The following is a 72,089-nucleotide window of genomic DNA, read 5'->3' on the forward strand; positions in this document are numbered from 1 at the left end:
CGAGGGGCCATTAGTGAAAAGGCTTGCTCCCGGGTTATCTTAAGTCTGGCCTCTTTTGGCCCAGGGATTTGTAGAAGGTTTTGGGAGCTGGATCTTAGTGCTCTCTGGGGAATATATGGGGAGAGGCGGTCCCGTAGGTAGGCAGGTCCTCGGCCATATAGGGCTTTAAAGGTGATAACCAGCACCTTATAGCGAACACGGTAGACAACCGGCAGCCAATGCAGATCCCGCAGCACAGGCTGCACGTGTTCCCATCTAGGTAGTCCCGCTAGCAGCCTGGCCGCCGCATTCTGCACTACCTGGAGTCTCCGCGTTCGACACAAGGGCAGCCCCATGTAGAGGGCATTGCAGTAGTCTAATCTTGAGGTGACCGTTGCGTGGATCACAGTTGCTAGGTCGTCGCGTTCCAAGAAGGGAGCCAACTGCCTCGCCCTTTTAAGATGAAAGAAGGCGGATCTTGCGGTGGCGGCTATCTGGGCCTCCATTGATAGCGAGGATTCCAGTAGCACCCCCAAGCTCTTGACCCTGCGCACTGGTATCAGTGGCGCACCGTCAAAAGCCGGCAGAATGATCTCCCCTTCCGGTCCGTCCCGGCCCACGCAAAGGACCTCAGTCTTCGTTGGATTCAGCTTCAGCCCACTCAGCCTGAGCCAGTCAGCCACGGCCTGTAACGCCCGGTCCAAATTTATAGGGACATCGCCAGTCCGGCCTTCCATCAATAGATAGAGCTGGGTGTCATCAGCGTACTGATGACAACCGAGCCCATACCTCCGCGCAATCTGGGCAAGGGGGCGCATAAAGATGTTAAACAATATCGGGGAGAGAACTGCTCCCTGAGGCACCCCACAGTGCAGAGGGTGTCTCTGAGACAGCTTCCCTCCAACTGCCACCCTTTGTCCCCGATTTTCGAGGAAGGAGGAGAGCCACTGTAAGGCTAGCCCCCGAATTCCTGCGTCGGCGAGGCGGCAGGCCAGCAGCCGGTGGTCGACGATGTCGAACGCCGCCGACAGGTCGAGCAGCAGCAATACTGCCGAGCCACCCCGATCCAGTTGCCGCCGGAGGTCATCTATGAGGGCGACCAAGACTGTTTCCGTCCCATGGCCCGGGCGAAAGCCGGACTGGCATGGGTCCAAGGTGGAAGCGTCCTCCAGAAAGCTCTGCAGCTGCAACGCCACAGCCCTCTCAATAATTTTGCCCAGAAAGGGCAAATTTGAGACCGGCCGATAATGTGCCAATACGGACGGGTCTGATGTAACTTTTTTCAAAAGAGGGCGGACCACTGCCTCTTTCAGGGATGTTGGGAAAACACCCTCCGAAAGGGATCGATTTATGATGTCCCGTATAGGACATTTCAATTCCTCCTGGCAGGCCTTAATTAACCAGGAGGGGCAAGGGTCCAGGTCACAAGTTGTGGGTCGTGCAGTGCCAAGAATTCTGTCGACTTCCTCCAAGCTGAGTGGGTCGAAGCAGTCCAAGGTTAAATCTGAAGACACGCATTGGGCCTCAAGTTCACTTACTGCATCTAAGTTGGCGGGGCAGTCGTGGCGGAGCGATTGGACCTTCTCTGCAAAAAATTTCGCAAAAGCCTCACAGCCTATCTCCAATTCCTTAGCTTTTGGATTGCCCTGTGGCAATGAAGTAAGATTCCGAATTATTCTAAATAATTGGGCTGGGCGCGAATTTGCAGATGCAATCTTGGTCGCGAAGTATGTTTTCTTTGCGGCCTTGATTGCCATCTCATAGGATTTCATAAACTTCCTATAAGATGTTCTAGTCGCTTCGTCGCGAGTACGTCGCCATTGCCTCTCTAGCCGTCTAAGGCCTTGTTTCAGCCGGCGCAATTCCGGGGTATACCACGGAGCCGGCCTAATCCGAGGTCGCAGAGGGCGTCGAGGTGCAATCCCCTCGATGGCCCTAGCGAGCCGGTTATTCCAGGACTCAACCAGGTCATCGAGAGGAATGCCAGAGGGCCAGGGATCCCGTAGAGCCATTTGGAACCGTTCCGGGTCCATCTGGCTCCGCGGGCGAGCCATAATAGGCTCCTCGCCTAAACAGGTTTGGGGAGGCATATCTACATGGGCCTTGAGGGCAAAGTGATCCGACCATGGCACCGCCGTGGCGGTTATATCGCTCACTACAACCCCGGCCGCAAAGACCAAGTCCAACATGTGACCAGCCTGGTGAGTGGGGGTCATAACAAGTTGAGAGAGTCCCAGTGTCGCCATGGAGGACACTAGGTCCGTCGCCTGACTGGAGGACGGGTCATCAGCATGGACGTTGAAGTCACCCAGGATTATCAACCTTGGGTGCTCCAGCGCCCAGCCCGTCGCCGCCTCCAGTAGGGACGGTAAGGCGCTGGCCGGTGCGTTAGGCGTACGGTACACCAGCCAGACCGCCAACCCCTCTCCAGCCTCCCACGCCAGGCCGGCACATTCGATACCCTCAATCTTTGGGGCCGGGAGTGCCCTGAAGGAGTAAGCCTCCCGTATAAATAATGCCACCCCTCCCCCCCGCCCACTAGTCCGTGATTGATGTAGGACTGAGTAACCCGGGGGAGTTGTTTGCGAGAGGGCTACAGTATCATCCTCTCGGGTCCAGGTCTCAGTCACGCAAGCCAGATCCATGTTTTGTTCGAGAAGAAACTCTCGAAGAGTTGAGGTCTTATTGTTGATGGACCTGGCGTTGCACAACACCAATGACGGAGGTGGGTTATTCCATCTAGCCCTACTACCTGTCACCCTTGGGATGGGACGCAGATTGGAAGAAGGCCGAGCACTGTCTTGTCTCTGTCCTCTTCCCTTATAATATCTGCTCCCACCGCTATATCTCCCCCTCCCCAGGAGCACTGGAATCCCTGAGCCTGCCATCTCTCGTTTGGTGGCAGCTGCTATGGTCACCACTATCAGGCTGGAGTCAAAGATGTTTCTGTTTCTTCGTCCCACTAGGTCTTAGGAAGGGAAGAGAGAAGGGGGAAAAAATTTACCTGTTAGGGAACTTGTCAGATAGAGAAATTTTATGGTGAAATGAATGAGTACCAATTTAGGATCTCCAAGGTGGGGAACAAGTAAAGTGTTAAAGCAATATATAAAAACAATTTGGAAAAAAACCCCCAACCAATACATTGTGAGGAAAAGACCCCTAATTTCAGAACATCGTAGTTACCCGTTCAGTTGCCAGGATGGCTGGAGACTCAGCTCACACACATCTGCCAGGAAAACGTGGGTTTTGTCTACCAGACTGTAAGGGACTTATGTGAGTACTAACAGCCACAATGTTGCAGCAGCACTCCGTGTCTCTGGAAGAGTGCTAACCAGGAGGAAAGATGGGTTTCCAGTCACTCCTTGCGCTCACCATCTTGGCTGTTGCAGTGGAAGAAGTTGCGCTGCCACGAACTGTCCAGGCAAATGGATTCCAGCCTTGACCATAGAATCCATATGGGAAGGCTAACATCACCAGCAACTATCTTCCTGCAGTGCCAGACTCCATTACAGTGAAGCAGAAGGCTCACGTACTCAACAGATGTCACCTATGCATAAGGCAATCAAGTTTATCTTAGGCGTGGATCCTGTCAGACTGCCTAAAGCCTTTGTCCAACGCAACCCAAGACAAAGGATGGTGCCAGTAGAGGAATGAAGAAGAGGAAGAACATCTTCACCCAGAGCCAAGTTTCTTTGCATAGATTGGGTGTTACCTTAGGTAGCAATTTGGTCATCTATTGTCACCTTTTAGATAAGCTTTGATAGCCTTTAATCACCTCCACCCCAATAATTTCACCCATTCTTTCCCTTAATGGTCATCCTGGAGCCTCCCCCTTTGGCCCATTGTTTTCTGGAAGTCCAATCAGGTAACCAGGGCCAGGTCTGCTCATTGGCCAGGTATGGGCATCCAATTAGGTGCCGCCAATAAATTCTATTGGCTACCGCATAAGTCCAGCCCTTATGGTCATTGTGGGGCCTCCCTTTTTTCTGAGGTCATGTACCATCTGATCATGTGTCATCCGCCCCTGTACCCCCTACCCCCTAAGGGCTAAAGGTAGTCCTTATAACCACAGTCCCAACTCCCCACAGGTGTGTATCTAGCAGTACCCCACTCCCCGATTCTTGGCCAGTTGAGGGTCCCCTTCCCCATCCTTGTTTGTCGCCATTGGAGCCTTCCTTGAAGACTACGATCGGTAATTATCATCCTGTATGTCCATCCTTATGTTACCTCTATGCATTTCTCCCTATTTTTATTAGGACTGTATGTGTGTTGTATGTATCCATTACCTTGTATGTATGTTCTATAATTTCTGTAATAGATGTTAATTGTTTTATTTAATTAGTGTCCTTGGTAAATTATTTAGCAATAATTTCTGGAAGTGGAATCCTGTATACATAGATTCTAGATCCTTTTTAAGCCAAAGGTGCCCACCTGTCAATTTCCCAACCTCTTTTGAGGGCATTTTGGCTTACACATATAAACAAATAAAGACATGCATATTTCACTTAGGACATTTAATCTTGCCCTTTAAACTCAAACAGATGAAAGCTGGCAACCCTACTTCTTTTAGAGTGACTCCTACTGACTATTGAAGGACCTTCTTCTGATTAAACATGCACTGGGTTGCACTTTTAGTGCTAAATTAAGGCTCTTGCCTGGTTACCAGCACATCTGAAAAAAATGTTACCTCGGGAAAGGCAAGGCACTGGGATGACTTCTGAATGTCTTGTTGAAACTGAAACTGTTTCAGTAGCTTATATTCTACTCCACCGTGATCTTTATGAAGAAGTGTGGAACCCCATAATTAGTCTCCTCTTGTTTAATCTTTATGGATTATCAAAGAGAGGCTAGTTTTCTTTCCATCATCTGATCAGCGTCCCTGCATTACAAAGTCAGTAGCGAGATATCTTTCAATTGCTATGATGGTCAAGGAGCACAAGATTAGATCTCTTACTGTGTGACTTTTTATTGTATTTTAAATCTGAAGAAGAATTTCAATCTATATTCTTTGTTGTATATTTTTATGTATGCCCATAAAGGTACTGAAACTGTTTCCTGAAACCTTCAACCCTTCATCTGTCTGCACTGGTTGTCTGTAGTTACTCGCTTAATGGGAAGGGAATGCTTTGTTTTGTATTACTTCACTACACGGAAAATGAGTTATTGAGTTAGGGTTTTGGTGAGGGGTTTTTTTTTGGCCTTTCTTAAAATGCTAAACTACTGTGGAGCTTTAACTGAAGTTGCTTTGTGAGAGTACAGAGAGGACATATTGGCATATGGTGTGTTATCATTTGGAATATTGTGTACAGTTCTGGTCACTGTATCTCAATAAGGCCATTGCAGAGTTGGAAAAAATTCAGAGGAGGGCAACCAAGATGATTACGAGTTGGAACACCTTTAGGAAAGGCTGAAGAGTCTGGGACTTTTCAGTTTAGAAATAGACAACTGAGGAGGGGGGCATGATAGAGATTTATAAATTTATCCATGAGGGTGGAGAGAGTTGACAAAGAGAAGTTTTTCTCCTCTCAAAATACTAGAGCTTGAGGGGATCCCATGAAGCTGATGGGCAGTAGGTTCAGGACAGACAAAAGGAAATATTACTTAATGCAGAGATTGATTAAATGCAGAATTCGCTGCCAGAGGATGTAGTGATGGCTCCTGGAATAAAAAGATTTAAAAGAGGGTTAGATAGATTCATGGAAGATAAATCTATCAATGGCTACTAGCTATGGTGACTGAGGGGAAGCTCCACATTCAGAGGCACATTCAGAGGCCAAGAGGCAACATCTGGGGAAGGCCTTGACCACTATGTGTCACATTCTTAGGGCGCAGGGAGGCAGGAGTCCAAAGCCAGTCTAAGGTCAAAGTCCAGGAAGTCAAGCAGGGGCCAAGTCACCAAAGCAAAATTGCAAACCGAAATCAGAAGTCAGTGTCCAAAAGCCAAAGGGCCAGGGTGCCAAGGAATTCAAGCAGATCAGGATGTGGAATCAGGAAGCAGCATGGATACAAGCCAGAGAATTGACTTGTTGCTTCCACAAGGTTACCAGGTCCTGGGTGGGAGTTATATGGGAGCCTCAATCAGCCTGCTCCCTGGGTGGCAGCGATTCTACTAGAACTCAGGGCTGAGAGATCTGAAGCATCGGCGTGCCTCATGTCTTCGCTCTGAAAGTTCTTTCTGGAGCCTGCTTTGAACTCTTGAGATGGGAGGGGGATAGCTTGGAGGAGATTGATTGTCAACAACCGACACTGGTGCCTGGAATGTGTGGAGAGTGATTGACTGGCCAGCTGCTGGTTGTTCATCTGAGGAGCTGGTTGGCAACTCTTCTAGGTCTGTTAACCCTTCTAGCTCCCCCTCGTCAGGGCTCATGACATTATGCCTTGTTGTTGGCCATCCAGAGGAACTGGTTGGCCACTGTGTGAAATAGGAATCTTGAATAGTTGGTCTGATCCAGGAAAACTCTTCTTATGTCCTTATGTGAGTTCTGTATCAAAAGGATACCTGCTCTACTCGTATCTCTTTTTGTCTTATGAACCTTGCTATACTGATTTGTGGACTGAATAGTGGATTTTAGGAAAGGGAGAAAGCAAGTGGCAGGATTTCTTTCCTGTATGGGTATGCCTACTCTTCTGATAAATACTAGTGCAAAAGTAGACATTGCAGTAGGTTGGCACCTGCATAGGTATCAGTATCCCCTTTTTGTACAGCTGGAGAAATGTTTCTAAAATGCTTTCTAAATGCAAGGGAAGAGGGTGGGAACAAAATTAGAACTAGTTGTCTCTGCCAGCTTTTAAGCACAGTGTCAGATTGCCATCCTATGTCTGGCAATCAGTAAGAAACTCACCGGCGGGGGGGGGGGGGGGGGACTTGCCAGTGATGTCACAGTGGCACTGATAACATGATAATGTCACTTCCTGGTCATGCCAGTGACATTCTAGCATTTTGTTGCCAATGGCATTCTAGAATTTGCCTAGAACTCTTCAACAGTAGAGTTTTAGACAAATGCTAGATTGTTGCCTGGGAGAATGACATCACTTCCAGGTCATGCCAGAAATGATATAATGGCAGCATGGGGATGGTGCCAGTTGCCCCCATCCCTCCCTACTTTCCCCTGCTGCCCAGATGAACAGTGGCAGGAAGGGTCAGCAGGGAGTAGAAGATCTTCTGGCAAAGAGGATATCTGGGAAGGCTGCCATCTACCCCCAGCTGCCCCAGTGGGCACGAGCTGCCACTGGTCATTGTGCACATGATCTTTCATGCTCCAGAAAGTGGGTACATTTGTATTCTACAACTCCTGAGTCAGATATGTTTCAGAGTCTGAATGGAAGATAAATGCTGTAAAATTTTGCTGAAGTTAAGCCTGCCTAGTGCCAAATCCTAGCAGCCATCTGCTCTGAGTACCTTGATGGAAGAAAAGGCAGGATATAAATATAAAGGTATAAATTCCCATAATGAGGGTTTTTTTTTTAACAGGAATGCACAGAAACACAGTTCCTGCTGGCTTGCCATCAGAGGGTATGGCCTAATATGAAAATGAGTTTCTGCTGGGCCTTTTCTATGTGAGACAGTGGTGACATCAGGGGGTATGGCCTATGTGAGACAGTGGTGACATCAGGGGGTATGGCCTAATATGCAAATGAGTTCCATAATGATAGACATAAATGTTCCTGAAGGCCTCCATACCATTGGACTGAATATTTGAGACAGCCCTGGTGTTTGCCTTTTGTATGTGTCACTAGAAGGTCAGTTGTTTCCTCCTTTTCAAACATGTCATAACTGGATAATGCATGGAAGTCATGTAATATTCTCATGTCTATCACTGGTTGGTTCTCTTGATGTCCTCGTAAGTGTCTATCACTTTAATCAGTTTTAATTTGGATTTCTACAACTTCATAGCTTGGCTTCTAATAACTTCTGCATGACTTCTCTGTTATCTGAGAAGACATGTGTAAAGGGGAGGCTGGAGTCAGGACAGTATTGGCAACATTTATCTTTTTATTCTGATGTTAAAAAGTCAGTTCTGGTTTTAGGCAAAATATTAATGGGGAAGCTTCCTTGGGTAAATGAAAGGAGGACTTAACATCATAGCTGTGACAGCTTTATGTCTCTCCTTCCTTGGCCTTGTTTCTTGAGTCTACAAACTCTGGAATTCTTCAACCAAAATTCTGAGGCGAAATATTTATGGCTTCAAGCTTATTCCCTTTGATTCACCTTAAATTAGACAGAAGTGGAACCAGACAGCCACTTAACTGCATGGGAGCTGTTTAAAAAGGTCCCATGTGGCAGTTCTGACTGTGTGGGGAGGCAGCCATCTGTCGGCTATGACCCTATGCTGACTTGTGAGAGTGTAGTGAAGCTCAACCAAGGAGGAATGGACAACAGATCATGCTTGGCACAACATATAGCTGGAATAGTTGCGCACAGGCTTCAAACTGTGGTATGGGATGATTTTGAAACTGCAGCCACATAATATACAACTATTCCCTCTTAGGGTGAAACCTGCTGAGAAGGTCATCCTGATGTTTTTTGTTGTTCAGTCGCACAGTTAAGTTCAACTCTTTGTGACCCTATGGACCAAGTCATGCCAGGCTCATCTGTCTTCCACCATCCTCCGCAGTCTGAAGTAGCAGATAATAGGAGTCCCACTGGTAGACCTCCTGATGTCAACTGGGTTTTTTTGGCCACTGTGTGATGGAGTGTTGGACTGGGTGGGCCATTGGCCTGATCCACCATGACTTCTCTTATGTACTAACACACTGAGACAATTCTTAGTGAGGTATTGAACTAGGGTGGATCCTCTCTATTCTTCTCCCAGTCAAAGAAAGCAAGCACATCATTAGCTCTTAGTTCTACCAAAGGATACGTAGGTTTCTCTCTTCAGTCAATAATGTACTATTGTGCTGCATAAGACAGTACTAAAACCATAACTAGCTATAGGAAAGATTTAAAAAAATGTAGTTATATATGTATGTGTGAATGAAATTATCAGCTTAAATATTTGATATATCCCTACCTACTAGGGTTGGGAGTATTTGAAGAGTAGAAGCATTTTGGGGGAGGGGGCAAGTCTACCATGAAAACGTTGTGAAAGCAACGTCACCCCAGAGTCAGAAACGACTGGTGCTTGCACAGGGGACTACCTTTACCTTCTAGCGACTGGAAAAGCAACAGTGTGTGATGCATTTGCAACATTTTAAGAACTCCCATAATTTATTTGGTAAACACCATAGAGATTAGGGGAATTCTAGAGTATTGTGGATGCCATGATGTCATTCTTGACCCCAATTTTACTCCTGCTGCTCCATCAAGGGCCTGTTTGCTCAGCGATTATCCCTTTACCGAAAGTCTGGGTTTCCTAAAAGCCATCTCAGATACATTCACTTTGAAATAACACCAGCTGCTTTCTACAATTTCTTAGGGGTTGGAGCATAAGGAAAGCGTGATATGACAAAACAAGGCTTGTTTCCTGCTGATGCCATTGGTCATATTCTTCTCCAAAACTGCATCCTTTGTACAACTAGAGGGTAACTTTTCATCAATAAAGTTTTCTCCCTGGAAAAGACAGTGGGTGATATGGGGTTTTATATGCTTCCTACAACTGAAAAGTGTTATTTTTTTTCTTACTAAGAGAACTACGAGGAGAACAATTGACATGGTTGCTGACTATTAGGGAAACAGGTAGCTACACTCAAATTTTGCCTGTATGGGCTGACAGTTTTTAGGATGATCTTGCTGTGATGACCCATGCTTTGCACACATCTATGTGGGACTACCTTTAAAAACTATCTGGAAATATCAATTAGTCCCAAATGTGGTGGCTAGGCTATCATTGAAGGCTAGGTCCAGGGAATGTATTAAAGGTGTGTATTTGGATATTCCAGTGCCCTAAATTCCCTGTTTAGTTTTGTGATTGGAAATACCTGATCCAATATTAAACAGGTAATTTCGACATTGTTTTGGACCAGAAATATCTGAATGCAAGCCCTTTGTTATTATTCCTTAACTGAAACAGCTGTACTGATTGACCAGTTTTTCTCTTGGCACAAATCAACATGCTGGTTCCTACATTTCATGTTTTAGACAGTTTGGAACCAGGGTTTTTGTAGGAACCACTTCCTGTTGGTCCAGCCCACCAGTTAAGATCTTTCCAAGCCCTGCTCTCTGTGCCAGTGCCTGCAGATCTTTTCCAGGGGTGGTAACTTGCCATTGGGGATGCCTTCACTTTTGAGGCTTGCTTGGTGCCTGCTTTATTGTCCTTTAAGCTTGTCTTTATTAGAGTTGTCAATTCTGGGTTGGGGAAAACTTGGAGATTTGGGAGGGAGGATTTGGGAAAGGGAGGGATCTTAGCAGGGTATAATGCCATAGAATCCACCCTTCAAAGCAGCCATTTTCTCCAAGGGAACTGATCTTGATCAATTATTATTATTTATTAAATTTATGAATCACCTCATCCCGGCCAATGCTGGTTCTAGGCAATATACAACAAAAGGTACACATAAAATTAAAAAAAAAACCCAAGTAATATAAAACAGTTACTACCCAACTGTAATAGTGGGAGATCTCTTGGTGCCACCTGGAGATTGTCATCCTTAATTTTTACCCAGGGTTTTAATTGGAAGATTCCGTCTTATCAGTAAGCTGTCTCAAGCAAGACTTTGTAGGATTGCCAGCCTGAGGAATCCCCAGGAGACCTCTTGCCAGTAGTGTCCTAACATTGCCACTGACACAGAACTCCGAAGTGATGTCATTGGGTTGCCACTGCTGCTCTTAACGATTGCTTAACATAGTGATGTCACAGCACGGAAGAACCAGCTGACTATCCCTGGACCAAAGGAGGCCAAACTACAAAATACTTACACACGGGCCTTCTCCATCGCAGCTCCACACCTATGGAACCAGCTCCCGGATGAAGTGTGAGCCCTGCGGAGCCTTGACCAGTTCCGCAGGGCCTGCAAGACCACCCTTTTCAGGATGGCCTTTGCCGGCTGAGAGACTGATGTTGAGTGACTTCTGTTATCATGATCCTACGAATAGAATTTAGCACCTGAAAAATTTTGTATTGTATTTGGTTAAATGGAATGTTTTTTTAAAAAAAATTAATGTGATTTTAAACCTTTGTATAACTATATGAATATGTTGTTAGCTGCCCTGAGCCCGCCTCGGCGGGGAGGGCGGGATATAAATAAAATTTTATTATTATTATTATATTATTATTATTACTTCCTGGTTGCATCGTAAATGACATAACGGCTTTGAGATGTCATTGATATTCCCATTTCCCTGCACCAACCAACTAAGCAGTGGCAGAAAGTGGGGCGAGGAGAGCCTAGCATGGAGAGGTGCAATATACATTATTAAAAAGATGAGACACTTCTTGTTTTGATTGAAATATCTCAGTTTGATTTGTGTATCTTTAGCTTTTCCCTCTTTCATCTTGCTGGTTGGAATCCCCTGGAAAGATGGGTGAGATTCAGGGTGCCCCAGCCTCCCTAATTATTACTAGCTTGGGGTCACATATGTTTTTGTTTGTGGTAAATTCTGAGTATTATGTTAGGCACTCTGAAAACAAAAAAAATGTTTAGAAAATTACATTTTTAAATTTTAATAAAAAGAGTTTTGCTTTGTGATTGTTGTGGCATGTTGTCCTAGCCTAGATGATGTCAGATGGATAACATTGGGTTTAGAGTGGGCCCTACCTTCTTCTTGACTTGGGATTCCACCTCTGCTTGCGTAGACTGAATTAGATTTATTCATTTAGAAATCAGAATGTTAGGTGCTCTCAGGTAAGAGGCTTTGGTCCCAAAACTTGCTTTGTTCCAGCCATTAGCTCCCAGAAACATCTGTCCCTCAGTTAAGATCTCCAACAGAGTCACTTCTGTGTTCAGATGAGGTGGGCAGCTACTAAAGACAGGAAGTACTTCTTTATGGCAGTTTGCCCAGTGCATAACATGACATCAGATGGAATTCGGCACTTCCCAGCCGAGCGACCCATCGGCCGCCTTAGGCTGGGGGCCGTCCATTGCCTCCCCTGCAGGATGGGAGACAATGGTTTTTCCCTGCTGCTTGGGGGTGGGCAGCCTTATATAGGCTGGCCCGTCCCCTCGTGGCGCAGTCGAAAAGCAGGTTTGTCGGGGCAGCCACGAGCGTGCGTGGCTGGGAGCACCTGCTTTTGGCCCTGCCCGCGGACGGAGAGCTAGTCAGCTTACCGGGCGGCGGCAGAGGCCTGAGGCGTCGTGGGATCTTCTGCGAGCTTCCCGCGGTCGTCTGCAACGATAGGCTCGGAGCGGTGCATTGCGCTCGTCTCCTGAGCCTGCGGAGTTTTTTCCGGCGCGGCCTTGATTGACGTCGGCGGGGGCCGTGAGAGCGAGGAGAGCAGCTGTCGGCCGTTGCTTCACTTGGCGTCGGGCGCGCCGGCGCGGATTTAAGGGAGTATCTGCGGGGGTTTGCTTGGACACTGGGCGTTAGCGGCCCTGACCCCCCCCCACGCGTCTTGAGGCCTTTTGTTTGCCGCTTAGCCACCCCCCCCCCTCCACCCGGTAGCAGCCGTTATTGCAAGGTCCTGTAAGGGACTGGGGGGCTGCTTACTTTTCTGGCTGGGGGGAAGGCAGGGGCTCATAGGATAGCACTCTGCTGTGGGCAGAGGGTCACAGTTGCTCCCGGGGGCCTCCGGCTTTTCAGGGCTAGGCACATATTAAAAAAAAAAAAAAATTAATTAACAATTAGCCTCAGCTCAAGACCCTGGGGGAGTTGCTGCAGTCTGTTTAAATAAGACGGACCCGGGGCTTAGTGCCAGCTATTGTTCGGAGTTAAGGGGGGGGCAGTCTGCTCGATCTATAGGGAGTCTCATAGCTCCACGTTTAACGGCAGTGAGAGGGGCAGTGCATCAATTGGCGAGAGATGGCGCCAAAGAAGGGCCAGGGCCCCTCGAAGGGTAAACAGCCGGCTAAAAAGCCTGCAAAAAGGCCAGTTCCTGCTGAGCCCCCTAGCGAGGATTGGGACGATGCCAGCACGCGCCTGGCTATTCTTGAGAGTTTGGCGGCATTGGAGGGGGAAAAGGGTGTTGCTGGCCCTTCACGGCGTGTGTCAGGCTTAACGGGAGGCGGCAGAGCGGCGACCATTGCTTTTCAAAAGGAGGTGCTGGCACGTTTATCTGCCCTACAGGGTGCCGGGAGCAGTGAGACGTCAGACCTGGTGACGCCGGAGGAGGAGCAAGGGCAGGAGCCTGAGGAAGTGGCGGTGGTTCCACATCAACAGGAAGGTAGGTGTCCATCGCAGCCTCATGGTGGGGCGTGGCCCTGGGGCCCTTGGGGCCCTGTGGTAGGACCCGGGTTGGGTTCAACTGTGCCAGCCCACGGGCCGGCCTTCCAATGCCCTGTGGGGGGCGCCCCGTTGGGTCAGCAGTCGCAGGTAGTGTGGCCACCGCTCCTGTCTGGAATGTCAGGACAGGCAGGTTCTATGTCTGCCTTCACATCGTCCTCCTCAGTAGGGGGCCAACCCAATGTTGCTGGGGGTGTTTCGCCCCCTTTAGGTGGTTGCGCCCTTCCCTGGGGCTCCCAGACGGTTTTGTCACCCGCCTTTCCGTGGCACGCTCAACAGTGGGGAGGGCTGGGGTTTCCTGCCCATCCATCTTCGGCCTATGCTTCAGTTCCTTTCCACGCTATTCCCTTTGGCGATTCGGCCTTACCGCTAGGTGATCACCTTACGGCGGCGACTAGAGAGAAGATATTGAAAGGCGAGTACGTGGACGTTTTTAGTCTGCTGTTTAGGGAATTGGAGAAAAAACCGAAGGAGGAAATGGACGAAAAGGATAAGGAGAAGCTTAGGAAAAGGAAAATTGATCGCTCCTGGTCTAATTGGTTGCCAGGGTTTTTAATCTACGCGGGAGTGATTGCCAGGGCTCAGCCCTGGCGTGCGGCCCCGCTGTTTCAATATTGCGATATTATTTATCGCGCCTACAGTGATTTTGTGGGAGGGGCATGGCTCCAGTATGACGAGGCCTTCCGGATGAGGGCCGCTGTGAATCCCAATCTACCTTGGGACCAGATCAGCCAACAGCTCTGGTTACAGCTTATGGCTCCTGCTAAGCCCAACGCGGGTGAGAGATCTGACAGCGGCCACATCGTCCAGAAATCCAGTCACCCTGCCGGTACCCGCGCGCCCGCGGGGCAGTCGGTTCAACCTCGGCTGCTTTGTTGGGAGTTTACCTAAGAGAAGTCATAAGAGAAGTCATGTTGGATCAGGCCAACGGCCCATCAAGTCCAACACTCTGTGTCACACAGTGGCAAAAAATGTTATATACACACATACACTGTGGCTAATAGCCACTGATGGACCTGTGCTCCATACACTGTGGCTAATAGCCACTGATGGACCTGTGCTCCATATTTTTATCTAAACCCCTCTTGAAGGTGGCTATACTTGTGGCCGCCACCACCTCCTGTGGCAGTGAATTCCACATGTTAATCACCCTTTGGGTGAAGAAGTACTTCCTTTTATCCGTCTTAACCTGTCTGCTCAGCAATTTCATCGAATGCCCACGAGTTCTTGTATTGTGAGAAAGGGAGAAAAGTACTTCTTTCTCTACTTTCTCCATTCCATGCATTATCTTGTAAACCTCTATCATGTCACCCCGCAGTCGACGTTTCTCCAAGCTAAAGAGTCCCAAGCGTTTCAACCTTTCTTCATAGGGAAAGTGCTCCAGCCCTTTAATCATTCTAGTTGCCCTTCTCTGCACCTTCTCTAAAGCTATAATATCCTTTTTGAGGTGCGGCGACCAGAACTGCACACAGTACTCCAAATGAGACCGCACCATCGATTTATACAGGGGCATTATGATACTGGCTGATTTGTTTTCAATTCCCTTCCTAATAATTCCCAGCATGGCGTTGGCCCTTTTTATTGCAAACGCACACTGTCTTGACACTTTCAGTGAGTTATCTATCATGACCCCAAGATCTCTCTCTTGATCAGTCTCTGCCAGTTCACACCCCATCAACTTGTATTTGTAGCTGGGATTCTTAGCCCCAATGTGCATTACTTTGCACTTGGCCACATTGAACCGCATCTGCCACGTTGACGCCCACTCACCCAGCCTCAACAGATCCCTTTGGAGTTCCTCACAATCCTCTCTGGTTCTCACCACCCTGAACAATTTAGTGTCATCCGCAAACTTGGCCACTTCACTGCTCACTCCGAACTCTAAATCATTTATGAACAAGTTAAAAAGCATGGGACCCAGTACCGAGCCCTGCGGCACCCCACTGCTTACCGTCCTCCACTGCGAAGACTGCCCATTTATACTCACTCTCTGCTTCCTATTACTCAGCCAGTTTTTGATCCACAAGAGGACCTGTCCTTTTACTCCATGATTCTCAAGCTTTCTAAGGAGCCTTTGATGAGGAACTTTATCAAAAGCTTTCTGGAAGTCAAGGTAAACAACATCTATCGGGTCTCCTTTGTCCACATGTTTGTTCACCCCCTCAAAGAAATGCAACAGGTTAGTGAGGCAAGATCTTCCCTTGCAGAACCCATGCTGAGTCTTCCTCAATAACCCGTGTTCATCAATGTGCCTACTCATTCTGTCCTTGATAATGGTTTCTACCAACTTTCCCGGTATTGAAGTCAGACTGACTGGCCTGTAGTTTCCCGGATCTCCTCTGGAACCTTTTTTAAAGATGGGGGTGACATTTGCTACCTTCCAGTCCTCAGGAATGGAGGCAGATTTCAATGAAAGATTACAGATTTTTGTTAGAAGATCCACAAGTTCAACTTTGAGTTCCTTCAGAACTCTCGGATGTATGCCATCCGGACCCGGTGACTTATTAGTTTTTAATTTGTCTATCAGTTGTAGGACCTCCTCATTTGTCACCTCAATCTGACTCAGGTCTTTCAACACCCCTTCCAAAATTAGTGGTTCTGGGGCGGGCAAAAAGTTCTCGTCTTCTACAGTGAAGACGGAGGCAAAAAATTCATTTAGCTTTTCAGCCATTTCCCTATCCTCCTTCAGTAATCCTTTTACCCCATGGTCATCCAAGGGCCCCACTGCCTCCCTGGCTGGTTTCCTACTTCTAATATATTTGAAGAAAGTTTTATTGTTGGTCTTTATGTTTTTTGCAATATGCTCCTCATAGTCCCTTTTTGCCTGCCTGATCACAGTCTTGCATTTGATTTGCCACAGCCTGTGTTCCCTTTTACTAATCTCACTTGGACTGGTTTTCCACCGCTTAAAGGAGTCCTTCTTACCTTTTACAGCTTCCATTACTTTGTTTGTTAACCACGCAGGCCTTTTCTTATGCCTGTTTGTGCCTTTCCTAACTTGTGGTATGTATTTTATCTGAGCTTCTAGGATTATAGTTTTAAATAGCGTCCAAGCTTTCTCAAGGGTTTTGACCGTATGTACCTTTCCTTTCAGTTTCTTCCTCACATGCCTCCTCATCTCAGTGTATTTACCCCTTTTAAAGTTAAACGTGGTTGTGGTGGTCTTTTTGGACAACTCCCTATTTATACAAACGGTGAAATCAATAACATTATGGTCACTGCTCCCAAGCGGCGCAATCACTTTTACATCTCTCACCAAGTCTTGGGCATTACTTAGGACCAAATCCAGGATCGCCCCACCCCTGGTAGGTTCTGAGACCATCTGCTCCATAGCACAGTCATTGAGAGCATCAAGAAACTCAATCTCTTTCTCTCGACCAGAACACATATTGCCCCAATCAATCTGCGGGTAGTTAAAATCACCTATTACAACACAGTTTTTACGTTTAGCCGCTATCTTTAAGCCTTCCATCATATTATAATCGTCCTCTCTCTTTTGATTTGGTGGGCGATAACAAACTCCCATAGTTAAATTTCCTTTTGGGCCCTCTATTTCAACCCAAAGCATTTCTAAAAGTGAATCTAATTCTCTGATCTCAGCCTTACTGGACCGTATATCCTCTCTGACATACAGAGCCACCCCACCTCCAACCCTTCCCTCCCTATCCTTCCGATATAGCTTATATCCAGGAATCACCGTGTCCCACTGATTCTCCTCATTCCACCAAGTTTCTGAAATTCCCACAATGTCTATGTTTTCTCCCAGCACTAAACATTCCAATTCACCAATTTTACTTTGAACACTTCTAGCATTTGCATACAAACATCTATAATTTCCCAGGCGAGCTAGGCCCGCCACCTTCCTCCTGCCGCCTCGAGACACTGGCAGACAGTCCATATTGTTTGTCACCTTCACAGTGGACAACTCCGGTCCGTTACCCGGTAGAAAAATAGCAGCTAACCCTTCATCTCTTGGAGACGAGTCCTCCCGAACCAGAGACATTTCATCTCCTGTCGGCTTTCCCCCAAGATTTAGTTTAAAAACTGCTCTGCCACCTTTTTGATTTTAAGCGCCAGCAGCCTGGTTCCATCCGGGGACAAGTGGAGACCGTCTCTTTTGTACAGCTCCCGCTTGTTCCAGAAAGCATCCCAGTGCCTAACAAACTTAAACCCTTCCTCTTTACACCATCGTCTCATCCACACATTGAGACTTCTAATTTGTGCCTGTCTCTCCTGCCCTGCACGTGGAACAGGTAGCACTTCCGAGAAGGCTACCTTGGAGGTCCTGGCCTTAAGTCTCCCGCCTAGCAGCCTAAATTTTTCCTCCAGGACCTCACGACTGCATTTCCCCACATCGTTGGTGCCAACATGCACCACGACCACAGGCTCCTCCCCAGCACTGTCTATCAGTCTATCTACTACACGCGTAATGTCCGCTACCTTCGCACCAGGCAGGCAAGTCACCATACGGTCAGTACGCGGTTTCGCCACCCGGCTGTCTACTTGCCTAATGATCAAATCACCAACTACCAATACCCCCCCTCTCCCCCTGCTCAGGGATGGTTCCTTGGCGCGAAAGGATTCCCGCTCACCAACCGAAGAAGAGGTCCCTTCTGAGGGCGCATTCCCCTTATCCTCAGCACGGTGCCCTGTTCCCTCTCGACCCTCACGCTCTCTGGCAGCAACGGGGCTGCTACGTTCAGAGCGGGGCTCATCTAATACGCCCCCGAGAGTCTTCCCCAAGTGCCTAACTGACCGTCTCTGCTTCTCCAGGGCAGTCACCTCGGCCTCAAGGGTACGAACTTGTTCCCTGAGGACCAGGAGCTCCTTGCATCGAGCACACACCCAAGACTTCTGTCCTTTGGGCAGATAGTCATACATGTGACACTCAGTGCAAAACACTGGAAAGCCCCCAACCCCCTGCTGGCATTCTATCTTCATTGTATATATATATATATATATTAAAATATACAGTCCTCTTTAAATGCTGTTTAAGTGGCTCCCCTTCTGGCGGGTCAACTTACCTAAACTTACCTTATTGGGAACTTACCTTATTTGGAGAACAAGGAAGCCAGGGATCTGGGTTCCTGCTCCTTAGAGAGCCCCTAGGCGAAGAGCCACAGGCCAGGAGCCCTTTAGCTCTCGCCCTTCGGCTCGCGCCAAAGGCTCGCGCCTTTGGCAAGGCGCAGCTTAAAATGCAAAGAGGTGGAGCAGGGCACTCCTCAGCAATCACTCTCAATCAGCAGCAATCACTCTCAATCTCTTTCACCCTTAAGGCAGTCAACCAAACAAAGTCAACCAAACAAAGAGCAGTCAACCAAACAAAGAGCAGTTCCCCAGCTATCACACCTTAGAATTCTAGGCAGCCCCACAAACCTTAGAATGTAGTCCTTCAAAACTCAGAAATTCTCAGCAATTTCTCCAGCTGTCTCAGCTATCAGAGCTGCTCTGCTCTGCTCCTCCCAGACCTCCCAGGGGGCGTGCTCTCGGAAGTTCTGTAGGTACCGGCACGAATGCCCGGTGTGCGGAGGTCCTCATGCTTTCACGGCATGCAGTAAGTCCAAACAGAGAGGGGGTTTCAAGAGACCCGGGGGCTCCAATCAGCCGCCTGGAAAAGGGTCCCAGCCCAATCAGGATAGCGGTTCTCACTGAGCTTTTGCGTTATTATCCAAGTTTGGAGGATAAGCGTTATTTGTTGGAAGGTTTTGAATTTGGGTTTCGGATTCCATACCAAGGTCCTCGTACCCCCTTTATGTGTTCCAATTTGAGGTCGGTTAAGGGGTTAGAACACGTGGTGCGTAATAAGATCCAGAAGGAATGCGCAGAGGGCAGGGTTTTGGGCCCCTTTGCCGAGCCCCCAGTGCCTAATTTGAGGGTCTCCCCATTAGGGGTGGTACCCAAGAAGGCTAAGGGAGAGTACCGGCTGATACATCATTTGTCATATCCGAGAGGCCAGTCGGTTAATGATGCCATCCCCGGCGAGCTTTGCTCAGTTAGGTACACATCCTTCGATCGGGCAGTGCGTATAGTGCGGCATTGTGGGCTGGGCGCTGAAGTTGCCAAATGTGACATCAAGTCTGCTTTCCGCTTGCTGCCCGTGCACCCCGAGGACTTTGAATTGTTGGGTTTTCGTTTTGAGGGTAGTTTCTATATGGATAGGGCCCTCCCCATGGGATGTTCCGTATCTTGTTCCGCCTTTGAGCGTTTTAGTTCCTTTTTGGAGTGGGCACTGCAATTTAGGACGGGCTTGCGCGACACGGCGCATTATCTTGATGATTTTTTGTTTGTGGGCCCCGCGGGTTCTGGCCAATGTGCTTTCTTGTTGCGGTCGTTCGAGCAACTTGCGGCGGACTTGGGAGTGCCGCTAGCTCCGGAGAAAACGGAGGGCCCCGCGACACTGTTAACTTTCTTAGGCATTGAACTGGACACCATTCAACAGGCCTCGCGACTGCCCCCGGATAAGCTGCGTAACATGCGGAAAATGGTGTCTGCCGTTAAGGAGAGGAGGAAAGTGTCGCTGGTTGAGCTTCAACAGCTAGTCGGCCACTTGAATTTTGCATGTAAAGTGGTCGCCCCCGGGAGGGCCTTTTTGAGGCAATTTTGCGAGGGCATGACTGCGTTGCGCTCCCCTCACCATGTCACACGCGTAACTCGGCGTATGCGCGAGGATCTGGAGGTATGGGAGTCTTTCCTTCACCACTACAACGGGACATCCTTTTGGAGGGAGGTCATGTTGTTGGAGGCCGAACTGCAGATTGTTTCAGACGCGGCAGGCTCCACTGGGTTTGGAGTTTATTTCCGGGGCCAGTGGTGTGCAGAACCGTGGCCGGATGAATGGCGCTCCTCCGATCTGATCCGCAATTTAGCATTTTTGGAATTTTTTCCGATTGTTGTAGCTGTTTTCATTTGGGGTAGGGACTTAGTCAATCATACGGTGCACTTTTGGTGCGACAACATGGCGGTGGTGCATGTTGTCAATAACCTTACGTCCAGGTCCCCCCCCGTTATGGGTTTGGTTAGGCGTTTTACTTTGCGCTGCCTTGAACTGAATGTGCTGTTTGCCGCCCGGCACGTTCCGGGGTCTAATAACGGAGTGGCGGACGCCCTGTCTCGCCAACAGATGGAGCGGTTCCGCCAGCTCGCCCCGGAGGCCGACAGTTGTCCCGTGCCAATGCCCGCGGAGCTGTGGCGAATTGGAGGGAAGAAGTGACACGGGCCATTCAACTCTCGGTTGCACCCAGTACAAGGAGGGCATATGACCGGGCGGCAAAGCAGTTTTCCATGTTCAGAACAGGTGCCGGGCTAGAGGCCTGTTGGCCGGCCCCTGTGGAGCAGTTGTTACAATATTGCGTGTTCCAGAAGGAACGTGGCCTGTCCGTTAAGTCCATTAAGGGCCAATTGGCGGGCTTGGCCTTTGCCAGCAGGTCCAAGGGGCACCCAGAGTTCACTAAGGACTTTCGTATTTCCAAAATGTTAGAGGGGTGGGCCCGCGAGGCGGGCCGCCAGGTTGACAATAGGGCCCCAATATCCCCATCGATTTTGCGGGGCCTTCATGCCACGTGGGCAGCAGTTTGTGGGTCCAGCTTCGAGCAGGCGCTTTTTCAGGCAGCGGCGTTAACCGCATTTTTTGGAGCATTGAGGGTCTCCGAGTTGGTGGCCTGCTCGCGTAATGACGTGTCTGGCAGGGCCCTGACGGTGGGTGACGTTAGTTTGGTTGGGGGGCAGGCTGTCATCCGAGTCCGTAGGTCCAAAACTGACCAGAAACAGAGGGGGAACGTCATCACCCTGGGCCCTTGTGTGGACGAGGAGTTATGCCCGGTCCGGGCTTTGGAGTTATATTTGGACATGCGGGGTAAGTCCAACGGCTTGTTATTCTGCCATGAAGACCATACCCCTCTTTCCCGGTTTCAGTTTTGGGCCGTCACTTCCCGGGCGTTAAAGAAGCTAGGACTTGGTGGGGTTCGCTTTGGTACCCACTCCTTCCGCATAGGTGCGGCTTCTACCGCCGCGGCTATGGGATACGAAGGCGAGGCCATTCGCCGGGTGGGCCGTTGGAGGTCCCGGGCCTTCAGGTCTTACATTCGCCCCCTGGTGCCTTAAGTATTCATGGAGTTTTCAGTTATTTTGGTTATTAACATTGTTGAATTTACTGTTTCTCTTAGGTGCTGTGGCTGGCCGGGAAAGGAGGAGGATCCTCATTTGCGGCCACAGTATTGTCTTCTGGGCGGCACATCAGGCACGGCGGATGCCAGGAGGACCTCATTTGGGCCTGAGTGAGCAGGCCACGATTGAGTGGCAAGGCCGGCGTGGAATGAGGTGGGCAGGACTCCTCTCACTTTTGTTCAAGGAGAGGAGGGGCCTGCCCCCGCATATCTTGGTGATTCACCTGGGGGAGAACGATTTGGGCCTAGTAAAGGGTAAGGCCCTATCAATTCAGGCCCGGGATGATATCACCCTGATAAAGCGCAGGTGGCCTGGCGTCCTCGTCCTGTGGTCGGCCATGTTGCCGCGCCGGGTGTGGCGGGCAGCATGGGACCCGGAGGGCCTGGAGCGGGCTAGGATGAAGGCTAACAGAGCCTTGCGTATCGCCATGGAGGCGGGTTTGGGAAAGTACGTTCCGCATCCATCTATTCGGGCCAAACGTGCCGAACTGTTCAGGCCGGATGGGGTCCACTTATCAAAGAAGGGTAATGAGGTCTTTTTGGCCGACCTCAGGCAGGGGTTAGAGCATGTCCTGTCTTGTGGGGGGTCAGTCGCCTAAGCAGAGGCTTGGCGCTGTCCTTGGCAGGTTTACCCTTGGGGACATGTTCTATTGGGGGCATTTCGGTGAGCGCACATGGCAACGCACCTTTGGGGGTGCAGGGCCTACCTGGGGAACCTATGCTGTACGGCGCAAGGTTGGCTCCAGGGAAGCCTGGTGATCCAGTCATTAGGGAGTGGTCCACAGCCCAGGCTGTACGGCACGGGGAGGGTGGAGCTCAGGCGGACTGGATCGGTGCCTGGCCGGCCGGTTTTGAGCCGTTGGGTCGGCTCAATCCCGGGGCCTGTGGCTCGCCCTGTTTTCAGGTTGGGGAGGTGGTCTTGGTGTTGACCCCTGGCTCATCCTGGCCCCATGTTTTTTACCCCATTGCCATTAATTAATAAAGTGGCCCTTCATACCAACTTGTTGTATGTCTCATTATTCCGAATGGGGGGGCAATTCGGCACTTCCCAGCCGAGCGACCCATCGGCCGCCTTAGGCTGGGGGCCGTCCATTGCCTCCCCTGCAGGATGGGAGACAATGGTTTTTCCCTGCTGCTTGGGGGTGGGCAGCCTTATATAGGCTGGCCCGTCCCCTCGTGGCGCAGTCGAAAAGCAGGTTTGTCGGCCCGCCCGCCCGCCCTTCATGCAGTGTAGGCACAGGCTGGTCGCCGTTGCGGGGCCAGGTAGGAATTTTTCGCTTCCAAGCGATTGGCCTGTTTGGGAGTGTTTTTGCCTACCTTACACTGCTGGAGGTGTGCTGGCAATTGGTTACGGCGGTGCTATACACAGGTCACTGGCAGGTTTACCCTTGGGGACATGTTCTATTGGGGGCATTTCGGTGAGCGCACATGGCAACGCACCTTTGGGGGTGCAGGGCCTACCTGGGGAACCTATGCTGTACGGCGCAAGGTTGGCTCCAGGGAAGCCTGGTGATCCAGTCATTAGGGAGTGGTCCACAGCCCAGGCTGTACGGCACGGGGAGGGTGGAGCTCAGGCGGACTGGATCGGTGCCTGGCCGGCCGGTTTTGAGCCGTTGGGTCGGCTCAATCCCGGGGCCTGTGGCTCGCCCTGTTTTCAGGTTGGGGAGGTGGTCTTGGTGTTGACCCCTGGCTCATCCTGGCCCCATGTTTTTTACCCCATTGCCATTAATTAATAAAGTGGCCCTTCATACCAACTTGTTGTATGTCTCATTATTCCGAATGGGGGGGCAATAGTTTTTATCCACCTAAGCTTTCAGATGCATTTTTTTTAGCTAACCCTTGACTACAAATAGCTATTATAATTTTTAACACTTTTCTCTACTGGCTTTATGGTGATGTTCTAATGTTATGTGTACTAATGTTTGTGAAAAGCCTTGGAAGCTGTACGATAAGATTGCGAGGGATATAAATTTTTGAAATCAATGGAACCTAATCTGATACAGCTCAAGTTCATTGGTGTTCAGAGCACAGTGTAGAATCTATTTTCTCAAGCCTGCCCTCTCCCCTGATTCCTGAGGGAAAAAATGGATGGAAACTTTGTGTGGAGAACAGGTATAGTGAACAGGTTAGACCATTGTGGGTCCCACAGATGCCCTGGTGCCTATTATTGTTTTCTGGGGTATGTGGTGCCCAACTGCTTCTTTCTCCCAAAAAAGAAATAATCCTGGCTTTCCTTCATCTCACTGGAGCAGGAAGAGGTTCAGAAGACCCCTGAAGCAACCATCTTGTACCCTGCATAGAATATATTTTCAAAAATAACCACTTTGCTAGACTTGAAACTGCCAAACATTTCCAATTGCTAATCACAGCCTATTTGTGGTGATACCCACTATCCTTTCACAAAATTCAAGAAGTTCCCAGCAGTTGGAGATAGTATTGCCAGTCAGGCCATTAGTATACGGCTATCAACTGGAAGAAGACTCACTGTAAGTGGAAACTCATTTGTAACATAATTACAGGGCTCTTTTTTGAGCAGGAATGCAGTTCTGGCAGGCTTAGTGTTAGGGGGTATGGCCTAATATGCAAATGAGTTCCTGATGGACTTTTTTCTGCAAAAATCTCTGTGCAAAACAATGGTGACATCAGGGGTGTGGCCTAATATGCAAAAAGCCCTGCATAATTACATCAAAGGCAGCATACTGCTGTCATTTCTGGCATTACCATAATGATGTCAGCATGTTGCTGGCAATGCTGTAGCAGTTGGCTAAAACTCTGTGGGTTTACCATAGAGTTTGGCAGAATGCTAGAGCATCATCCCTGATGCACTAACCTCCTTTCCAGTTACAGTGGAAGTTACATTATGTTGAAAGTTGCATTACATTAGTCGCCCTGAGCCTTCCTGGCGGGGAGGGTGGGATGTAAATTTAATAAAATAATATAAATATCAAGACACTGATAATCACCCATCTCATTTCCCCCCATTTTTCTACCCAGCTAAGTGGAGGCCATCTGAGGGTAGTAGATCCCTTGCCCCTAGCAGTAACTTGGTGATCATAGTAGCCAACCCTTAGTTGACACAAAGTGAAGGTTTCTGAACATCATTTCCTATTTTGGAACAGGAAGAAGAAGAGTTGGTTTTTACACTCTGCTTTTTTCTGCCATAAGGAGTTTCAAAGTGGCTTACAATTGCCTTCCCTTCCTCTTCCCAGAACAGCCATCTTGTGAGGGAGGTGGGACCCAGACAGTTCTGAGAAAACTGTGATTGGTTCAAAATTACCTAGCTAGCTGCATGTGAAGAAGTGGAGACTCAAACCCAGTCCAGTGGCCTTATCCACCACACCACACTGGGTCAGGAAGTGAGGTCACAATTCTTTTTATTTTCTAGAGTAGCATGACATCATTTCCTGTTCCAAAACAGAAAATGACATCTAAATGTCAACTTTCTCCATCCCCCCCCTGTGTAAGAGCTGAGGACAGGGATCATCGCCACATGGACCCTCATGACAATGGAATAAATGGCAATCCTGTCTGTAGACTCTTGGGAAAGAAGGTTGAATTGAACATAAGAGGCTGAATTGAAAATTTCTACTCAACACAAAATTCACTATTTAGTCTTGGGTAAGTCATCATTTTTAGCCTGTCCCTCTTCGCAGGGTTGTTATGTGAATAAAATGGAATAATTCCATGTCTCCAGTCTTGAGCTCTTCTGAGAAAAAGGAAGGATGCTGTCAGGTGACTCTCGGAGGTCCAGAGAAGCCTGGATCCCTTCCAGCTTTTGAGGCCTGAACTGTAATTAAATTAAAAATGATGACATGAGCTATACATACAAATAAGTTGTGAAACTTATCAAATGCCTCAAAATTAAGAAGAATTGCAGATTTATACCCCGCCCTTCTCCCTGAATCAGAGACTCAGAGCAACTTATGTCTTCTCCCCCCACTACAGACACCCTGTGAGGTGGGTGGGCCTGAGAGGGCTCTCACAGCAGCTGCCCTTTCAAGGACAAGTCCTGCAATAGCTATGGCTAACCCAAGGCCATTCCAGCAAATACAAGTGGAGGAGTGGGGAATCAAACCCGGTTCTCCCAGATAAGAGTCCGCACACTTAACCACTACACCAAACTGGCTCTCCAGTAAAATTAAGACACCTGAATCTGAGGCCCCCTTTGAGCATGAGGCCCGGTGAAATGCATCCCCCACCCCCAGCTGGCCATGGATTCAACTGAGATAAATAAATAGGGATGAATGGGGTGGGGAATGACAGCAGCAGAGTCATTTTTCAAAATTATTTCACTTGTTATTGGCCACCTATGTTTTTTACATGATTTGGTGGCTAAAAGAAAATGTGCTTTTCTGTCAGCTATGAAAGAAAGAAAGAAAGAAAGAAAGAAAGAAAGAAAGAAAGAAAGAAAGAAAGAAAGAAAGAAAGAAAGAAAGAAAGAAAGAAAGAAAGAAAGAAAGAAAGAAAGAAAGAAAGAAAGAAAGAAAGAAAGACCAATCTTTTTAAATATGGATTCTGAGGCTACCTTTTAATTATTGCACATATCCCTGTGGTAACAAGAATGTAATCTATAACAACATCATCTGCAATTGCAATCTCTGGTTTTTGCTGCAGCTGCTATGGAGAGGTTCCTGGCCTCTCTGTAAAGAAGCTAAATAAAGTTTAAATGGCTGAGGAAACATTATGATACTTGGGGGAAAGAATGAGCTTAATAGAATGAAGGGAACAGCTGGCAAGTGTGTTGTGATCTGAGCAGAGGAGATGCAGAATTGGGCCTGGTTCAGAACTCCGTCTTCTGACCAGTCACCGAGCCAGGAAACTGTGGTTTTTCACTGTGGTACTTCCACGCCGATTGCCGAGAGTGCACCCTGTGGTGCGGTGGGTTGCTGAATGTTCTCTCTGGCTTAGCAGGTCCCCGCTCAAGGCCACTTAGGGGCATGTGTTTTAAAATGCTTTTAGAGAGATATTGAAGCCCTGTGGATTGGGTGTAGGAAATTCCTTTGAGCTTAACCTAGCCTTTGGGATTACTGGGCATCACAATGCTTTCCAGAGCTCCTTGGGGGAAAGTAAAAATGGAAATAAAAGTCTTCTCCTGGCTTTGAAAGCTGGACACCATTAGATCGCAACCCTGTTCAGTCATTGTGATTTTGATGCTCCAACTTAGCTTAATAAGAGAGTGTGCTACTCACATTTGTCCCAATATGCACAGTCCTCTCTTTTTGTAAACAGGGCAAGATGCACTTTCTGGCTCTAAAAAATGCAAAGAAAACTCAGCAAACCCATGTTTCTGACTGCACATTTCAAAGATGGATATATATTCATTGCTCTATTCACCTCAAATGGTGACCTTCTTCCTATTACATGCAGTTAGGTCTCCCAAAAATCTTACAACTGAACAGGACTATTGACATTACATGGCTTCATTTTTCATTAACAGCAAAGGACCACCTCTACCATCTCCACCATGAAGTCATCTCATATGGCACTGGACAAGGGAAATCTAGGTTGAAATCCCTGATTGACACAAATTACATAGGCTGATCTTGGATGGTTGCTTTCTCAGGCTGATTCCGCATTAGCCTTTGCTCCGGTTCCGACGCTGTGTTTCCCCCGGGGCAGATGTTGGTTTCCGCATATCTTGATCCGGGGCGGCAGTTTGACCCACCTCCAAAGCGGTGTCGCCCCGCATTTAGGAGATCCTCAAAAAGTGAGAAGTTTATTTTTGATGTGGTTTCGGGGCTCGAAATTAATGTGCGGAACTCATGCCAATGCACTGTCGAACTTCTCACATCAGTACAACACACCCACATAACTCCACACCCATGATTCCGCCCAGCTATTTCGTCATACTTCCTTAATTTTACTCCCTTTGAAAATGATCCAATATTTTCCTGAAATAAAGTAATTTTTTTAAACAAATCACGTTTCGCGTTTATGGTATTCCACGTGATTTTGATAATGTGTCATTGCATTGTGATTACTTCTCCCCTCCGATTAAATCACTCCCATTATAATTTTTTTTTTCAGATAAGATCGTTACAACGCAACTAAATAAATAGCGATGTTACACGAACTACTTTAAAGATGCACGATTGCCACCTTTTCAATCCCCCCCCCCCCCCGGTATGGCCTCAAACGGGAACAGGAATTTGATCATGTTTATAGGTTTATATTTTTGATAGGTTGGGGAAACTTTCTCCCTTGACCCCACGGCATAAATCTCCCCCCACCACCACCTTCATGCATCTATTTGTAATTTGTTATAGCTTTTAATGGAAAACTGTGTGCTTAACATTCAGCGTGTGTGGATAAAAATGGTGGATCGCCGACTCAGATTTTCCAGGGCTTAGATAACCTGCCAATGGCAGGGCGAAAGGAAAACATGTGACTTTGCCAGTATTATGCCTCTGGCATTATGTTGTAATGCAAACAAAGATGTTCGCGTTGTAACACAAACATGCATGCGTGTTAAAAAAAAAGGGAAACGTCTGAGGGAGGGGGAAATTGCCACGATTGTGGGGGAAACTCCAGGAGCAGCAGTAATGTGGAATCAGAACACACAGAACAGATTGGGAATTGAATCCGTGAGAAATCCTTTAGTGTGGAATTGGGAAATCATGCCCACATGGAACAACCACGGAGCAAAAGGGAGGGAAACGCCAATTGCGGAATCAGCCTCAGTCTAGCCTAACTCATAGAGTTGTTGTGAGGATCAAATGGAAGAACCTCCCCTTCATTCCCCTTCATTCCCCTGGACTCTTGGAGAAACATAATAACATAAGAGAAGCCATGTTGGATCAGGCCAATGGCCCATCCAGTCCAACACTCTGTGTCACACAGTGGCCAAAATACACACACACACACACACTGTGGCTAATAGCCACTGATGGACCTCTGCTCCATATTTTTATCCAATCCCCTCTTGAAGCTGGCTATGCTTGTTGCCGCCACCACCTCCTGTGGCAGTGAATTCCACATGTTAATCACCCTTTGGGTGAAGAAGTACTTCCTTTTATCTGTTTTAACCTGACTGCTCAGGAATTTCATTGAATGCCCACAAGTTCTTGTATTGTGAGAAAGGGAGAAAAGGACTTCTTTCAGAACATGAACAATTCTGTTTCTCGGAGAAATTCGCAAGCATGATGTAGGCTATAATGGGTACTTCCCCCCTTTCTTCAACTCACACAAATGATCTCTGTCTATAAATATTTGCCTTATATATCTATCTCAATCTGTAAGTTCCTGACCTGCGGGATTAGTACCCTAGATGGAAAACAGGCAACCTGTGGGTCAGGAACAAATGGAGCACTATAGCAACAGATTTTCACAGAAATTAGGTCTAGAGAGTCTGCCCCACTTTTCCTCCCACTGAAGTGAGAGAGGGGGAGCATGAATAATTTGATTTGTGATGTACAAACTACTTGGTATCCTTTGAGGTTTTGTGGGTTAATTGTTTTCTTGTACATGTTGAGTGGGAAAGATTCTTGTTCATAATTATCCATTTCTCCATTTTACTAAATTTTATTTATTAGTAACCATCTGACTTTCTGATCTTTTAAATATAATGCTCTGGAACAAGCAGAATCATCAGTGGAAGGAGTGTGGCTGTTTGCCATTTTCTTCACTCACTAGCAGCCTTTACAGCCCTGAGAAAGTTGATTCCGAGGGCTGCAGGACATGAAAGCTACAGCAATCAGAACCCTCAACAACTTTGAAAGCAACTGGGGGAGGAAGTGGTTTGGACTAGGTGGTTACTCCTTTCCCCTAGTACCGTTATCCTGATATAGCCCTCTGAATAATTGCGATTAGCCTTGACAGATGGAAAGCAGGCAACCTTGTTTAGTTAATTGAATGAAAAGAATAAGCTAGACCTAATAGGGCATCCTTGTATTTATATATAAACCTGTATTTTCATTTGTGAAACAGGGCTGCAAGTCTATTTTTAAATAATGGAGTGCATGGAAGGAGTAATTGTAGTAGTAGTTAGATTTATACCCTGCTCTTCACTTGGAGTGGCTTACAATCTCCTTCCCTTCCTCTCCCGACAACAGGCACTCTGTGAGGTAGGTGGGGCTAAGAGAGCTCTGAGCGAACTGCTCTTGAGAGAAACAGCTCTGAGACAATGGTGACTGGTCCAAGGGCACCCAGCCGGCTGCACATGGAGGAGTGGGGAATCAAACCCAGTTCTCCAGATTAGAGTCCACTGCTCTTAACCACTACACCAAACTAGGTCCAAAATGGTAGCTAAAAATGTATCCTCCTAGACTGCGCTTTAGTGCTTTCAGCATTTCTGCCAGGCTAGAGCTGCCAGTTCTGGTTTGAGAAATACCTGGAGATTTTAGGAGTGGTGTCTGAGGAAGGTGGGGGATGGGGAGGGGAAGGACTTCAGTGGGGTATATTGCTATAGAGTCCACCTTCCAAAATGGCCATTTTCTCTAGGTGAACTGATCTCTGTCACCTAGAGATCAGTTGTAATCCCATATCAACAGCTACCACCTGGAGGCTGGCAGCTATATACCAGGTTCATGTCTAATAGTTAAATTCTGCTCAGTGGAAAATGTGGAAGACCTGAGGCAGAGTTTAGTACCCCTCACCCATGCATTATGTACCGTTTAAAAATCATCTCCTCTTCAGATGTTTACTTTACAAAAATTGATGTATAAAGCTATTTTGCCTGGAAAACTCAGACATCCCAGTTGGGTGAGGAGAGAGTTGCATTTCCCACTGAAGCTGATAAAAAATGACAGAGCTGAACTAATAGCTTTATTAATGAATTTAACAAAACCTAATCCAGGTTTGTTTGTTTTTAATTTTCTTTAAAAGGTGTTTTCATGCCCATTTTCTTATTGTTTAATGTGCATGCCTATTTCCTTATTGTTCATTGGGTAAACTGGAACAAGATGCAGTCTCTCACTCTAGTCTACACTAGCATAGCAAGGCTTTTAAAACACTGTGCACTAAAGAAATACCCAGTAAGCCCCTAAATAAAAAGAGGTGAAAGTGAAGCCATATGTATGTGTGTGCTCTGTGTGTGTGTGTGTGTTTGTGCCTGTGCGTGCACGCACACACACACCCCTGAGCATCAGAGCTTCTTTGTCCTTTATAGTTTTAAGCATGCAGCTAAACATTTAAACTGTGAATGTGATACATGGCAGTTACGACTGGTATGTAGGTATGAGGGAGGAATGCCCATCTCCAGGTGGGGGCTGGCGTTCTCTTAGAATTACAATTGGTTTGCAGGCTCCAGGGATCAGTGCCCTTGGAGGAAATGACAGCTCTGGAGTGCAGACTCCATGGCATCACATCCCTGCTGAGCTCACTCACCAGACTCTGCCCCCCCAGGCTTTGTTGCTAGTTGCCAGGTCCCCCCAAACACAGGTGGGTGTGGGGAGATAAAACTGACAGCTCCATGTTGAAAACCTCCTGAAGTACTAGAGGTGGAGCCTGAGGAGAACGGGGCCTTAGTGGGTACAATGCTATAGGGTCTACCCTCCAAAGCATCAAAGAGCCAGTTTGGTGTAGTGGTTAAGTATGTGGACTCTTATCTGGGAGGACCAGGTTTAATTCCCCACTCCTCCACTTGCAGCTGCTGGAATGGCCTTGCATCTGCCATAGCTCTTGCAAGAGCTGTCATTGAAAGGGCAGCTTCCATGAAAGCTCTCTCAGCCCCACCCACCTCACAGGGAGTCTGTTGGGGGAAGAAGATATAGGATATTGTAAGCCGCTCTGAGACTCTGATTCAGAGAGAAGGGCAGGGTATAAATCTACGGTCGTCTTCTGTTTTATCCAGGGGAACTTATCTCTGTAGTCTGGATATGAGATATAATTTTTTTTATTATTATTTATTTATCTGGGATTTATATCCCGCCCTTCCCATCGAGTGGCTCAGGGCGGCTTACAACATCCCACCAACAAGATCCCACCAGGATATGGAAATCTTAGCTGTGAGACTATCTTGGTGGGAAACTCACATAAATGCACTTGTCTGAAATCTAGAGTTAGCTGTCTATAGCAGTCCGAATGTAGCATGTGGAATGTGTGAAGTGGTCCTAAGAGTTACTGCAACTGTGAGGTTTAAAAGTAGACTTCATAGTAAAGATCCACTTAAAAGCAAAACATGGGGCTTGTTTTTTTGAAGATAAAAGATTGCCCTGTACCTACCCACACTATGTAGTTAGACAAGAAAGGTACCACACGGAAAGAGCACCTGTCTCCCCCCGCTCCAGCCTCCATACGCTTGTCTATTTCAATACAGATCAAGATGATTTTAGCAAGTTTGTTTACACAGCTATCAAAACTTTCAGAAGGATCCCAGGTTGCTACAGTAAAAACGCCAAGAAGGAGGGAAAAAATGGCAAGTTTTCCCCAGTGTCAGATTCATCATATTTTTCTTTCTTTCGCCATCAGCCCAAACATTAAGTAATTACACTTTTTAGACTTCTGCAATGTACATAATGAACACGGTGGAGCTGAAAAATAAGCATTTAGGGCGCAGCGCTTGCCAATTACTTCCATTCCCATCCCTCTCATAATTTGTTCCTTTGCACCGGGTCCAATAGCCACTCTCCTTGGTAGCAGAAATACTGTAGCATTGATGTCTGTCGGCTACTCTATTCCCCCCCCCCACCCCTTCTCTTCAAGGCTATTGCTCACTCCTCTCCTCCAAATGGCAAACACACTGAGGAGCAGTCCTTTGCTTAACATGTCAAAATGTGAGTTCTGGCTGTTGCTCACTTCGCTTTTCACCCCACCCCCCGCTGAGGTCTGGCCAGTGCCAGAAATCAAAGCGTAATTTTGCAGATGTTGAGATCCTGTGAGCCCCCTAGGTTGCAATGCAAAGCCATCGAGCCAGCTGGCAACCTCTGCGAGTGTGAAGAATGTAAAAGTATACATTTTTCGTTTTCAACCAACAATGACAGATCGCTGGTAACTCCGACAAAGCCAGGGATTACTAGTTTTATTCTATTTTATTTTGTGGTGTTTTTTTTTAAAGAAAGAAAGAAAAAGTGGCTCTTTGGAATCCCCTGAGCATTCCTGCTCCAGTGCTGCTGCTGCTTTGAAAGATGTGGTTCAGAATTCTAGAATGTTCCTCTGGTGCCCTTCCAGCGTATCTGCTACTCTTTAAAGGGATCCTGTTCTCTGACAGAAACGTCAGCCTGTAGCAGAAAATTTAGAAGCTATGTCGGCAAACCTTAACCTTGTCAGCTTCAAAACATTTTTGTAAAGGTGCCTTCCAAAAGGAAATTCATTTGAAGAAGAAAAGGGGGAAAGAGGCCGCTAAATTGAAAAAAGCTGATTTTCTTGATGGGGCAGTGTGTGCGTGCATGGGGAGCCCTTCCAGAGTTGTGCCCCTTCTGCATGAAAACAGTTGTATCAAACTGCTGATGGGAGTCCTGTTTACTGTACAGGACTGATTTCCAGGGATGCAAAAACCCTTGAGATGCATGTCAGTCAAACTGGCACTGATCAAATTCCTCATTTACATGCAAGTCGAGCCCCTTGCCTGATCGTCTTGATGTTTTTACTCAAAGTTCAACTCAAACTGCATACTAAGCAGCTTGGCGCCTCCACAGTAGTTACTTGTCATGGCCATATCATGCCTTAGTAAATAACTACATTTATAAATTATGTACCACAGCAGCTGCTTTTGTGCCTACCATGGCAGTCCTAAGGTCATGTTCAGGCAGGGGTGGTTTGGGGAGGAGGAAATGGCCCTGGAAAATGATCTGCCAAAGGAAGGAGGGAAAGCATGGCTGGCCAGTCCCAAACAGGATATGCTGGGACTGTGGGGATGGGGGAAGGGAAACTGGCGTCCATCAACGTCATGAAGCCAAGCTGGGCAGAGGACAAGCCAAGTGGTGGTGGTGTTACTAGAAATTCTGGGAGTCTCCTCTTTTTATGGGGGAATTAGCAGAGGCAGACATAGGTAGAGCTTCTTAGGGGTAAAAGTAAAGGAAGTCCCCTGTGCAAGCACCGAGTCATTACCGACTCATGAGGTGACGTCGCATCATGATGTTTTCTTGGCAGACTTTTTACAGGGTGGTTTGCCATTACCTTCCCCAGTCGTCTACACTTTACCCCCAGCAAGCTGGGTACTCATTTTATCGGCCTTGGAAGAATGGAAGGCTGAGAATTCCCACAAAGTGAAATCCTAAAGTTAGATTCAGATTGGTGGGCTACTCCGCTCGCATCCCTCTTTACAAGTACTGACAGAACAGGCATAATTCCTAAAGCCTGGCTCAACTCAATAGTGGTCCCAATTTATAAAAAAGGAGATCCTGCCATCCCAAATAATTACAGGCCGATTAGTCTCCTATCTACCATTGGCAAACTATATTCTAAACATCTGTTGAGTAAACTTGAACAATGGATGACATGAGAAAAAATTCTTGGTCCGGAACAACTGGGATTTTGTAAAGGCAAAACTACTCTTGATGTTGAATAGAATATACTGTTTATTTTGAAGTTCAAAATGTTTCAAATGCCATTTTCAGTGATTTGAGTTAAAGGGTGATCCCAACCCTTCTGTCAGGGATCCTGAGTTCTTCAGGAAAGAAGAACTAGGGTTGCTCAGTCAGAAAAGCAAATAGGAATGAAGGGAAAATTTTGCCCCTGAGGGAGCAAAGTGAGCTGAGCTGTCAGAAGGAACAATAAGAAATAATCATCTACACCAGGGGCCCTCAAACTACAGCCCGCGGGCCAGATGCGGCCCGCTGAGGACGTTTATGCGGCCCGCCGGGTTATGGCAAAATCAGACCAGAAGTGACGTTTGACCTAAATTCGCGTTAGCAACGCACACTTCCGGCACTGGGCTGAGGTGGCGGAGACAGAGTGTGAGGTGATACCGAGGTGAGGTGAGTTCCCAGGCCGGGGTGTGTGGTGTGGGGAAGGGAGAGAGATGCAGAAGACGGAGAACTGACAGCCTGCGGCCTTGTACAGTAACGGCAGTCTGGCCCTCCAACAGTCTGAGGGACAGTGAACTGGCCCCCTATTTAAAAAGTTTGAGGACCCTTGATCTACACAATGCTTAAATTAATTATTGGGGAAATGAGGGCTGCAGGCACTGTTGCATGCAATCCCATTTCCATTATGTTCATTTGGGGAGGGAGAGAAACTGGTTTCCCTATTGCATCAAGAAAGACAGACAGTTGGGTTTTTTTTTTAAAAAAAACCCTTTTATTTATTTAATTACAATCCTAAATGTAAATTCATTCAAATGTATAAGAATCATATATTATGAATCAAAATTCAACATTTAAACATTGTGCACAGTAATTTTATAAAAGATATCTTTGGATGAGTTGTTGGCAAGAACAAGGAACAAGAATAAATTCACACATTAAATATGTTTTTTCCATCCATAGGACCCAATGTCAATCAACTCTGTAACGCGAATCTGATATATAGGGGCTGTTCAGACACACAGTTGTCTGAACTGAACTGAACAGACACATCAGTTGTCGCTGCTGTTTCATACCGGATTAAAAGTGGCTGATCAGACAGCAGCAGCTGGCTCCCGATATTAACTCATAGCCCCCCTCCCAAATCCTTCTCGGAACCAGAGTATTTAGTCACCTGCTTCTTTGGGATGTTTTTTGATTTTTCCGGTTTCACCTCGTAGTTTCCCCGTCTGGATAGTTCTTGACCAACTTCCGGATGTCTGAAGGCTGTCCCAAAGCAAAAGGAGCCTCAGACATCCGGTTTACGGTTACCATTTTTTTTACTACTTAGCGATATGCGCATAACTGCATAAGCACATAATATTTTAACCTATGGAGTGGAGAAAAAAAGAACTGCATGGTGCCATCGTGTGGATGGCAGAAGACTGTTTCACCACGGAGTGATTTGAATTGCAGTATGGCAGTCTGATCGATAATATCCGGAACAAAGATATTCGGAACAGAACTGGGTCAGTTTAACATGGACTCAACACGCTGTGTGAACAGGGCCATAGGGTTCTTTCACATGGCAATTGTTTGCAAGTGGATTTTGCTGTCCTTACACAATAAAAATAATGCAAAAGTGCATTATTTAGTGTGTGTGAATGCACCCATAGTGATGTATGCAACAGAGCTCAACTCTTTCTCTCTATCTTTTGGAGTCATGAGAATCCAGGAAGGCTGGGTTAAGCTAGGTTGATTCAGAGAGTCAAGGTTAACCAAAACAGTCTCAAGAAGCTAGGTTCTGATTATCTATTTAGGCAAGACAGTGTTATCTGAACCATCCCATCACCTGAAGCCTCCTAAAGCCTCCAGGGAAACAGAACCAAGATTTCAACTATAGAGTCTAATTGATATAGAAATTGAAATAGCATATGTTTAGCAAAGGCAGACAACTGAAACTCGGTCCAGCCTTAATTCTGCAATATTAACTTTCAAAATTCATTACTGCTTAGTATTGCATTGGAAATTAACTAGATGACTTTTCAGTAGGGAAATTCATGGGGAAGTCCATCTTTAGCTAGTAGCCATTACAGCCTGCTTGTAAGCATCTGAAAAATTTGAATGTTCACTGTGGGACAGAGTACTAAATTAGATCTGATCCATACTTCTTATGCTGGCTAGGGATCTTTCACACATACTCAAATGTAATCTTTGATTCAGAGGGTAGCTATGTTGGTCTTCAATAGGAGAACTAGTTTTTAATAGCTCCCTTTGTCAAGTAGTTTTGCCTCTTGAAAGCTTATACCCCAACCATCTTTAAGGTGCTACTTCACTCAAATCTAGCTCAAATGGAATAGCAGCCATTGTGAGTGAACTGCACACAATACAATAGAAAGTTGATGCCTTTGTGTGTAGGATGGTCTTCCCAAATGCACTTATTTAGCTATAGAATGCAACGCTCAGAACTGACCCAAAAATTGGGTTTACACTAGGGCTGCCAAGTCCCCTGTGGCCTCTGGTGGGGGGACTTTTTTCATGTGTGCAATGCGTGCGCAGCACAATGATGTCACCCGGAAGTTATGTCATTGCGCCGGCGATGCCATGCACTGGCCGCTCTAGGCGTTTCCGGGAAAACCATAGAGTTTTCCCAGAAATACTTAGAGTGGCCAGTGCGCAACATTGCCGGCATGATGACGTCACTTCCAGGTGACATCATTGCGCTGCTGACATTGGGGGAAGGTGGGCTGGCGGGTTGGGAACCTGCAGGGTGGGAGAACCTCTGCCTGGCCTGGGGTATTGGCAGCCCTAGTTTACATGAGGGTAAGCCTTGTGCTTTCTCCAGTGGCACTTGACTTGATATCTACCTATCACAGAGAGCCAACATGGTATAGTGGTTAGAATGCTGGATAGACGGTGGAGGGGGGACCCTGGTGTCTTCAAATGCCAACTCAGCCACCAAGACCTTGGGCCAGCCATTCTCTTTGAGCCTCGGCTTACTTTACAAGAACATAAAATGCACAGGGGAGGCCCATGGGTGTGGCCATGAGATAAGGTGGGTGGAAGAAAATATAATGGAAGAGTTGTAGAAATCTTGGATTGTTCAAGATTCCAGCTGTTACAGTTATTTGTTCTTTGTGTTATCTGTTTGTTTAAAGCAAACTTTCATTTTAACTTTGCAGTGTAAAACTTACTGGCAGTCTGTAGGAAATCTTGCATGAAAATAATTCATTAATGCAAATCAACACTCTGCTCAAGGAACTGATAATGCTTCTTTTCAGCATGGCAAGCAAACGTCTCTGGGTCAAATCTTACCTTATCCTCAAACTGACTAAGGAACACTAAATTAAAACATCCCTCTCTTCTTCATTTCCAAGTCTCCCATCTGCAATAGGAGAATCGTGGCTTACCTCACAAGGCAGCGATAACATACAGTACATGAAGGGCTTTGCATGCTTAAGGTGTGCCATATGAATGATTTATTACTTTCAAAGCTCTTTTATCCAGTACAAAGGAAAATGTATTCTGGCAGAATTCAGAAAGGATTTGGGAGCCAACAGCTGCAGCTGTTCTCTCATAGATACCTTTCTTTACACTTTGCAGCAGCAAACACTGTGCTAAAACAGGGTGGTGGTAGGGGCTCCTATGGAAATGCAAGTGCCATTCTTGCAGGTCTGAGTGGAACTGGAAGAAGATATTCCAAACAGCATATTGCTTTGCTATGTACACTGAATATTCTTGAGCATCCAAGGTTTAGTTTGTAAACAGTGCAATCCTAAGCATATTCACACCTTTCTAAAACCATTGAAGTCAATGTGACAAATTGAATCATAGTCAGAGCACAATGTTGTGGGTTTTACACAAATGTAAGTCAAATTGTGCTCAATAAAGCTTATCTGCAAGTCAGCCTCAGTTTGATCATGCTGCTCTGTAATGAGTTTGAAATGGTTGCCATTGCTTTAAGGAAGACAAAATGGGAGCAACCCATTCTAGCCGAAGAATGAATGTTGTTGGTTTTTTTGACACATTGTTGTTGGAATGTGCAATGTGTCATGTACAAGAAGAGGAGCAGTTCCTGCAGGGGGCAGCACATGAAAAGCTATTCAGGGAGGCATGTGGGTTTCTCTACCTTCTTTCTTCTGTTAGATGTAATTTCCTTGTTGGGTCCGAAGAACTGCATGCCCCTGTTTCTCCTCTGAATTCCCTCTCTCCAGCCACATACCTAGCATTTTGCCTCTCACCCTCTTCACTATGTTAATAAACTATATAACAAAACAAATCCACTTGGCTGGCTGTTTCCATGTATCTATAACAACAGAGAAATCCGCTTGTTCACCTGTCTGTCCATTTGCGGCAAGCATAACTCATCAGAAAATAAAATGAAGCACCTCATACTTGAGCACCAGCTTCAGGATGATCATGGGAGTTCTGGGGCCAAAAATGAAAGGAATAGGAATATCCTGGCTCTGGCACTCCCAATGGTATATGCTAATGAAGTTAAAACTTCTAATTTCTGTTCCTCGTTTATAACCAATGAAGCAAATTAATATTCTGTTGCCATGCATGTAAAAGATGGAGGGGGAAGCATCGTATCACTACTTTGATAGATCATGGGGAAATATTAACTCCCCCATTTCCCCATAATATTAACACAGATAACACAGCCAGAACTTGAAAACGGACAACCCTGTTAGCATGTTGTAACAAAATTAAAAGTGCCTTTCCCACTGCTACGCTACTATTAAATGCAGCGCTTTTTTGGAGCAGGAACACACAGGAATGCAGTTCCAGTTGACTTGATGTCAGGGGTGTGGCCTAATATGCAAATGAGTTCCTGCTGGGCTTTTTCTACAAAAAAAGAGCCCTGATTAAATATATTATAAGTTGCCAACCAGGATGGATGAGAAGGAGCAGAGACCATAGGAAGACCATAAGAAGGAGTTGAGAAAACAGGGGGAGGGAATTGGAAGGGAGGAAGAAAGCAATGAAGGCAGATCGTGAAAGAAAGAGAACAAAATGAAGGAGGAAAATATGGAAAAGAGGGAGAGGATTTTTTTAAAAAAAGACAATGAAAGGCACTTTTAATTTTGTTACAACATGCTAACAGGGTTGTCCCTTTTCAAGTTCTGGCTGTGAAATTAAAAACTATGGACTTGGGCCCTGACCTGGGTAGCCCAGGCAAGCCTGATCTTGCCAGACCTTGGAAGCTAAGCAGGGTCAACTCTGGCAAGGACTTGAATGGGAGACCTCCTTGGAATATCACAGATGGGAGGATAGCGGCAGGCTTTATTCAGCTACCTCTCTGAATATTCTCCAGACCCTCAGTAGGGGTCAATCCCCAGAGGTCGCCATGACATCCAGGTGCACTCACACTCAGGCACATCAAAATGCAAAAATACACCCCTCCCTCAAATGGGAAAAAAAACTATGGAGCTGGATGGAGCTAAGAGGAGAGGGAAACTACAGCCTGTTAAGAGACTGTATCTGGCAATGACTGTAGCAGCCATGACACGGGCAGGCTGGTCTTGGTTGATGTGTTTAGCAGCCTCTGACAGGCAAGACAAGGGTTTGTGTCAGTCGAGTGATAACTTTTGCAGAAAGTCATGGCTAGCCGATAGTCAGAAGTGCTGCTTTTTACTGTTTTCTGCCTTTCCTATGCCCATAGTGGCTGCAGTGCAGAACTCTATTAGAAGTTAAAAAAGAAAAGAATCGAAAAGCATTCCATGGATACATCATGACACCGGCTTCAGGGGCCCTCCAACTGACTTGGGCCCTTGGAATTTTATCCCCTCCCCTCAGTCCCCTCCTCTCCTCAGCCCCACAGATAGGTTAGGCTGAGACTGTGTGTGGCTCAAGGTCACCCAGCAAGCTTCCATGGCAGAGTGGGGAACTGAAAAGGAGTCAGTTTGTGTGACTGATGTTGTGTGCTTACTTTTCCAAGACTGTGCTCCATAGTCCCGTGATTTTATTCATCCAGCCAGGACCAGGGATTTAAATGTAGGAGTCCAGCAGGGGAGTTTGAGGGAGATCAAACAACCACTGGGACAAAGCTCCTGTGCAAGTTCATTGTTTGGGTCAGGAAGTGAATGGAATTATCAATGAACAACTGAAATGCCACTTGTTCCGTTCATTGCCCTGGTACCTGGCAGTCTGGTTTAGAGAGTTCAAGAAAGTCAAAGGGTTGGGAGAAACTCAAGAGATGGAAAATTGTCAAAGCTTCACTTTCTTATTGAGAGGGGAAGGTTGGATGGGGGTGGGGGGAGAAATTAAAACCTCTTTGTGACTGGGAGTAACGGAAAATAAAATGGCCAAAGTCCCAAATGATATTGCCTTCTCTTTCCAAGTGAACCTGAATGCTTGAGTTAGACTATTAGGAGGCATAATCCTGGTAATGTACAGATGAATTCAGGCAGTTGAAGAAATGTTGCATGTTAGCTGTGCGTGAGAACGTATTCATACAGTTTCCTCTCTTGAAGTGGCTGCTTTACCCAGGAAACTTCCTTCTTGTGACAAATAGGTTGTCAGATTCAATTGCTGCATTCACCGCAGGTAGAAGCTATGATTTTCCATATCATCACCAATACTCTTAATGGCTCGGGGAGAAAAATCAAATGAATTGTTTGCTATGGATGAAGGGGGGATGGAGGTGAAGTCACTGCCCCAGGCAGGATGGCTATGTACATCAGCTCAGAGGGATGGAGGTGAAGTCACTGCCCCAAGCAGGATGGCTATGTACATCAGCTCAGAGGGTTAACATGCTTTTTCTCACCCATGATGAAGAACTGATTTGAGCAAGGTGCCGGGCACATTTTTGCTTTCAACCTACTGCTAAATTTTCCTTGGAGCCTTTCAATGAGTGATTTGAAGGAGGATTGATGGAATGCCTTAAATGAAACAGTTCTGATCTGGTTATAATATGAAGAAAATTTTATACAGAACAATAATTGTTTGCAGGAAACTTATTACACGCTTGATTCTACTCCAATCTGGGTGCTTCAGCATTAAATATTTTCCTTTGTTTCAGTTCTAAAAGTGCTTCTGGATATATATATATACACACACACACACACTCTTGACATGTTTTCTCAGATTTTTTCTCCTGGATCAAATTCAAAGGAAATTAGTACATAGCACCAATTGGCTGGAACTAGTGAAGTCACTATACACCCCTCCCCCAGTAGTTTTTTTAACATACTTAAATAGATTCCCTGAAAGAGAGAGATGAATGTAACATTTAACTAAATGGATATGCATGCAGGGCTTTAAAATGAAAACATTCATCTGAAATATGCTAGGGGTGGAGGGGGTGGGAATCAAGGACTGAATCAGCACTAGAATAGATAGCATGTGTGAAAAAAATGCATTTTCTCCTGGGAGGTTGTCAAGAGCAAAACCTCCAGCTTCGTGTTTTAACACACACACACACACACCAGGCAGAGACCAAGCTGGAAAGGAGGAAGTCAGTCAATGGCTTCCAGCATCACCTCAGCTACCTCTTAAGAAATGCTAAACAGGTCTAGCTGGTGAAAATGGGATGGCTGTTTCTTTTGTCCTTCCTTCAAGTAGGGAACAGAGATTTTTGGAGGAATGAAATGCTACAGGAACATCAGGGAGGAAATGGCTAGAATTTTCAGGAAATGCTTCTTTGACCTGGTGTAATCTGCTAAGTGGGTGAAATAAAAGAGATGATAAAATCTTGCAAGAGGAAGACTCTCTTTTTTGGGATGCTGCATCCAGCAGAACTCTGAACGGATGTGTGCAAGCAGGCAGCCACCAACCATGTGCTAACCTCAGAGAGCAGGAACAAGCTTAAAGGTATTGCAAACTCTGTAGAGCTCTAGAATATCTAAGCTAAAGAGCCTGTTCTATATTTTAACAGCTGATAGGGCATGTATAGAAAAGGGACGGGGGATTTACATTTCTACCAGTTTCTTTTGTATTCCTTGCTCAGTTTGATGCTGTGCTAAAAGTATGCTTGTAAAAGATTTTCTTTTTAATAAATACTTTCTAACTTTTGGTGCTGATAGTGGTTCTCTGTATCACATAGACCTCCACTGTCTCAGACATGCTATATTAAAAGGGTACCAGGGAGTAAGGAAGGCATATGTCAAGTGGCTATTCCTTTAAGGATGTGCAAGACAGTAAATTGTCCCCATAGTGACCAGGTGCTGGCCAGTGGGAGATACTGAGGCAAGGCCTCAGAACCGGGAAGGGAAGCTGGGAGTCCTGATCCTCCCAGTGGGAAATCCCTAGGACAATCAGGTGGTGGGGATGGACTACCCTGAAAGCAGAAGAAAAGCCCCTCCAGGGAGCTGGGAAGCCCTAGGATGACAGGGCAGAACAGGGTTTGCAGGCCAAACAGGCAGGTTGTGCCGCAGCATATACCGTATGTCACAGAAGTGAACACACCCCCTCACATTTTGTAAATATTTAAGTATATCTTTTCATGTGACAACACTGAAGAACACTTGGCTACAATGTAAAGTAGTAAGTCTACAGCTTGTATAACAGTGTAAATGTGCTGTCCCCTCAAAATTACACAACACACAGCCATTAATGCCTAAACTGCTGGCAACAAAAGTGAGTACACCCCTAAGTGATAATGTCCAAATGGGGCCCAAGTAGCTGTTTTCCCTCCCTGGTGTCATGTGACTTGTTAGTGGTACAAGGTATCAGGTGTGAAGGGGGAGCAGGTTATCGCTCTCACTCTCTCATACTGGTCACTGGAAGTTCCACATGGCACTTCATGGCAATGAACTCTATGAGGATCTGAAAAAAACAAATGGCCTAGGCTATAAGAAGATTGCCAAGATCCTGAAACTGAGCTGCAGCCCGGTGGCCAAGACCATACAGCGGTTTAACAGGACAGGTTCCACTCAGAACAGGCCTCGCCATGGTCAATCAAAGAAGTTGAGTGTCTGTGCTCAGCGTCATATCCAGAGAATGGCTTTGGGAAATAGACATATGAGTGCTGCCAGCATTGCTACAGAGGGTGAAGGGGTGGGGGGTCAGCCTGTCAGTGCTCAGACCATACGCCACACGCTGCATCAAATTGGTCTGCAGGGCTGTCGTCCCAGAAGGTAGCCTCTTCTAAAGATGATGCACAAGAAAGCCCACAAATGGTTTGCTGAAGACAAAGGACATGGATTTGTGGAACCATGTCCTGTGGTCCGATGAGACCAAGATAAAATTATTTGGTTCAGATGGTGTCAAGCGTGTGTGGCAGCAGCAACCAGGTGAGGAGTACAAAGACTAGTGTGTCTTGCCTACAGTCAAGCATGGTGGTGGAAATGTCATGGTCTGGGGCTGCATGAGTGCTGTCAGCATTGGGGAGCTACAGTTCATTGAGGGAACCATGAATGCCAACATGTACTGTGACATATTGAAGCAGAGCATGATCCCCTTCCTTCAGAGACTGGGCCACCGGGCAGTATTCCAACGTGATAATGACCCCAAACGCACCTCCAAAATGACCACTGCCTTGCTAAAGAAGCTGAGGGTAAAGGTGATGGACTGGCCAAACATGTCTCTAGTCCTAAACCCTATTGAGCATCTGTGGGGCATCCTGAAATGGAAGGTGGAGGTGCCCAAGGTCTCTAACTTCCACCAGCTACGTGACGCTGTCCTGGAGGAGTGGAAGAGGACTCCAGTGGCAACCTGTGAAGCTCTGGTGAACTCTATGCCCAAGAGGGTTAAGGCAGTGCTGGAAAATAATGGTGGCCACACAAAATATTGACACTTTGGGCCCCATTTGGACATTATCACTTAGGGGTGTACTCACTTTTGTTGCCAACAGTTTGGACATTAATGATTGTGTGTTGCATAATTTTGAGGGGACAGCACATTTACACTTATACAAGCTGTAGACTCACTATTTTACATTGTAACCAAGTATCATTTCTTCAGTGTTGTCATATGAAAAGATATACTTAAATATTTACAAAATGTGAGGGGGTGTACTCACTTCTGTGACATACTGTATGTCTGTCTTTGCTGGATGCTGACAAGACTGACCATGCTTGGGCTTCCCCAGTAAGGATTAACTTTATCCAATATGAAATAAACAAGTCTGTTAAACAGATGAGAGGAGAGGGGCCAGGAGCAATAGGAATATCTCATAGTATAGGGATAATGTCTGCATAGGTTCAGCTTCTGTCCTTCTCCATTGGGCACCTTGGAAAATACAGTGACTCAAGGGCAAGGATTCCTGAGCAATGTAGCATAATTCTCTAACACGTGAATATATGTACTGTAATATTCTATATTTTTGTTGTTAACCACTTTGGGTTGTCAAGAAAACACAATGTGGGGCAGAAATGTTAGACAGAAATAAATAAATAGGCCACACAAGTGACCCTCTAGTTATAGCTTAGTAACAATTATCTCCCTTCCCAATTATCTAACTAAGGTTATATAAGCAAGGTTACACAAAGCTTAAAATACTTTCTCTAATATAGGATAATATAAATATAGAAAGGCTGAAGGCCTTTAGGGTACAGTGTTGCATTACTATGAAGTGAGGATAGGGGAATCCAGCATTCCTCACAAGAAGCTTCTTATCAGCATATGGAAGCTGATATTTTCACAGCTCTGTCTAGACTGAGATCTACTGACCTTGTGCAAAAGAGATTAGACTCTTAACCATGTCATTATAAGAAGCCTATACCAAAACCATGCATGTAGAGCCAAACTTAACCCCCAGATGATGGACCCCTGAGCTGCATTCATATGACTGGAAGATGAAGTCCCTGGGGAGATTATCACTCTTGCTCAAGGCCTGAACAGGAGAGCAAGAAGCAATGGATAAACTGAGGTACCAGCACATATACCACAGTAAGGAATAAGCCATGGGCCAGCGCTACAGAGGAATCCTCTCCGCTGTTCAGTGGTCTCACCTCATCATCCTTTTACTCCTCTTAGAGTATGTGTAAAGAGAGGCAAGAACTATGATGCACAGCATGTGTGTGTTCTAGCAGCCAGTCCTCTCCTCCAATGGCTAAAAATATGGAGACACTATAGGAATTCATAATCCAGGAGTTAGGGCTCTGTGATCCCGACCCATGGAGACCTGACCCATGGTGACTACTGACCTATGGCAAGATCAATCTGGTTACTAAACATTTATTTAGAGTCTACTACTTGTCCTAAAATAGAAACATGGCTGTTCTTGAGAGAACAGGATGTTCAAAAATAAAGGAAAGTTTTAAGAATATTCAGGAAAACTTTATGTAAGTAATGGAAAAACACATGGGAAGGGAATAACAGAGCTACCTTTCTTGAGAGGGGGTGTGTGTGTAAGCACTACATGTAATTTCCATAGTGTTTCCCCTCATCTTTTTCTGTTTTAACCAGTGAGTATGAGTGGAAATGGGAATTCAGTGGAATTAGACATAGGCAAATAATCAGGTATAAACACAGAGGTAAAGACCAGAGGGAAAGAGCTAAGACCTACTTGTAATTTCTGCTGGAAATGGGAGGGGGACACTTTAATACATACAAAGCTTGATTTTCCATAATTAAAAAGGAGAGAGATATAACTACAGGTTGCTCTCTATTCTCTTCTATGTGTTAACTGATCAAGGAAGATTAGTGTGGTGAACCATCTCTCATTCCCCATCCAGCTGAGCTCACATTCATAACTGGAGAAAAATTACTGTTCTTGGATCCAAGCTCCTGTAGCTTTTATTTCACTTCTGCAAAAGCTACAGATCAGATTCCATGATAATTCCTTAAGTATTGCAGGGGGGGAGGGGGGAATATGACTGTTTTTAGATGTTCCAATATTTTCTTCTTTTTTAGAAAGAGGAAAACTAGACTCATTTTTTTCCCAGGGAAAACAACTAGTTTATTGCACTTCTCACCCAGGTGTTTGCTGCAGAATTTGATACACAACCGTACCCCGGAAAACTATAAAGCAATATAATTTATAGAAATGAACTGAGAATCATTATTTTTTATGGGTACCACTTAGTGTGCAGAAAATGCACGCTTTCCAAAAACATGGAATAAACGTTCTGTTAGACTTATTAGGTCCAAATGTTAGAGTTTAAATTATTTTACTATGCAAACTTTCTTTCATATCTTGGCAGTAGTGATTTCCATTTTTATTCCTTCGGCATCCATAATCTTATTAAAATCAAAAACATATGCTTTGAGATCATTGGACAGCTTCCCTGCTGGAACCCCCCCCCCCCCATTTTTTAAAAATGATCCTAAAGACTGATACGTAGTACCAAAAATAACAAGACCAGAACAGGAGAAAATTATGTGGACTGTCGAGGTTGAATGGGAAAACAGTTCAAGAGGTGTAGCTGGTTTTCATGCTTTTGATTTGCAAGTCATTAAGCCACAAAAAAAATCTCCAAGTCGCCTGCTGGCAGCTATTCAAAATCCATTTTCCCCCTCTATAATAGAAGATGCTTGCACAGCGATCTCAGATTTATTACATAAGGAGAGCTCAAGGGATTTTGAGCTTTATAACCCTTAAGAGGATGTTACACTTCCTGAAACCTGTACACACCTGCCATGGGACTAACATGCAAAACCTCTGCCACAGATGGATGACTATCTTCTTCCATCACCAGAGCCATGATTCATCTCTCATCTCCTGAGTCCACCAGCTCTGTGGCATCCTCAATATGCTTCTGTTACTCTGTGACAACTTTTCACAGAATTGAATGAGATAAAATAGAACTATCATTGCCTGTAGCAAAATCACTCATAGTTTCTTCTGTTCCATTGGGGTTGCTGTGGACCAAACAGGTTTCTGTAGTTCTGCTTAGGTTTGCCTTCTCTCAGATACCATTGTAGCAAACATAGGTGCCACAAGTACCTAGTGAATAGTACCCATGCCACACACCACATTCACATACTTCCCATGTCTAGATCCAGTGCAGTGTAGCAGTTAAAAGTAGCAGACTCTAATCTGGTGAGTCAGGCTTGATTCCCCACTCTTCAACATTGGCCAGTCACAGTTCTCTCAGACTTCTCACAGTCCCACCATAAGGTGCCCTGTTGTGGAGAGAGGAAGGAAAGGCAATTGTAAGTAGCTTTGTGACTCCTTAAAGTAAAGTGAGGTATAAAAACTAGCTCTTCTTCAACTCATCATATTCTAATTTAGAAAGAGCTTATTTTATTCCTAAATTCTATAAAATGATACATACCTTCAGTTTTTTTTCTTCTTGTAAAATGTGAAGGGCTGAGTCTCCCTCTCAGCAATACCCATCTTCCAAAAATACTTTCTTCTTCTGAAAAATAAATAATGCAAACTCTTGCCTAAATGTAAATCCCATTCTGACTTTGAGGTCAATCACTGACTTTAATGGGCTTATAAAAATTTAGCTTTACTTAGGACCGTGCTTGGGTTATCAGTGCTCATCTGTTGATATCAGAGAATTTGGAGCAGGCTCTTGGGGCCACAGAGTGGGGTTAGAGGTAGGAGTGCTCGGGGGGAAATGGTTAGCCCCAGGTTAGCATTGGCTAGTATTTGGATGGGACACTTCTAAGGAATTCCAGGGTTATGACATAGAGGCAGGCAATGGCAAACCGCCTCTGAACGTCTCTTGCCTTGAAAACCCTAGAGCAGGGGAGTCAAACTCATTTGCCATGAGGGCCGAATTTGACATAAATGAAGCCTTGTTGGGCCGGGCCATTTGTGTCAGAAAATGTAGCGGAGACATAAACTTTATAAAGAACACAAGCAAACACAATTAAAAGAGGGTTTTTTAAAAAAAATAAAATAAAAATAAAACATGCTTAAAAGATTAGCACTCTTGAAATATTTTATTTAACAGTCTCTAATAATTGAAGGAAGCAAGAGAGAGGGAGAAGGAAGCAGACAACAGTCAGTTGTTCGTGAACCTGATAGGAGCCTCTGGGGGCCTGATTTGTCCCCCAGGCCGCATGTTTGACACCTCTGCCCTAGAGGGTGGCCATAATTCAGCTGTGACTTGATGCCGCCCCTAAAAAAAAAAGGCTTCTTAATGCAAGGTTTGTCACACTCAAAATGTGTAGTATGAAAAAGTCTGGAGAAGTTTTTTGGAGCACTGAAAAATCTCATATGAAACACTTTCTTACCATGTTTCACTCATTCCAAATGTACGACATGAAAATGCCTGAGAACCTTCTAAATTTTTTCACATGGAAAAACAGGAAATTTTGAAGAAGCACTGTGGAGGAAACCCTCTTAAACTGTAGATGTATACAACATTTTCAGGATTTTTTTTTTCATTTAAATGGAAATAATTTTGGACACAATATGATATAATGCATTTTATGGTAATATGTTATTAAAGAGTTAAGTGTTATAAACTGTAGCTTAATTTTCAGACATGCTGATAGTGCTGCTTACTATGACTCTTTCAGAAATTTGCTGTCCAAATAATACACTTTCTTTTATTAAAAATTTGTTTTCTACCTGCAATTTTTGTTTCTTTTCCTAACTCTCATATGGCAGGAATTATAGATACATGTGCTGTGGTAGCATAGGGTAAAGCAGTTTGCAGCTCTTTCTCAAGTATACTTGTGATTTTTCTTATAGAAAATGAAGAGATATACATTCCATAAATATGCCAACTAGTACAATTGTATGCTCTGACTAAATTATAAATTATGCATTTTATATTGCTAAATCAATAAAATAAGTTTAGTTTTGATAGAAACATAAGTATTGTCATATATTTAAATTTTCTTCCTTTTTTTTCAAAACACAGTTTCTTTCCTCCGAAGCTTCAAAATATCTAGACATTTTCCATCTCTAAATGGTGTGGCTTGGTACTTTTTTGGGGGGGGGGGGCAGGGGGGAGAGGGTTAATTTCTGAAATGCTTTGCAGTATTGCCTTCAGTGGGGATTGCTCCAGTGCCAACTAATCAGAAACAAACAAACAAACTGGCCCTACTCTTATGACTTCAACAGATGTTTCATGTACAGGGTATAAATTGAATAAATGAAATCGGAAATCAACGGATGAAGCTTTTTGTAGCATGAAAATTGGCATTATCACCAGCTAATACCTGCACACCTAGGGTTGGGGCTTGCTGAAACAATGGCAATTCTAACCTTTTCAGATCTCCAAAGACAATTTTGTTGAATGCTGGCTTTTAGAAAGAGCCTTAACTTCCTAAGCTGAAGGTCCATCATAGGGCAGAGAGAACTCTAGTCAGGACTGTGGGAAAACAGCTACTTGGCCGTATCCTCTTCTGTACTTGGCACACTATAAGAACATTTGCCTTTAGAAGCCTACAGCTGCCAGAGGGGATAGTGTGCCCTACCCTGGGGCAAGGGAAACCAGCTACTCATCTTCATCCTCCTCTGTGTCTGAGGCCCTGAATAGCCTTATATTCCCTGGGGGGAAAGACTGTCACATGAGATTCATGGTGCTGTTTATTACACAGCATAGTTTGTTTTGTTTTTTATTGTAGGGCTCTGGGTCCTACTTTGCAGGAGATATACTGGATGGATGGACAGACGGACAGATAGAGGGTGTAGGTGAAGGGTGGGGTTTGAGAAGAGGAGAGAACTCAGCAGGATATAATACTACAGAGTCCATGCTCCAAAGCAGCTATGTTCTCCAAGGGAAATGTTCTATCTGGTCTGGAAATCAACTGTGGCAACCCTAGCTACATTTCAAAATATATAAACCCCTAATTCTCTGTTGGCAGTCTTGATAATTTAAACTCCAGTCTCAAGCACATGGGCAGTGTCACCCCTCAGATATCCTAGTCCAATTTTTCTTTTAGCTGTTTTAGGCAGCCTGAACTGGTGAAAGGTAATGTAAGTTGTAAGATCCTAGCTGTTCTGTAGAAACTTTGCACTGACATAACTATCTGTAGTATGGGAAGGAATGACTATCCATACATTTTGAGCAGTCTGATACAAGCTAATGTTTTGAAGCAGTGGTCCTCAAGATACTGGTTGGGATCCTCAGGTGGACTCCAGAGTCCTACTTTGGCCCTTTTAAAAAATAACTTTTCTTTTTACATCCTAGAACCTGAGAAACATGGGCCTTGCTTCATGCTGTCTATTCAGTTTGTGAGAAGCATGAAGTTTGTGCCAAAGCTCAGCTGCTTAACCCCTAAATTAATTCTCATGGTGTGCATGGGGTGAGAATGCTGTGTGTCCCACGAGGGCTTGTATCAGCAAAGAGAAAGGCATTCTTAACAAACAAGCCATATAGAGAGATGCTGTTTCAAAATACACCCACCCACACAAACATTCACTTTGCTGAACCACCCCCTCCCCCCCAAAAAGATGCAAGGTGTGCTTTATATTACTGTGAACCATGGGAAACAGCACTGTGCCATTTATGCAGGCCTGACATATGATTTCTATCAAAGACACATTTCATTTACCTTAAGCGTATTCAGTACTGTACAGCATTCCCTAGCACAGCTGTACTTGGTTGCTGCTGTTTGACTGTAATTGGATGCATAGTTTCTGGCCCGAGAAAGTGTTGCAGCTTCAGGACTGTCCGGTTTTTGATTTGTTCTTTTTAATGAGGCTCAGTCATACCCATCTTTCTCTCTTTCTGTCTCCCTCTTTCTCTTGGTGTTCTCTGCTTCCTTTTGGGGTATGCAATAAGGGTAGGTCCTGTAAAACTGGTTCTCAACTTGTCGTAAATGTAGTCCAGATGTGGTGTTTTCATATGTAAATGAGATGTGTTGTTTCATAACACATAGTAAGAATTCACTCTCCTTCAGTCTCTATGTCCACCTGCAAGAGTGATGTGTCATCTCCTGCCAACCGTAGCTTTAGGCATGCTAGCACTAACTCTGGACACTCAAATGTTTCTCCTAATGACTCCTTCCCCTGCTTACCAACAAGTGTCTTTGATACAGGGTTGCTTTTCATGCACAGCAACTGATGGGAGGTTTGGGGGCAGGGAAATGGGGAAGTTTGCCAATAGCATATGCACTATTCTGTCCTTTCTAGGGAAACCCTGGAAGTGATGTAGTGTATCTCTAGGAATCGCTGGAAACTCTGTGGGTTTACCAAAGTTTCCAGCAATTCCTAGAGCTACTCTATGTCACTTTCAGGTTTTCCCTGGAAGAGACATAGTGGTACATACAATGCCAACATTGTTTTAAACATTCTGTTTCCACAGGAGCAGACAAGAACAGCTGCCGGTGGGTGGTACAACTCTTGCCATAGTGGAAGGCCTGGCAGCTCTGCTTTGAGGTTCCATTCTGTTGATCTCACCTGCCAAGGATTATCCATTGTGTTTTTGCAACTTTTGATGTCCTTAAAGCAGTAAGTAAATGATGAGTAAGTTTACAGTAAGTAAATGATAAATATACTAACAGAATGCCTTTTAACATATTAATGTCCTTCTCTGAAAGAGTGGGCTTTTTGTTTCTATCGTAATGGGACCCAGATTCTTTGACAGTGATTGGTTGAGAACTTCTGCTATAGAAGACCATACCCAATCTCAACTCTTTCCTGAGTTCAGACAGAGTTCCAACCTTCAGCCCTGTGCAGGAAGCTGTGCATCAAACTGTTATCTTCCCTTTCCTCCAAGGAACTCAGGAAAGTATACATGATCCTTCACTCCTATCTTTTATCCTTACAAGAAACCTGTGAAGTAGATTAGGCTGAGAGACAAAGAGTGACTGGCCCAAAGTTACCCAACAAGTTTCATGGCAGAGCGGGATTTGAACCCAGATTCTCATGGCTTAGTTTCCCACTTAGATTACACCACATGGGCTCTAAGTATGCTTTAAATCAGGGTTTGGCCTCTGTATCAGTCACATGTTTGCTATCTCTTCCACAAGTGAATGTGAGCTTATTAGATTACTCTTTTAAATGGTTCTCCCATTACTAAGGGTCATGCGCTTTTTGCAAACCAAAGGTTCTGAAACGTATGGAGGCATAATATATTGTACATCTGAAACCTTAGTCCCAGGGACTAAACATAAATGGAACAAATGTGCATATGCCTTTAGCATCCCATCATTACAGGAAGAGTTAATACAGTAGTAGCTTTTAAAACTTTAATAGGTTTCTATATAAATACAACTCAGCATCTGGAACCAATGCGGATTCTCTTTATGAATGTTCAGCTTGCCATCGGGAAAGTGTGGGTCCCATGTGGAAAATGTGTGGAAGCAGGGTGCCAGGGCAGAGCAAAGAACTGAAGCCGCATGGTGAGCAGGCAAGTCCCCGTCTCCCTGTTACTCACTTTCCCATCTGGTTCAAGACACTTCAGCTTTCTGGCTGCAGGGAAATAAGAGGCAGAAAGGTAGTCGTATCTGCTTTTGAAATTTTGGCTTGCTTTCTCTCCCCCCCCCCCCCCCCAAAAAAAAAAGAATCCTTGAATTCAGGGATCAACAAACATATAATTAAAGAGCCAAATGACATCAAAATTCAGAGCGAGAGATCAGCAAAGAAAGCCTATTCGCATGTCTGAAAATAGACAGCTTAAAATCATCATCATTATCATCATCATCATCATCTGTCATTTTGTAGAAAAAGAGGTGCTGGAACTCATTAGCACAACTCATTTGCACATGCCACACACCCTTGACATCACCAGAAAGTGTACTAAATTATATCAGCTCAACATCTACCTTAAAATGCTTCTTGAATTATAATTGTAATAAAACCTTATTCCCATCATACTTTTTAAATTACTTTCTCCTATGTGGCCACAGTAGCATGATGAAGATTTCCATCTGTCTGCTTTATATGTTCTGGTTATTTTCCCATTTTTGTGTGTGTGGGGGGAGAATATTAGAAAGTTTGTCAAATCTTAGAGTTCAGCAAAATCCTCACAGAGGGTTTGAACAACAGAGCCCAGAAGCAATTTTTTTTTTGGGGGGGGGGGTTTAAAAATGAAAGAGCACAATAAAATGTAGAGGTTCCGAAGCTCTGCACCTATGAGCCCAAAATGAGGCATCCTCCTCCTCTTCTTCCTACTCTTCCTCTTCTTCTTCTTCTTCTTCTTCATTTGATTGGTATGGACGACATAATCAAGTAAAAACACAAATTAAAAACCCAATTAAATTTATGTGAAAATTACATAACAATTTCAAATTAGAGCAATAAAATTAAAAAAACCCTGATGGTGTCCTGCTTAATTGTGTTCTTGTTCCAGAGTATTGGAGCATACAGGGGGGGGGGGACCTTTCGGGGGGGGGGAAGAGGAAAGATGTCAGCCATTTCCGTCCTTAATAAAAAGCCTGATGGAACATCTCTGACTTACAGGCCATGTGGAATTGCATAAGTTCCCACAGGGCCTGGATGTCATCTGGAAGAGAGTTCCACCAGGTTTGGGCCAGAACTTAAAAAGTTGTGTCTCTATCAGGACAGGGATCATCAGCAGATTGCTACCAGTGGAGCATAATGTTCTACCAGGGACATAGCAGAGGAGACGGTCCCAGAGATATATTGGTCCCAGACCACTCAAGGCCTTGAAGGTTGAAACCAAAACCTTGAATCTGACTCGGTACTCAACTGGAAGCCAATGCAGCTGGTGCAGCACAGGTTGTATGTGTGTCGTCTGTGGCACTTCTGACAGGACTCACGCCACTGCATTCTGAACCCATTGGAATTTCTGAGTTGGTCTCAAGGGTAGGCCAGAGTAGAGTGAGTTGCATTAGTCTAATCTGGAGGTGACCATTGCATGGATTACTTTGGCTAGGTTTGAATGGGATTGGAGGGGGGCTAAGTTGCTGAGCTTGGCAAAGATGGAAGAATGTCACCTTGGCAATATACATGATCTGGGCCTCCATTGAAAGGAAGGTATCCAGTGTCATGCCCAGGCTCTTGACAGATGGCACCAGTGTTAATGGCACCTGATTAAGAGCCGGTAATTGGCATGTTGATGGTAATTGGCATGGTTGATGGAAATTGGTATGTTGAACTGTTTCTGCAGCCCAAACGCTGGCTCTTGTGAGTCCTTTATTAGGAAGAGGCAGACATGAGGTCTTGCAATAAGCCATAAATATACACAGGAACAACCTGAACAATTGGTTCCATGCACTGTGCATGCTTTACACTTGAATTTCTGGCAGCTATCCCTCTTTCATATCCCTTTCTGTAAACCATCCCTAAAGAAACCTTTTAGTCCATTTGAATCTTTGCCTGCCATTTCCATCTCATACTGCTACCCCTCCAATACAGTTGAACTTGGGAAAAAAATCATTTTCTTTAAAGAGCTCTGTTTGGTTCCACACTGAAAAGGGGCAGATTGGAATGGGGGAAACAACCCTGGAAAGGGGCCTGTCCTGGCCTTGTCCCCTTGAAGGAGGAAAGGAAAGGCAGCCTGCCTGCCCAGCAAGCTGTAACTTTCCAAGCCCTGCACAGATGTCAGGCTGGCTGGCTGCTGCTTCCAGGCTGTGTGCCTGATGTCACCTCCCCTGGGTTGGCCAGATTTCTGGTGAGCCATTGGCTACCTCCTCAGTTAGGGTAGACTTCAGGAGGCTTGCATGCTGCTTCCCGTGGACTGCATGAGCATTGGGTGAGCCAGGCAGTGCGTAGCTCAGGAAGGCCCAGTATCACCTCCCCTCAGTTGGCAGGCTTCTGACAGGCCATGAGCCACCTCAGCAAGTTAAATCCCTAGCATCTCCAGATAACAGGATCAGGTAGAAAGTGATGTGAGAAAGTCCCCTGAGACCCCAGTCACAGTAGAAAACAGTGATCTTGACAGGCCAATGGTCTGACTCAGTATAAGGCAGCTTTAAGGTATGTGTTTGCTCAAATGTCATTTGGTTTTTGGTTTGTTTTTGGGGGGTTGCTTGGGAAGAAAGGAGAAATGAAAGAGTAGCCTAGGACTCAATTATTCTGGGACCTTTGCCTGTCTAAAACTTCAGCCATTCCTCCATAATTTCTGTAATGGCAGACCTACTTCACTGTTTATATGGTGGGTCAAATAGAACTCTATGCCATTGTATTGGTACTACAGACAGTGGCTACAGTGGTTTCACACTTTTTCAGATCTAGGTCAGATATTAAACTGTCTATTGTAAGAATAAGCACAGGTATCTGGTTAGGTAACAGTGCCCTCATTCTATTCTCTGTGTGCATTTCCAGTCATGCCCAGCCCCCTCCCAGTCTATGAAATATAATAGGTTCCATTTTCCCTCCAGAATGGGGATGCAGTGAATTTCTGACTGCTTTGTAGTTTTGTTGGGTTTGTGTTTGTTTAACTTAATACATGGCACAAACGGAGGGGGGGGGGGAGTAAAAACAAAGGTTAACGAATCAGTTAATACATCAAAATATTGGTATTCCTTGAATCTATACAAATAGTGGGTTTCTGTGGATCGAAATATATCCACCTATGAAAGCATGAGCACTCTCAGCTCTCCCACTTTAGGCCCAAATGCCTTCTAAGATTAGATCAAAAGTACCAGTCTAATCTGTATGTTGCAAAGGGCATGTTTGGCTGCAGCAGACAGTAGCAGGCAAAAAAACTCACTCTCCCCAGATGAAAATCCTTTCTCCTGCCAAAATGCTTCAGTAGCTCCAAGCCAATGAGAGTCCTTACAAGACTGGTGTTGATGGATGAGATGTCCAAGGTGCAAGCCCTTTATGGTTACATAGAATGGGATCCTTTGACAGGTGTAGGTCTTCTGCCCCTGAATTACAAATTGTGTGATCCAAACTTTGATTGCAGTACAGCTCTGCATTTGTACATTTTTGACGGTATGCTCCCCTCTTAATATTATGTATCGGTTTCAAATTCTCTGAACCAAGGAATTTTCTTGTAATAGCTAGGAAGTATTCCTCAATCTTCAGCCATCTTGTTCATTTTCTTTTTAAAACAAAGCAAGGAAATTCCATTCAAGAAAGAAAATAGCTTCAAGAAAGCAAGAATCCGGAAATTCCAAAGGTGAAGGTTAGGCATGTAAAAATAACTCTGATACCCCTGCGCATATACCTTAAAATATGGTCTTTCCTTATGTCATTAGGCTGCATGTGATCTGACACATAATGAAATGCAAGCTGGCATTTCAGGTTGGATGAAGCCGTCAGTTTAGCTTTGGAATTTCCTGGCCATGAAAATGAATGAGGCTGTGAATGCTAATGGCTGCAGCAATGACAACTCCTTCACTTGGCTGAATTTTTGCATACAGTGTTGTCCAATATAACTATTCTGGAAAGTTTGAAAAGAAACCCCCCTAGAATGGTATATCTTGAAGGAAAAGAAGTTCAGATGTACTGCACTATGAGCCATTGATGAAAATAGGTCAGATCTTCGTTCATCCATGGACGTACAGATAATTTATATGTACATACAAATTAGTCCAATTCAAGAAATATCTGGGGACTTTGGGGGTGGAGTCAGGAGGCTTTGGGGATGGAGCCAGGAGACGTTGGGGCGGAGCCAGGAGCAAGGGTGTGATAAGCATAATTGAACTCCAAGGGAGTTCAGGCCATCACATTTAAAGGGATAGCACACCTTTTTAAATGCCTTCCGTCCATAGGAAATAATGAAGGATAGGGGCACCTTCTTTTGGGGCTCATAGAATTGGACCCCCTTGTCCAATAGTTTTGAAACTTGGGGGGTATTTTGGGGAGAGGCATTGGATGCTATGCTGAAAATTTGGTGCTCAACCTCAAAAAACATTCCCCTCAGAGCCCCCAATACCCACAGATCAATTCTCCATTATTCCCTATGGGAATCGTTCTCCATAGGGAATAATTCCCCAGTAGACATTTCCCTCTCCCCCCACCGCTTTCTGATGACTCTGTAGCGGGGAGGGGAGGGCCTCCATACTTCAACCCAGCTGGCTGGGGGTAGGGGAAAGCCTGTAAAACCAGGGGATCTCCCACTGAGACCTGGGGATTGGGAAACCTAGTACAGATTCCACTGGTATCAATGGAATCTTTTTGCTTTGGTATTTTTTGGGCTCTGGGATAGGCTTACTCTGTGTGTGTCAAGTGCCATCAACTTGCTTCTGGCTTAAGATGAAGCTGTGAATGAATGATCTCCAAAACATCTTATTGTTAGCAAACCCAGGGCTGCGGCTTCCTTTATTGAGTCAATCCATCTCATGTAATGTCAAATAAGAACATAAGCAGCCCTTATAATCCAGCGTTTGGTATTACACAGTGGCTAAGCAGCTGTCTCAGAGGACTAACAAACTGGGAACAGAGGCTGAGGCCTTAACTCAATGTTGCCTCCTAGCACTGGTATCCAGAGATTTACTGCCTGCAGATGTGGAAGTTCCCTTTGGTTACAGCTGGTGTGTAGGAAAAAGCCAAATAGGTGGCCACCTAGGGCACCACCTGGCCTACAGGGGCACCACTGGGTGCCCCGTCCCCCCGATGAACCTCTGAGCCCCGCTGGCATGTGCACTCCTCAGAGCCTGTTTTTCCCAAGGGAAGGCAGGCTCTGTGGAGCACACGTGCTGCCTGGCCACTTTTGTGTTCCCTGGGTCTATGCATCAAAAGCACAGACCTGCAGAACATGAAGGCAGCTGCCCCCCAACCCTGCTCAGCTCTTAGGGTGGGTTGGGTGCTGCAGCAGCGGTGTAAGCCAAAATGCCCTCAAAATGAGGATAGGGGAATTGACAGGTGGGCACTTGAATTTAAAAGGGATAAGAGTCTATGTATACAGGCTCCACGTCCAGAAACTATTGCTCAAATATGCCAGGGACACTAATTAAGTAAAAGCAATTAAAATTTATTCTAGAAACTATAGATCTCACACACAAGATAAAATACTCATAAAATCATACATACAGTCCTAAGAAAATCAGAGAGACATAGAGAAACACATGGGTAGATGAACAGGGTGATAATTACCGATCGTAGTCTTCAAGGAAGGCTCCAACGGCGACGAGCGAGGATGAGGGAAAGGGGACCCGAAACTTGGTCTTAGAATCGGGGACGGATCTAGACAGCGGAATTGGGATACTGCTAGAAGCACACCTGTGGGTAGCTAGTCCACAGGTTATAAGGACTACCTTGAGCCCTTAGGAAATAGGAGGTATGAGGGAGGAGGAAAGTGGTCAGCTGGTACATGTCCTCAGAAAAAGGGGAGGCTCCACAGTGACCATAAGGGCTGGACTTCTGCAGTAGCCAATAACAAGTTAATTGGTGGCACCTAATTGGGTGTCCATAACTGACCAATGAACAAGTTTGGGTCCTGGTTACCTGGTTGGACTTTCAGGTTGCAATGGACCCGGGTGGGGATGCTCTAGGATGAGAGTTGGAGAGAAGAATGGGGAAGATTACTGGGGTGGAGGTACATGGGAGTGGTTTGAACTAAATAGAGGTGGTGACAATAGATGGTCAAATTGCTATCTAAGGTAACACCCAGTCTATACAAAGACACTTGGCTCAGGGTGGAGATGGTCTTTCTCTTCTTCAATTTTCTATTGGCACCAATCTTTTGTCTAGGGTTTTGCTGGACAAAGACAGTGGCTGTTGGACAGTTGTCCATGCCTGGGATGAGTTGATTGCTGCATGTAAAGGTGACATCTGGTGAGTACATGAGCTGTTCGCTTTGCTGGAATGGAGTCTGGCATGGTAGGAAGATAGCTGCGCGTGCTGTTAGCCTCCACCGTTCACCTGATGACGCAACTTCTTCCACTCCACAGCCGAGATGGACATCATACGGAACGACGGGAAGCCATCCATTCTCCTGGTTGGCACTCTTTTACCGGTTTTGAGTGCTTTAGTGGCATCATGGCTGCTGGTACTGCACAAGTCCCTTCCGTGCCTGGTTAAGCATACCCACACTCTCTGGCCAGACATGTGTGAGCTACTTCTCCAGGTGCTCTGGCAACCAAGCTGGTGACTACGATGTTCTATAAGGGGTTTTTCCTCACAGCGGGCATGCTTGAAGCCAGGCTCTGAACATGCCTGCTGCTGTGCCAGCCCTGGGACTGGGGAAGGCTGAATGGGGTCGAAAGGTGGTGGGGCAGTGGGCAAGCTCGGAGCCAGGCTCAGAGTGCACCATTGCCATGTCGCCCTGCCAACTGGAAGTTGGAGTGAGGCCTTGCCTGGGGCATCAGAACCCCCATGCTGGCCCTGCCTTTCACCCCTCTGTGAATCTGTCTGATCCCCTTTTAAAGCCATTTAAGCTCGGGGCTATCAATATGGGCAGTGAACTCACAATTTACTCATTGCATTAAAAAGTATTTGGTTTTGTCCATCTCAGATCCATTGTCCATTAGTGTCACTGGTTGTCACCAATACTCCCTCTAAGCTGTGGTGTTGTGAGCAGAAATTCTACTTCATGAGCTACTTTCATTAAAGTTGTGAGCTACTGCATAAATTAGTTTGCTTTGGGGCTATTTTTCCTGAGCTAAAACAAAAATGTGTGAGTCAGAGCCTAAAAAACTGTGAGCTAGCTTACACCAACTTTGCTTAGAGGGAACACTGGTTGCCACCCAAGTGCTAGTTATATGGAAGAGGGAGAAAAAGTTCTCTCTCTCTACTTTCTATACCCCATGCATAATTGGACAAACCTCTATCATCTGTCCAGATTCTTCTCTGTTTCCTCATGGGAAGGAAGATTCTTTCTTATAATTCATTTTTCATTATAAAACACTGTGAATATGATTTATTTCATTTTTATTTATTTACAAGATTTATACCTTGCCTTTCAGCCCTGACCAGAGCCACCAAGGCAGTCTGAGCTGTTCCCCAATCCTGGTAACTGAAATTACTCCATCTAAACAAAGTAACAAACTCTCTTACACATTCTGAGTTTAGTACATGACTCTCTTGATCTAACTGCACTGTGGATCTCAACTGCATCCTTCTCAAAGCCCTTTCAAAGGGCACCACAAGCCTCTGCACCCTGTAGTTGATTTTGTACTCAAGCCTCCATTCTCAACCACAACTCCGACTTACTTATAGGATTGCCAGGTCTTTTATCAGGTGTGTTTGGTGCACACACTTTGCATGTGCGCCACAATAACATCACCCAGAAGTGACATCATCGTGCCTGCCATGTTGTGTAGGGTCTGCTCTAACATTTGGAGGGAAACTCTGTGGTCATCATAGAGTTTTTACCCGAATGCTAGAATGTCTCTCGTGTGATGACATTATTGTTTCGAGTACATTGGGTGCACTGCGACTCTTTGGGGTCAGGACTCCTCCTGCCATCCAGTTCCCTGGTGGTGGGTTGGAGGCCCTGAAAGTGGGAGAATCCCTGTCCCCAGCGGGAGAATGGAAACCCTACTTGCTTACTAAGCCTTTGCTCAATTTTTGAAACAGTGAGATCCCTCATTGTGGATCCCCACCTTCTTAGTTTTGGTTTGGAGAGCCAGTTTGGTGCAGTGGTTAAGTGTGCGGACTCTTATCTGGGAGAACCGGGTTTGATTCCCCACTCCTCCACTTGCACCTGCTAGCATGGCCTTGGGTCAGCCATAGCTCTGGCAGAGGTTGTCCTTGAAAGGGCAGCTGCTGTGAGAGCCCTCTCCAGCCCCACCCACCTCACAGGGTGTCTGTTGTGGGGGAGGAAGGTAAAGGAGATCGTGAGCCGCTCTGAGACTCTTCGGAGTGGAGGGTGGGATATAAATCCAATATCTTCATCTTCTTCTTCTTCCTTTGTCCCAGACCAGCTTCCCTTCTCTTCTGTCTCAGATCATAGCCCCACAAACTCTTCTTTTCAGGATAAAGCAATATACAGTATTTGTTCAAATGCAAGGCTATTTCCCACCCACAGGTATGCCATCAAAAAAGAGGCGGGGATTATGTTAACATTGCATGCAATTAACAAGTATAGATTCAGGTGGGTAGCCATGTTGGTCTGAAGCAATAGAACAAATTTTGAGTCCAGGGGCACCTTTAAGACCAACAAAGTTTAATTCTGGGGATAAGCTTTCATGTGCATGAAGCTTTCATGTTTCATGTACACTTCATCAGATATATGTTATCTGATGAAATATGCATGTACATGAAGCCTTATACCCAGAATTAAAATTTCTTGATCTTAAAGGTGCCACTGGATTCAATTTACAGGTATGTCCAAGGCTGTGGTCACATTACAGGCTTGGAGCGAAGTGGTCATGCCTCTAATTACAACATTTTATTTTGTAATGGGAAGTTTTGATCAGACATCCCACCCTTAACTGGCTTCACTGTGTGCTTACCCCATCATCAAATTGTTCATATTGCTGCAGCATCCTCCTCCCCACCCCGCCCCCACATGTGCATATGCATATATCTGAAGCTCCAGCTCCTTTTTAAAAAATAAAATAAAATATATATATTAGACTAGAAAAATAGTGAACAATAAAATAATTATACAACAATGGGGATCACAACAGGGAACATGCAAGATTAAGTTAGAAACAACTAGGAAAAAAATCTAACAGGCCAGGAGCTATACAAAACCCTTAAGTTATAATTGATTCTTCATTTAGAAAGCCAGGCAGTTCAGGGAGAAGTGGGGGGGAGGGGAGGACAGGCAAGGAAGGTTCTAGTATGAAGTAGACTGTTACTAAGGATGTAATATGACAGTTTTAAATTTCATATAGGAATAACAGAGCCCCAACCTTTTAAACCATACAGCTCTCCTTATGGCATTGGATTCAAGTGGAATTCAGGATCTCTTGGAGAGCCAGTTTGGTGTAGTGGTTAAGTGTGCGAACTCTTATCTGGGAGAACCGGGTTTGATTCCCCACTCCTCCACTTGCACCTGCTGGAATTGCCTTGGGTCAGCCATAGCTCTGGCAGAGGTTGTCCTTGAAAGGGCAGCTGCTGTGAGAGCCCTCTCCAGCCCCACCCACCTCACAGGGTGTCTGTTGTGGGGGAGGAAGGCAAAGGAGATTGTGAGCCACTCTGAGACTCTTCGGAGTGGAGGGCGGGATATAAATCCAATATCTTCTTCTTCTTCTTGTCCCGTAGTCTTCAGCTCCTGCTCGGACATCCAGATGGGCACACAGGAACAGTGATTGTCATTTTCAGATGCCATTAGGAAGAGTATGGACACAGTCCTCCCCTTTCCTGAGGCCATGACAATACTGTTTGTCTGATCTTCACCTCAGTCCTTTGATGTACATTGTAACCTGTCCCAATCACCTATTTCCAGTGTTGCTGGAATCTAACAGGCCAGCCCGCACATAAAATGACCTCTAGAGCTGATTCCTTTTCAGCAGATAGGTGACAATCAGGTGGGAATGTCTACATTCACATTTTAATTTTGTCTCCATCCATGACAACTATGAACAGGACATCTAATAGCAACTCCCACCCTTAAGACAGTAGGTTCCAGCACCTTTTTGACAGCTCCACAATCCCTCTGCCAAGTACTCCAGCTCCTTTCAGCCTCCTTTCCTTCATGTCTTTTCCTTGGAATATGGTCCATGTGTGTAAGTATACATGAGAGTAGGCCCATTGACTTCAGTACATTTAAAAAGGTAAAGGTAGTCCCCTGTGCAAGCACTTCATTTCCAACTCTGGGGTGACGTTGCTTTCACAACATTTTCACAGCAGACTTTTTTTTGTTTATGGGGTGGTTTGCCATTGCCTTCCCAAGTCATCCACACTTTCACCCCCAGCAAGCTGGTTACTCATTTTGCCGACCTCGGAAGGATAGAAGACTGAGTTAACCTTGAGGCGGCTACCTGAACCCAGCTTCTGCCAGAATTGAACTCAGGTCATGAGCAGAGCTTAGGGATGCAGTACTGCAGCTTTACCACTCTGCACCACAGGGCTCAGTATATTTTCCCTTGTGTCAATCATGGGATGCTCTCCAACAGCAACTCTGATGCAGGAGAGAGGGTTTTTTGGGGGTGGGTAGGTGGGAGGTTGTCCAGAATGACTACTTGGCCGTGATAACTGACAACACCAGGGGTGATTATACAGTTATGCACACATCACTACCTGACCCAAAAGAGAAAAAATTGAGATGGAAATGGAAGGTTCAGACTCCTCAAACAGCTTGACTTTGCAAGAGGAGAGTTAAGACAACTGGAAATGTGGGTCAAAAGTGCTGGTATCCGTAAAGCCTGGATTTCCCTTGGTGTCCATTAACTCTGCGTCAAAGTCAGGGCAGAACAGGACAGTGACAACTGGGGCACGGAAGGCAGATGTCACTGTCTGATCATGCTCTTTAAATCTGCAAGGGCATGCAACAATATTGGATCAAACTGCTCGTGTGACCGCAGACCGCAGCCACTAAATTCTAACTTCGTTCCACTCCTGATGTAGTTGTAGCAATGCTTATTGTTTGTCTTAACATTTTTAGCAATCTGTTCCTCAAATTCCCTTTTCACCCAGCTGTTGGAAAACGTGCTTCTTCATTTTTTGCCAAAACCTTCCTGCTCACCTCACTCGGAAAAACAGTCCACTTTTTAAATGAAGCCTTTTTGCCTTTTGTGGCTTCCTTGGCTTGGGTTGTTAACAACACAGGCATCCTTTTAGACTTGCCTGTACCTTTCCTGACTTGAGGTATGCATTCTGTCTGAGCCTCAGTTAGTATGATTTTAAATAGCTTTCAGACATCCTGCAGGGATTTGAGTCTGTCCATTCTTCCCTTCAACTTCCTTCTGAATAGTCCATTTAAAAAAAGAAAGTTCCCTCTTCTGAAATCAAAAGTGATTGTTTTGAACTTGGGGAGCAGTTGACTGGAATGCTGAGCTTAATAGCACTGTAGTCATTGTTCCCAATCAGTGCAAAGACATGCTGCATGCATGTTCTGGCCCTTTCCAGAAGAAAAATGTTGGTAAAGGTCCAGCCCCTCCTCACAACACACAAAAATTCAAACCTGAAAACTATGTCACCTACTCTAAAGACAAGAATTAACACTGTGCTTTAACCACTGAATGACAGTTTTCTGGACAAATAGCATCAGGTGATTGTTGCTTAATCAATGTAGAAGTTTGCAAAAGTAAATTTTTCATTCTTCTTCCTACACTAATCAACAGAGAACTGGTATACAAGGGTAAGTTATGAAAACACAGGACCTTCTTGTAACCTACGGAATACATACAGAAGCTTCGCATTTTTCTAAATAAAATAGAAATCAAATGGCACTGATCACAAAGTGAGTTTTGACTCACAAAAGGTTAAATTGGAGTCAGTCTTAAAGGTGCCATTTGATTTCTGTTTTATTTTATTACAAAAGACTAACATGAGTACCATTTGGAATCCCCCCCCCCCCAAGAAACCCAAAGTCTTGTAAGTGCAAAGACTTGCCAAGTGGTAAGGAAAATATATTCAATCCTTCCTCAAAATCTAAGAACTTAAAATCCTAGTGACAAAATTAAAAATAGCAATAGGGGGATGGGATGGGATTGGAAGGCGGGATTACCCCTGAATGCACGCAGCTGTGATCCTGCAGTATTATAGGTGCTCCTCATTTCTTCGTAATCCTCCCATGCCTTGTTCATGTGACATGGAAACAATTACATTAAAATGCAGATGTAGATTCCAGCAATCTCCTTGGAATAGACAAATATACTTTGAAATAATTTACAAATGATGCACAAAATCTGTGTGCCATCTGGTCACTGCTGGGGGAAGAAAAAACACATTTCTCCCCATAGGCTTTTTTATGTACAATATTTCTGTTTTCACACAGAGAGGAATGGGAAAACAATGGATAGTTAGCTGGTGATCTGGATTTAACTCGTTCAGATACAAACTGGCTCACAAAGCTTATTTTGGCCTTTTGTACTACTGTGGAGGGGAGAAGAGGAAAGAAGAACACAGTACTTAATTCTGAGTCCTTGCATTTACATTACTCAGATTCAAAGAAAAGTTCTCAACATGCTGTCCTCATAATACCCAACCTCATCCACTGTACACTCATGTGCTTCCTGTCACTCGTGTGTATATGGATATCTCTATCTTCCAGGTTAAACTGCACATGCACAGCAATCCTTGTCTTGGTTGCAGTATTTATATATATTGACTGTTTCAGTCATGCTCAATAATCTGATTGAAAGCTGGGGAGGTAAAGTTGGCTTAACAGGCTTTTGGAGCTCTTAACTTGTACTTGACTGTGCCAGACAAGTGATCTACAGAGCAATCTTATGCAAAATTAATCCAGTCTAAACTGATTGGTTTCATTGGCCACAGAAAAAGTATACAGGGATATACATTGGTTCATATTGTATAGCAGGGGCATCCAAATATTTTTCAGCAGTGGGCCATATGATTAGAAATCTATATGTGTGCTGGCTAGGCAACCAGTGGGAGGCCAGGATGGTGGGGAAAATGAGAAGCAGCTGGAAGCAACTGGTGACATCACTTCCTGGAAATTTCTAGAGATTCTTAGAGGGGTGTGATGTCAGTTCAAGAGAAAACTGCGAAGTGATGTCATATCATTGCTGATGGATAGGTTTTTTTCTTTTTTTCTCCTATTGGCATGCTAGAAGGCATATGGCAGCCACAGTGTTGACCACAAAGAATTGGCTGACTCAAGCTATTTCAGGGATCAGTCCCGCAAGCCCTATGCAGCTGTCTCAGGGCCAGTGAAACAGCCTTCCTTTGCCTGCTTCCCAGCCCCTGGCTACAAACACAGCCCCAGGTAAAACTGGGACCATTACTTCCTTTCATTTAAACACAAGGTGCACTGTCCCTTCCAGATGTGAATAAGATTCTCTGACAACAAAATGCCAGGAAATATCCTTTCTCCCCTTCAGGATTAAAAAAATACCACTCCAAAGATCTGATGATCCTCTTCCAACAGTTCCGTATGCATGCTTTTAAAAAACCGAAGGACGAATTACAACTGCAAAATACTCCACAGTATCAATTTCGTGACTCATAAAGCACATCAATGGTCCTCCAGCATCTCCTTCTACCATTCATCCATAATACAGGGGAAAGGACATGCTATGCCTTCAGTGCCTACTTACCTCCACAAGACAGACAAGAAGAATATGAAACTCGGAACAAACACCTCCCCAGGACTGAACAGGGATATTGTTTTTTTATCTCATTACAGATGCTAAACCCACTATCCGTGAGTATAGCTATACATCCACAGTATTCCAATGTGTTTCTCTTTTAGAATTGTGTATCAGTATGCTTTATCCATTTTCACTATATTTCATTGTATTCCTTTTTCCTATGGCAAACTAGAATTATGTTTACACATGAAAAAGTAAATTAGGTGGACAAGAACATCACTATCCAATATATTTCTCTTTTAGCTGTATTGACACACTCAAACAGGGACTTGGGTTGCTTATCGCATTACATTTATTGAACCCATCTCCCATTGTCATTGGCAGACAATCTCACATTTTGACATACTATTGTTTTGTTGCTTTTGCATGCTCATGCTACTCAGATCAAAGGTTTGATCAATTTGTTAATTTTACTGCATACTGCTGTTTTGTTGCTTTCGCATGCTCATGCTACTCAAATCAAAGCTTTGCTCAATTTGTTAATTTTACTATTCTGTCATTGTACCATTTTACACCAGCTGTGTATGGCTCTGCTCAGCTATGTATGGCTTTGCTCACTATACTGGATTCCTCATCTGATGAAGTGTGCATAAGAGCACATGAAAGCTTACGTTCTAAATAAAAATTGGTTGGTTTTAAAGGTGCAACTTGACTCCTGCTTTGTTCAGGAAGAATATTATGCCTCAGAAGCTGCTGAGAAGTTCAGAAGAACTAACAGAAGAACTCCCCTATCCCTCTCTGGCATCAAACAAGGATCAGGAAAACTGATGTGGTTTCTGGGGTGGTATCCAGACTAAAGGTTCAAGCAAATAAAATGAAGATTGGTCCATCCATAAAATGCAAATTGTAGATGTGTCCATTTTTAAAGCACTTATATAGATTGCCATTCTTCAGATAAGCCAAAGCCATTACCCTAATTTTCAACTTTCAGGCAGTTTCACTATTTGAAACTGGTTCCTTGTTCCACTATTAACATTATAAAGAAGAAACAGGATGTTTTATAGGCTTTCTCAAACAGGATGTTTGAGAATTTCTTCTCAAAATTTTAATGCCAGAACATGGAAACCAGTTTTGAATAATGAGGTGAGAATCTGAGGTGAAGAGGTGGTGGTCAGGGTTCGGAAAAGTTCGCTAGCTCTGACTTAGGACCATTCCTGCTTTTGAAAGGCAAATGGCTTCATTGGAACCTGTTTATTTATTTATTTCCGTTGATTTATACTCCACCCCTCCCGCCCCTAAGGGTAGTAGTAGTTCTTTATTCACAGTCATCCGACCAGCTTAATACAAACAAAAACAAAATCATAAAAACAAACCCATCACCTTTTACACAAAATTCCTGACTCCTACAATTACACATATTGTTAAAACTCATAACCAAGATTTACATTCTCAATTTTCCTCCTTTCCAACTGAGCAGCATAACAGAAGCGGGCAATCTTGGATGAAACATCAGAATGAGCGTCAGACAGGAGGAAGGCAATTTGCTCATCCTCCTGCCTGCCCGCCAAGGACCCAAGAATCGGAGAGATTACGGTAATCTTGCCCTCAAGTCATTGTGATTAGGGCAGTGCAAAACAATGTGGAGAGTTGTTTCAACCTCGTTGCAATTGCAGGGGCACAATCTTTCCAGATATGGGTACCCAGCGTAACGTCCCAAAAGCACCGAAGAGAAAAGTGCATTGAGTCGTGCTTTTGAGAAAGCTATCCGATATTTTGGGATAGTGATGTTGAAAAGGTACCTGGCTGGGGACAGTACGGCTTGCTTCCCCAAGAAAATGTGTGCAGAAAGACTAGCTCTTGCAGATCTCAGTTCAAGCTCCACCAACCTCAGGCGCAGAAGTTCTTTCGCATCCCTCGGTTCCATCATTACTAGGGACTCAGGGGAGAGATCACAGAGTCTAAAATGATCTAAACACCTTTTCTCCCAAGTTCCCACAAAAGAATCGAAAAAAATCAAATGGGGAAGGCCACCTGGCTTTGAGAGAACCTTCAAAAAGTAACAAAGGGTGTTTAACCACATAGACGTCTTGATGCTTAGGACGCCAGATTCCAACCTGATGGCAGTGTTTGGCACACAACTGGGAACAAACAGAAGCTTGCGCAGGAGTTTAGTTTGTACAATCTCCAACGGCTTGGTGGTTAAATAAGGGGCAATTTCAGCGCCATAGAGCAACTGGACCCTGGTCTTTGCAGTATGCAACCTTAATGCTGCAGGCAAGAATTTGGCCCCTTTGGAGGTATAAAAACGGTAGATGGCATCAGCTGTTCTTTGCGCAGATTGTGCAACATAGTTCTTATGTGCCGAACGCTTACCCTGATAATGAAAAATCACCCCCAGGTGTTTAATAATTTTTACTTGCTCAATGGGTTTACCATTTAGAAACCAGCAATGAGCCTTGAAACGTTTGGCGAAAACTAAAACCTTGGTTTTATCTAGATTAATTTCCAACTCTTCCTGCAGACTGGTCTGGGTAAGATGGCGAAGGGCCCTTCGCATACCAATCTGTGTCCTGGATAGTATAAGCACGTCGTCAGCATACGCCAGAACTGGAATATGCCGATCGGCGAGCTTGGGAGGATGTAAAGCCAAATCATTAAAGGAGGTTAGAAGTGAATTTATGTACAAATTGAAAAGCAAGGGGGCGAGCACACAACCCTGTCTGACACCCTTGTTCACTAAAATTGGTTGGGTTAAATGGCCTTGAGATGAGCATCTTATCCTGATGCCCGAGTTACTATAAAGGCTGACCATTAGCAACAACAGCCGTCTGTCAATAGACGAAGCTGCAAGCTTGTCCCACAACCTGGATCTGGGTATCAGATCAAAGGCAGCCTTAAAATCGACAAAGGCTGCAAAGAGTCTGGAGCCCTTTCTGGCCAAATATTTATCTACCAGAAATTGCATCACCAAAGTCTGATCAAGATGGGATCTTCCAGGGCAGAAGGCAGCCTGAACATCGGCAATAATGCCTTGAGAATCCATCCAGGCCGTGAGTTTGTCCCTCAGATGTAAGGCATACAGTTTGCTAATAGCACTTAGCAAACTAATTGGCCTATAATTCGAGGGGAGATCATGACCCCCTCTTTTGTAAATGGGCACAATGATCGCCCAGCCCCAATCGGCTGGCATGTTTGCTGTCTCATCGATATATGAGAAAAGGGAGGCCAACGTTGGAGCCCACCAATCCCGATGCTCTTTGAGTCCTAAGGGACTGCTTCCTTCTTCATCATCCTAATCTGGACCATTCAACGGGATGTCAGTGGCCAATAATAATTATTATCCATTACTAAGCTGAGAACGCTTTATACACTGGAGGAGGGGTTACTTATTTCAGACTAGTGATGCTTATCAGTGACTAGCAGAGAAGAGTTATATCCTTTAAATCCATGGTAGTAAATGATCCTGTCTTTTCTTTGTCTCTGTGTTCTTCCATTTCCCCAAATTTTCTCTTGTTTTAGATTATGTGTTCCTCAAAGTCAGTTTTGAATTCTGTGGAGAAACGACCATTGATGGTGCTATGTAAATAATTATTGTCAACTATACCCTGGGGCTGACATTAGGCTGTGGTGCAAATACTTATGAGAAGGGCTAAGAGTTTGATCATGGCCATTCTTAAGCAAAGTTCTTTTGAGTTTCAGAATGACTTGATAACACATGAAATAATATTTACATTGGCCCGCTATGAGAGGAAAACATGAATATTTCCAGCAGCGATCCGCATGTTTACTTTTCAAATCCTCTTAAGCTAGCTAATTTCTGCACTGAGTCAGTACATTGGTTCTTTGACATTGCAGCCTCATAGAATATCTATACGGAAAAGATCTAAAAGGGTCTTTATGTCAATTCCCTGCTCATCTAGGATTATTTCCCGCGGTGTATTTGTTCCTAAGTGGTTTGTTTCATCTTGTTTTAAGTGGCCTATTCTGGGCAACTCCTTCAGCTTTGCTGAAGAGACTTCTGCAAACGTCATCAGAAGTTTTATGTTCCCTGCAGTTGTTCAACCTAACTTGTCCAAAAATGCATGGTCATCCTACATTTCTTCTTTCCTCCATTAATCCAGTTTTATTTGACTGTGTAAAATACTCATGTCTTTGAAAGAGGATATAGCTGAGTTCTAGTACAAAAATATTTTATTTATTTACTGTATTTCTAGTTTGCCTTTCTCATAGAGGCATGAATTACACAGGGCAAGTTGATACAATCAACATGAAGACACATCTGATAAGCAATGGTTTAGGACTAGGACTACAGAAATCTGAATAAGCATAGAAAATTAGACATGGTACAGAGTGCAAATAAAAGACAAAAATAACATTTCATTGGTAGAAAAGAATGCAAAGATTGGCAACCAGAGAGCAACATTGGAGATTAGGCAAGTAATAGGCAGAGACAGATTAGTAGAGGTGATCATGGTGATGGGTCACTGGGTGTCGGATGAGTGGTCTGCTTGGATGTATGTAAATTAATTATTCGTCTATTGTAACATATATAAAGTTTAACAAAAGATGAATAAAATAAAAAAAAGAATTCAATGATAACTGTTGCAAAGTGCATTTCTGAAACAAAGGATAATGGACATAGAGAGACGGTCCAGTCTTGCTAGGCACCCAGCCTTTATAGATCCCGAGCAAACTAGATACCGGCTTGTTGCTCCTGCATACTTATTTTATCTAGATGTCCATAAGTTCAGGAAAGCTTTTATTTTAACTAGGTGCTCAGCACTTCCTTCTGCTGTGCTTGAGGGGAGGTACAAGAGGATCACATATGTACAGAGACCCTGTCAATGCAATGTAGAAGAAATTGAAAGCATCAAGCATATGTTTTTTTGGTGCCCGTGATATAGCCAGGTTTGTGCCAAATACGTAGTACCCATAATGAAGCAAATGCCTGCCCCAACAGAACAGAATTATATTGCCTATTTGTTAGCTGATGAGAATCAGGCTATCACTAAAGATGTAGCCAAATTTTGTACAGCTTGTCTTGGTATCCATAAAGATTGCACATATTGTTACATTATTTTAATTTCTTTATATACCTGCTTTTTGCTGAGTTGACTCCATGCTACATGTTTTATGTTCCAAATAAAACTGTTCATGTTTTATGTTCCAAATGGTCGAGGACCTGCTTACCTGAAGGACCGTCTCTCCCCATACGAGCCCCAAAGAGCACTGAGGTCAGCAGGGAAGAACAAGCTGACTGTCCCTGGGCCAAGGGAGGTGAAATTACAGAGCACTCGGGCACGGGCCTTCTCCGTGGCAGCCCCATGCCTGTGGAATCAGCTCCCGGAGGAGGTGCGGGCCCTGCGGAGCCTAGACCAATTCCGCAAGGCCTGCAAGACCATCCTCTTTAGGCAGGCCTTCCTAGACTGCTGACAAAGGATGGCTGAACGGATGACCAAACAAAGTAACTCTATAGTGATCCTTGCCATTATATAAATAGGTAAATGGATAAATAGCGCCCAGAACATCTCTGCTGCTGTTAAGTTATAAATTATATAAGCTGGATTAGTCTTAAAATATGTATTTAACTATGTATAATTTTAATGTCGTTTTTAATTATTGTATACTGTATAATGTTTTATTGAATGTTGTTAGCCGCCCTGAGCCTGCCTAGGCAGGGAGGGCGGGATACAAATAAAATTTAATAATAATAATAATAATAATAATAATAATAATAATAATAATAATAATAATAATAATAATAATAATAATAATAATAATAATAATAATAATAATAATAATAATAATGGGCCAGAGAGCTGCTTTTGTGGCTACGTGCAATTAATGCTGTTCGGAAATTAATTTCTTTATAGCAGCAGAAACTATGTAAGATTCTTGAAAGTACCTGCTATAATACATCAGGTCAAGCAAATAGTGCATTCCCCCCCTTTCCTTCTAAAAGAGGGCCAATTTATACAATCAGCAGAATCAAATAATAGGAGTCAAGCCTCTGATCTTCTTAGGGTTGTTAGGTCCCTCCTGGCAACTGGCAAGGGATAGGTGGGGGACTTAGCAGTAGAAAGAAGGTCTAGGCCACATTGCTGGCATTGTGCAGGAAGTGACATTATCACCAGTGTTCCCTCTAAACTGTGGAGTCTTGTGAGCAAAATTTTAACTTTGTGAGCTACTGGCATTAAAGTTGTGAACTGCTGCATAAATTAGTTTGCTCCAGTGCCATTTTTCCTGAGCTCAGACAAAAATGTGTGAGTTGGAGGCTAAAAATTAACTCTGAGGGAACATTGATTATCACATCAGCAACTTCTGTGAGATGCTCTGGTATTTGGGCAAAAACTCCATGGTAAAACTGGCTTCTACCATAAAGTTTTTGCCCAAATACCAGAGCATTACCTGGATGTCACTGTATGACACAAGCAACACAGCCTAGGTCTTCTTCTTTCTACAGGTAAGTCCCCCCACCAGTGAGCTGATTGG

This window comes from Heteronotia binoei, chromosome 1, assembly GCF_032191835.1.
Source record: "Heteronotia binoei isolate CCM8104 ecotype False Entrance Well chromosome 1, APGP_CSIRO_Hbin_v1, whole genome shotgun sequence".
In the NCBI taxonomy this organism is placed as follows: Eukaryota; Metazoa; Chordata; class Lepidosauria; order Squamata; family Gekkonidae; genus Heteronotia; species Heteronotia binoei.